The sequence below is a fragment of the Cannabis sativa genome, chromosome 7, assembly GCF_029168945.1.
Source record: "Cannabis sativa cultivar Pink pepper isolate KNU-18-1 chromosome 7, ASM2916894v1, whole genome shotgun sequence".
NCBI lineage: Eukaryota > Viridiplantae > Streptophyta > Magnoliopsida > Rosales > Cannabaceae > Cannabis > Cannabis sativa.
Window position 1 is genome coordinate 56,198,185 of NC_083607.1, and position 60,948 is coordinate 56,259,132.

Below are 60,948 nucleotides of genomic sequence, written 5' to 3' on the forward strand. Positions count from 1 at the left end.
AACGACCAATAGAGGTGGGGGCTAAGGATGTGTGTTCCGCTGACCCACAGATGGTTGATGTTCCAGATAACCCAATGATAGTTAAGGCTAACGACCTAATAGAGGTATTGGAAGGACTACGAGCATGACTAAGACAATTTGTTGAAGAGTTTTCACAGGCTCAGCAAAATATCACCAACACTAGTAGTGGAACTTGAAGCACATAATGAAATGTACCAATAGCCAACTAAGTACCGACGCATCTATTTTCACCTATCTATGAATGGTTGAAGAAGCGGTCTCTACACCTAGCCATAAATGGAAGCCTAACATATAGGAAGTAGGGATGACTTAGAATAGTAGACGCTATACCAGACTGGGACAGTATAATTTACGAAACCCTACTTATTAAGAAGGATGAAATAATAGATCTTTAAGGAGAAGGTACTATCTTGTTGGATATTCTATAAGTTACACACTCCTAAGTTAGATGGTAAGAAGTATGAGTACTGTATGCAAAGACATTGGAGATAAGTATGTATAGTGAGCAAGGTCAGTTCTGGTACGTATACTGTGAGCGGCTACGGGCGGACAAACGATCTAGGACGCCAGTGGTGCCTTAGTTTTATTTTAAGCAGTTGATAAATCTAACACAGTGGAAATGCATTATTTAAAATTATTTACTTACTGTATCTTGTTTTACAAATGAAGGATCCTTCTCTGTTGCATTTTGATTTTTTTTAAAATCCACTGTTGTATTTAAATTTTTTTTTTATCTTTTCAAATTATGCATGAAAATAGTATTTTTGTAAAATAAGGCAAAATATTGGGGCGTTTCCTCACTCGCACGCTTCCTGGGAAAACTTCCCAGGAGGTCACCCATCCTTGAAATTGCTCCAGGCCAAGCACGCTTAACTGTGGAGTTCTTTCGAGATGGGCTACCGAAAAACAAGATGCACCTTGTTGATATAGGTAGTACCAATCAATCCATTTAAGCCCTCTTCAACTATGTAGTCCCATACCTACACAGTCTCAGAATCATCCCACTTGACCTTCCCCAGGCGATGTGGGATTGCACAGCTTACCCGGTATTTCCCCTTACGGATCACGGGACTACTGACTGTCACAAAATCATTACTATACAGAGAAATATCATAAAAAAAAACTTTAAAATTGTGTTCTTTTTTCTTTTTCACTTTTTTCAAAAATGAAATATTGAAATAAATAAAAAAAAAAAAAGAAGCTTATCTAAGCTGAAGGTTTTTTTAAGCAATACTAAAATAATTTTATTGAGACAGTACATTAATAAATCAATTAATTTTATATAATCAAAAATTGATTTTTTAAGAGTAATTTACGGCGAAAATAACTAAATTTTATATATTGTAGCAGTTAAATACCTAAGTTATTTTTTTAGCGGTGAAAATACCTTCTGTTACAATTTTGTTGCAGTCGTAGGTACCTTGGCGTTAACTGCCACATAGATTACCAATTGTCAACATCTTATTAGCCCAACTCATTAAAATTAATCCACATCATTAACATTAAGCCACGTCACTCAATATTATTAATTTTAAAATAATATTAAAATTATATAAACTAATTAAATTTAAATTTAAATAAAATTTGTATAAAATAATAATTAATAAAAAAAAGAAGCCTAAAGACATTCATTCTCCCGTACTCTCTTGTTTGCTTTCTTCTTTGTGCCTCCTTTGTGTCCAGACCGGCGGAGCTCACTCCGGCCACCAGTGGTCCAAACGGACCTCGAAATCCTGATCCCCATGCCCACAAACCTGCAAGCCCAGTCTCCTCCCTCCCTCGCATCGCCTTTCGATTTCTCTCTTGCCGGCATTAATGAAGATCTGCGACTGAGAGCAAGTTCGACGACGGTCTCTTCTCCTCGATTCCTCCCTCTCGGTTTCTCTATTTATGGCATTAATGAAAATCTGCAACTAGGTAAGCTTCAACGGAGATCTGTGGGTGACGAAGACGAAGACGAAGATGATGAAGTGGGTGATGACGCTTTCAGATCTGGTGCAAGCATTTTTTATTTAAAAATATTAGTTCTGTGAAGGATGAATAATGACTTGAAAAAATTGGTTTGCCTTAAATCCTTTGTTTATTTGCAAGTTTTAGAGAGAGAGAGAGAGAGAGAGAGAGAGAGAGAGAGAGAGAGAGAGAGAGAGAGAGAGAGAGAGAGAGAGAGAGAGAGAGAGAGAGAGAGAGAGAGAAGGTGAAGGAGAGACAATTTTTTCTAGGGTTTCATTTGACTAGTGGTTATCAGATCTATTTGGCCGGCGGTGGTGCTGAAAGTGGTAGTTAGTGAGTTTAGTGACTGAATAGATTGAAGAAAGAGAAACAAGCCCATGAGGAGAAATTTTTTTATTTATTTATTATTTTTAAACTTCTTAATGTTTTTTATTTTATATAATTTTAATAGGCTAATTAGGATTTTTGCCCCCTGAACTTTGACATGTATCAAATTATGCCCCCTGAACTTTTAAGGTCGTTAAAAATGCCCCATGAACTATTGAAATTGTTAGATTTAAGAATTTTTGTCAAATTTTATTCAATTTTACTATTTTAAAGATTGTTTATGTACTAAATCATGCTCCCAAACTTTGATATCAAACAAATCATGCTCATCAAACTTTGACATGTACTAAATTATGCCCTCTGAACTTTCATCCATGTTAGACTTTTTTACTAAAATTGAAAAAAAAGTCCTTAAATCCAACAATTTCAATAGTTGAGGGGGCATTTTTAATGACCTTAAAAGTTCAGGGGGCAAAAATTCTAATTAGCCATTTTAATATTATTAAAATATTGGTTTAATAAAGTGATGTAGCTCAACTTTAATGATATGGATTGATTTGAATGAGTTCGGCTAATTACATGTGGACAATTGGCAATCTATGTGGTAGTTAATGGCAAGGTACCTACTGCTGCAACGAAAGTGTAACAGAAGGTATTTTTACCGCCAAAAAAATAACTTAGGTATTTAAGTGCTACTTTATATAAAACTTAGTTATTTTCACCGCAAATTACTCATTTTTTAACGAAAAAATTAAGTACATATACCAAAACTCATATATAAATTTTACACGTTTCTTAGAAGCTCTAAGACTTGACCACCAACCCACTACAAAAACTAAAACTAACACAAGACCAAAATTAAAACCAATTACAAATTTCTGAGAAACTCCAAGACTCGATCATTAACCCACTACACAAAATAGTCACTATCCACTAAAACAAAATATTAACTACAATAAAAGTAGAAAATAGAATGGGAATATTGAACAGAATTGCTATCATCGTCGAAAAGTCACCGTAGTTAGACATCAAAGTTGTCACCAAAGTTAGATGTTGGAGTTGTCGTCGTTGTCGGAGTTGGACCCAGGACCGGCCCTGAGCATAGGTGGGCTAGGCCTGTGCCTAGGGCCCACCTAGCTCAGGGGCCCAAAAAAAATTTATCTCCTTTTAAAATTACACATTTTTTCTATCAATTTTAAAAAATACTATATTTTTTTTCTAAATGAGGCCCCAAAAATATTTTTTTTCCCTATGGCTTACTAAATTTCAGGGCCAGCCCTGGTTGGACCTTAGAATTTAATTGATAAGAAAAAACTAGTAATATTTATCAGCTAGTTTAAAATATGACACCGAGGAAATAATTATATAGATTAAGTAAATTAAAAACTAAATCTTAGAACCAATTATGTATAATAACAAAAGCATTAATTAATACAAAAACCAATTTTATATTGCAGTCAACTAAAAAAGTAAACAAACATATGATCCTTAAAGTAATAAAAAGATATATCAATTACAAAAATTATTTACTTAAAAAAGAAAAGAATACATACCAATTTTTTTTTAACAAAAACTTATAAACTAAATAACAAAAACTCATTACATTAAAAAACTTAACAATCACTTGGACAATGGCTTTCCGCACAAAGCCATCGGTTTGAGCCAATATTTCTAAATTCCAATTGCACCAGCAGCTGCAATTCCTGGTCCAAACCATCCGTAGGAATGACCAAAATCAATGTTGATGGAGCTACATTTGATGCTACCAACTCTTTCGGCACAAGATTCATAGCTCGAGACTCTAATGGGGCGGTTATCTTGGATTCTTCTACCTACTCGTATGGCTTCTCTAATGCTTCTTTCGCTGAAATAATTAGCATAAAAGAAGCCTTGAGTTGGATAAAAGACTCACAACTGACGAATGTGGTGATCGAGACGGACTGCCTGACTGCCGTTCAAGCTTTGCAAAGTCAAATTGATATGCCTTCAATGTTTGGAATTGTTGTAAAAGACTGCAAAGTTTTATTGTCTTCTTTATTTAATGTAACTGTTTCTCATGTTAAGCGATCTGCTAACAAGACTGCCCATTGTTTGGCTCGTGGCTCTTGTTATTGGTCTGATCGTAGTTTTTCGGAGAGTACTCTTCCTAGTACTCTCAAATCGATTGTGATTGCGGATTTGAATTAATAATATTATCCATTCCCATTCAAAAAAAAAAAAAAAAAACTTAACAAAAATATAATATAAAAAACCGATTATGGATAGTAATTAAATTAAAAATTAATTCACATAAATCAATTAGCTAAAATTAAAATTAAATATGAAAACAGGTTATTTAATATACTTAACTAAAAAATTAAAACAAAAACATAAAAATATAAAGGGATTTTTACATCATATACTGAAATAATCAACTTCTTTTCTTTTTTATTGTGGGGCAGAATTTTTTTCAAAAATACTATATTTTTTTTTTCAAAAATACTATGTAAGTTTTATATTATATACGTGTTAATTAAGTTTTCACTGTTGTTCCACGGTTATTTTTTAGTTGTTCTACTGTTGTTTTTAATTGTTCTATTTTGTTGTTTTACAGTTGTTTTAGGTTGTTTTATAAAAAGATAATATTTTTATAAAAAAATTCATGTAACAATAAAATTATAAACTTTTGCTCAAAATCTAATATTTTTGTAAAAACCCCAAACCTAAAATAATAAAATGATATATTGAAACACCAAAACTAGTTGATTAAAGAAAAATATATCACCGTAAGAGAATTCTTAACTGATAAATAAACTCAAATCATTGAAACGGGTTGCTTTAACTAAATAAATAAAAATTTTGACTCAAAGAAACCAGTTACATTAAACAACCAATTGAATATCGTATAAAAAGAAACCAATTACATTAAACAAACAATTAAAAATTTGACACAAAGAAACTAGTTACATTAAACAACCAATTAAAAATCTTAAACTAAAATACCAATTACGTGAAAAATTGTTATTCAAAAAAAAAAAAAAAAATTACGTAAAAAATTGAACAACATAAAACAACCAAACAATAAAAAAAAGGGCATTTTACATAAATGTATACATTTTCTTAAATAATTACAAAAAATGTGCAAAAAAACACAATTTTAGAAATGTACACATTTGAAAACATATTTACAAAAATTCATACAAATTCTTAATTAAATTATAATAGATATATTAATGAGTCAACTTACTATATTTAGATTTATATAACTATTTTTATGACTAATTTATATAGTATTAATGAGTAAGCCTACTAATTACATAAAATTATAAATTAATAATTACAAAACATAATAAGATACTAATAATAAACAATAAAATTTGTATTTATCATACAATCACGTCAACAACATAAATGATATATTTTTAAAATTCAAAACATATATAATCATAATTTTTTTGATTAACTATGTCCAATATCATTATTAGCTGATTTTTAAAAATCTTAATTTCCACTTATCTACAATTTATATTTTATTTTTTCTAATTAAATAATATTTGAAATTTATAAAGTTATGTTTTTTTATTTATTTTTTAATGTAAGAATTGTTTTTCAATAGATTAATTCGTTCACTAGTTCATTAGAAAAGAATCAACATATAGAAACAATAGAAAAAAAATATATTTATTTTAGTATAGTATAAATATTAGATATGTCTATTTTTATGTTTACAATTATAATGAACATATCAATAATATAAAATATTTTGTATGTATATATGTGTTTATTTTATTTTTTATTAGTTAAACATACTAATTTAATAAACAAAATAATAATATTCACATATGTTTATTATATTACTCTATGTGTGTCATGTTTATTTTTTAGTAATTTTTTATAAAATAAATAATATATATAAAAAATTGTTTATATTTTTCTTTTGTTTTTGTTTATTGTGCCCTGTTTATTTTTTTTAATTAAATAATATTTGGAGTTTATAAAGTTATATTTGTTTATTTATTTTTTGATGTAAGAATTGTATTTAATTCGTTTACTTACTCAGAAAATAATGAATATATCGAAACAATAAAAAGAAAATATATTTATTTTAGTATAGTATAAATTAGCTATGTCTATTTTTATATTTACAATTATAATAAACATACGAATAATATAAAATACTTTGTGTATATATGTTTATTTTGTTTTCTATTTATTAAACCTACTAATTTAATAAACAAAATAATAATATTCACATATGTTTATTATATCACTATGTGTGTCATGTTTATTTTTAGTAATTTTAAGCATTGATTTATATTTATATACATTAATATTTGTAATTTTGATATTGTATTTTATTGAAAAAAAAAACTTATTAAATTATAATAAATTCATACTAAAATAGATAATAAACATTTTTTCTTTAATAAAAAAAATATTTAATTTGTTTATTTTTATAAAACTGTTTATTATTTATTTAATTAATTTTACAGGATTCTTTGTTTTGAATTTTAATAAACATGTTTTATTATTAATAATTTTTAAAACATTAATATAATAAACATAAGGATAAAATATTACAAAATAATATTAGAAACATTAAGTACAGTTTTCTATTTATGGTAATTAGTTTAATTATTAATGATTTGTATTATTTAATTATTAAAATGTATGGTTTTATGTAATAAATTTTCAAAATATATAAGTTTTTCAAATAATTTTTTTTTGCACATTTTTTGTAATTATTTTATTTTTGTTGTACACTTATGAAAAAAGCCCTAAAAAAAATTGATACACAAAAAGGAGTTAGTAAAAAAAAATATAAGTATGAAAACTAATTTCGAACCTAAAAACAAAATAATAAAAATAAACTGAAAATATAAAATAACATTATAAAATTGAGCAATCACATTACAAAATCCTCAAAAAATTGGTGAACCCTATGAAACCAGTTTCTACCTTATGAAAAATCATAACAAAACATAAATGATAAACAACAAAGATAATTGAAACCAGTTTCATTAGTCAACCCAATGGAAAAAAAAAACCACACACACAAAAAAAAAAAAAAACTCACAAATATAATCAAAACAACACACAATGCATAACAAAAATCTAAAAACAAAATATAAATGTGAAAACCAATTTCAAACCCTGTAAAACCTGTTTTTACCGTATAAAAAATCATAAAATAATTTATGAACTCATACAAAATCATAACAAAACTTATAAAACTAATTTCCATCATATAAAAAAATAATAAAGCAAACTTAAAATAAAAAATAGACAAACAACCTTTCAATTAATATTATATATACACAATTTTCTATTACAAACATTCTAATTCTATTTGGGAAATTTGAATTTCTATGCTTACATTAAGGAATAATTTTTTCCCTAAACTTAAAATAGGGAATATTGGTAAAATGGGATAACATTTTCTTAATTCCCACAATACCCCCCCCCCCCCCCATTTGAAACCATCAACCCTCTCTCTCTTTCGCCTCTCTTTCTTTCTTTCTCTCTTTCTCTCGGTACCGCACCCACACACCCACGGCAGACCACCCACGCCGTCGACGCTCAAACCATTTCACCGCCCCCACCTTCAAATGCACCACCACGGCTCACCTCCACCACCCACCCACTGTACCGCCCCCTCTCACTCTCTTCGTCTCTCTCTCTCTCGAACAGGGAAAAAAAAAAAAAAAAACATATGGTCCGATGGTCGGACCACATGGTCCGATGGGGTCGGACCAATCGGACCCATCGGACCATGTGGTCCGACCATCGGACCATATTTTTTTTTTTTTTTTAAGGAAAACGAAGAGAGAGATGGACATGGTCTGATGGTCGGACCACATCGTCCGATGAGTCCGATTGGTCGGACCCCATCGGACCATATGTTTTTTTTTTTTTTTTTTTTCGGTCCGAGAGAGAGAGAGAGAGACAAAGTAGATAGAGGGGGGTATTTTTGGAGTTTTGAAAAAAGAGTCATATTTTTCATAGTGCAAAATGTATTGGTTCAAAAAAGAAATTTTGAAAATTTTTAAGTATAGAAAATCAAATTTCCCTTTCTATTATATATATGCTATCAATTTTAGTGGCAGAAAATTTTAATTCATAAACTTATTACAACCTTCATAGATAATTCAAAAAAATGATCATTGATAGAGAAACTTATCTCAGTCATCGGTAAGATTTCCTAGAGATAGAAGACATGTTTAGTTTCATTAATTTATAAAAGGAAAAAATAATACCAATCAAATTTTTATAGTTCAAAAAATTTAAAATGACTAATAAGAAAATATTTCCAGCTATATAACGACTAAGCAAGTCAACATTCAAGATCATTATAATTTTGCAAAACCATTTTCAATGAGAAGAAACAAATATTTTTCAAGCTTGTTTAAACTTTCATAAATTATGATTCTAAATCAAATCCAGAAAAAGAATTATGACAAATAACAGTACCAATAATATAATTTTTTCATATGAAACATGACTGAATTAGTAAAAGAGGAAGGGTATATCAATTATCATATGTGTTACAACCTAGGCAATTTAAAAGGTCGCTCGTTCTAATAAGACATTTGCATACAGCACAAACAAAAATACTCTTCTAAAAAACTCTAAGATGACAATCTTGGAAGTATAAAGGTTGCCGTTGCGGTTGCCCGTTCGAAAACTCGAAGATGAAAATCTTAGAAGTATAAAGGTTGTCCCAAAAAACGATTACAACTACAAAAAATACCAATCACAAAAGAACCAATACGCCTTAAAATCTAACACATAAATATAATAAGAGAATCAAATATCTAATCTGATTTTGGCTAAATTTAGAAGATTAGAGCCCAAGGAAATAATATAATTCTGGCAAGTTCCTAGTTAAAACTTTAGAGACAACAATATAGCTGAAAAAGTACACTTAGAAAGGATCCCAAAAATATAATTTTATGACAGACTCACTAAAATGTGGGAGCTGCAGGAATTGTGCAATTTTTTCACTCAGATTTCCTTGCACTGAGAGGAACAACTTGCATAACATTTATTGTATAAAATAGAGTTAAAGAAAAATTGCATAGCTATTCAACTTACAAGTAAATATATAAGAGCAAAAAAGTCAAGTTTGAAAGCGATATCAACTGCAGCTGGATGTAAATGTAATATAAAAAGTTTAACATAACTTGAATGATACACTGAGAAAGCTCAACTACACTGATTGCAGGCCTTAGCCATCCATGCCTTTGAGCAATGCATGGTATGATTGTCATCTAGACAAGTTACAGACAAAATTAATGGAATGAATTAGAAACATGAATCATGGTAGATGATAGATAAACCATGCAACAAGTAAACAACATCTAAACAGTAAATAAAATTCACTGAACATTGATGAATAACCATACCTAACAGAAACCTGACAAGAAATGATATATGATGGACAGTTACAATAAACAATCTTAAAGAAAATATGGATTTAACCAGTGATCTTGTAGAAACTGTTTAGAAATCAAGCAGTTAGGGGTGAAAATGGGTCGGTTACGGTTGATTTTTACAATTTTATAACCGACCGGTCGGTTATGGTTTTTATTTTACAAAAACTGTAACCTAACGTTTAGAAATTATAACTGTATAAAATCGACCATATGGTTTTTGACAGTTTTTACTTTTTAGTGTTTTTCGGTTTAGTGGTTTTGGACGGTTTTGGCAGTCTATTGTGGTTTTTGGCAATTTTTTGATTTAATTATTTTTTTATTTTAAAAACCGAAACCGACCGCCATATAAAAAAATCGTAACCAAAACCAACCGTCAAATTCAGTGATGACATGGAACCGATAATTCGGTTACAGTCTAGTCGGTTTGATGGTCGGTTTTGATTTTTCGATTTTTATAAACACCCCAACAAGCAGTACTTACATTTATGAAGGGCAAGATTAAAAGCATGCTAGAACTTATGAATTTCCAACTTTCTACCTAAGTATAGATCTAATAAGATACTGTTGAAAGGCTTAAGTATACGTATAGAAGATAAAGACCTATGGAGAATGCAAATTAAAGACTTCACTCTATTGTATGACATCGACAATAGATAAGCTATCAAAAAGAAAAATGCATATCACCTTCATTAGCTCTTCAAGATGGGAATGATGCTCTTTGTTGTTGAGTACGAAGAGAAAGAGAGAGTGAGGCGTAGACGACGGTGGAGCTTTGGCCGGAACTGCTTTTGGGGGTTGGGTTGAACCGAACGGAGGAGGAGAAGTATCTAACCATACCTTCCTTTTGCTATACATATTTAGTAAATATATAAAAAAAATATATGGTATAGAAAATACCATAAAAAGTTTAAAAATTAAAATATGTCATAAAAAATGGTCAAATCTAAAACTACTATATATTTATAAAAAAGTTTTAAAAGGCCATACTGAGTGTAATTTCTACTTACTATAATGATGATAATATCAAAATCTGAAAACCTCAAAACTCCCAATCTTTCCTTTCTTGAATATGTCTCAAAGATGATATAGGCGAATCTTTACACAAAAGTAAGAAGCTTGGATTTAATTCTTTTTTGTCATCTTATTTATAGATTTGGTTAATTTCGTCTCATTATTGAAAAGAAAGAGGAAATTACACCTTATACTCACTTTTTGTTTTATATTTTAATTTTTACTTTTATTTTACTACTCTTTAATTTATATCCACTTTTATAAGTTATATTTGTTAGACTTTTATTTGGGCTTACATTAAATTTTATTGGTTTTATTAAAACTTGGGTTGATTGGATAGTTCTTTGCTGTGTTAGCCCATGTTGTTGGTGATCAATTGTTAATGGGCTTAGCATCTGTGAGTAAAGTCTAGGTGAAGCAGAAGTGTGGGCTTTTCTAGTTGACTGAAGCCTTTGATGAGCAGGCCCAGCCCAACTAGGGTTTTGTAGCTAAGTCCCCTCCCTAACTCTATAAATACATATTGTTTCATCACAATTATATACTTTTTGATAATCAGATAAAATAAACTGCTTCTGATTTAGAGATCTAGGGAGGAAGACTTAGTTGATAGTATTGCACTATCAAATTGGAGTAACTGCTGTGGATCAAACAGAGATAATTGCTATGGATCAATCAGGTACACATACTCAATTATCATATACTACTATTGTGTTCTATGTTATATACAAATAGATCTTGGGTTAATTGTTAATTTATATAACATGTGGTATCAGATTGCCTATTGTATATGATTTAGAACCTATAATTTGTATAACCATTAATATGTATATGTTAATTTTCTTCAATTACATATTAATTTCGTTATTATTTTATGTTGAATTTTTTGTTCTTAAATCTTAAAACTTTAGGGGTTTTGTTTATCATCAAATTCTCGTTCTATTGATATATTACATGCATGAAATCATTGTGTATATTAAGAGAATTTTAACTTTAAAGTTTTAGGGTTTATATAATTATAATATGAAATTATAATTTGTGTTTTTTGATTTTATTGTTTTTAATTTAAAATTGATTATAGATATCTCATTCTTAATTGTTTATGAATGTTCTTCAATGATTAATTTTGAATTTTGATCAAGATTGATATCCAAATAATTTTTTTTTTATGTTCTTTATTTTTTGGATAGCTTTTCTTTAGATCTATTTTTTTTAGCAATTAATAGCCGAAATTAGAGACATAGATCTATTAGAAATTGTAAACCAATCAAAATCCCTCTTTTTCCCCTCCGTTTCGTCACTTTTATGGCCGGAATTTCATCCCGACCCGACCGGGTTTGAACCGGGTCGCACAAGATCCATGTTGCAGCCATGGAGGTTGCTGGAGGTTGAAGACAACCTGCTGGGACGAAGCCCACTCGCGGCTGCCGGAGAGTGAGAGAGAGTGAGGTAGTTTCGTGACTCCGTTTTCGACGATTCTTTTTTCCAGCATTATTAGAATTTGATTTCTGATTTTTTGGTGATTTTTAATTAATTTTTTGACGCAATTTAATAATTATTATTATTTTAATGATAATTATGCAGTTAAAAAATTATTAAAAATAATTTTTGATGATTTTTCAAAATCCGTAAATCATAGAAATTTTTTTGAATTTCTTCTCGTTCCATATGACATAGTCACTCTCTTATTTAATTTATTTTGACTATGTAGTCTCCACCAATTTTCTTATATTCACATCTTTTGATTATTTGTTGTTCTAAAGTTATAAAACTTGGTTGTTTGATACAAAAATAATGTGTTATGGTGGACACTTTATTTTTTGATTATCAATATAATAAAAGTAATTATATATCTCTTTTGGAAATTTGGTTGAAAATTATTAATTTTCAATGATTGTTTTATCACCAAATTTCACATGTTGAAGAAAATATTATATCTTTTGGTTGACTATATGTGTAATTACTTGCCCAAAGGTAGTATTTACATATATTAGTTCACATTCCATGAAGTGAGTTAATATTAAATGTATATATTTTAATTATTTTCCCAAAGGTAATAATTTAAATATATAAATTTATTATTAGTTTTTTGCTTGAATTAATACATATTTTTAAGAATTTTATTTGCCCAAAGGTAATAAAATTCTTAAATGATATGTATTTTTTCTTTGTTGTTAACTTCATGAAGGTAGATCATGTGTGTGTTATATTCTCACCCCAAAGGGGAGTTTATAATGATCAGTTGACTCTACAATATTTTCTAATGCATTGCTCATATTGCTTATTCAAGTTTTAATTTTTTGGATTTTTCGGTCTCCTTTCTGCGAACAACAATAACATTTTCATCTGAATTCTGAATGCTTCCAACTTTAAGACATGGAAACGAGATGTGAAAATTACTTTAGGCATAATATATTTGGACTTATGCCTTCGAGAAGAAAAATCTGCTGATCTTATTCTAATATCAGAATTGTTGCCCAAAAATTCTTCATGCACATTGAAAAAAAAATTCAAATCATCTTAGTCTCATTGCTATGAAAAGTTTAATTCCTGAACATCTTTTGGTGGTTTGCCAAACACCACAAATGCTAATGAAATATTTCAAAGAAGTGAAAATAACTATTTAACACTAGTGAAATCGCTGCAGTTGGACATCTTATGGATGCTATGGCAACCATTAAGTATGAAAAATCAAAGGAGTGCGAGGTTTTATTCTGAAAATTATTCATGTTCAGTCCGAGTTGAAAGAACATAATATTCCTCTTCCCGGCTTTCACACCATTCTTTAAGTTCTTCATGAACTCCCTACCTCTTTTAGCTTTATCAAGACTGCCTAAACACTTATAATAAAGCATGGAGTGTTAGTGACCTTATTTCTCAGTGTGTAGCTGAAACAAGCAAGATAACAAATTGAAAAGAATGAGTCTTCTCACTTTGTTTCTCACCTCAAGCCTAACAAAGGATAAAGAAAATATGAAAAGAAACAACCACAACCAGAGGCTAAGGGATCTCAAGCAAATAAGTGAGAGGGAGTCAAAGCTTAAAGTGGCACTTATGTTGGAGTTGATGCTATCTATGTTGGCACACTTATTCTTGAATTACAGTTTAGTGTTCAGATTATTTTGAACAGTAATTTCTTGATTCTTACTTTTAAAGTAATTCAGTTTCGCTTCCGCGTTTAGTTAAACAATGATTTTCTTTTCGTTTTACCAATTATAGTGTTAACATTATGTTTGACTCCGAATAATTGGAAACTGTTTTTACTCTGATATTCTTTTCAAATTATCATTGACTTCCTTAGCTTCCTTTTTTTTAATGCTGTGAATATTGTGGATAAGAAATCTTATATTAAGATAACATCCTTATTATTATGGCACGATAGATCGGGTCATATTTCTAAAGAAAGAATTGATCGATTCCTTCTAGCTAAAATTCTTCCTCCTGTTGATGTTTCTTGTTGTGATACTTGTGCTGATTGTACTGGTGAAAAATTGACTAAAATAAGAAAGCAGACTGCTATCTATAGTCACTCTTTATAAGAGATTATCCACACTGACATTAGTGGACCTTATTCCACCACGTTGTGCAGAAACAAGTATTTATCACTTTTATCAATGATTTTTCTCGTTATGGATTCACCTATTTAATTAAAGAAAAATCTGACGCCCTTGATAAATTCAAAATTTTTTGAAATGAGAAGAGTCATCAAAGTTGTTCATTCTGATCGTGGAGGAGAATATTATGGTCGTTATACAGAATCTAAACAACACATGAGGCCTTTTGCTGAATATTTTCCAGAAAATTGTGTAGTTTCTCAATACAATATGTCAAGTTCACTGAGAAAAATGGCGTTGCTGAAAGGAGAAATCGCACTCTCATGGATATAGTGAGAAACATGATGAGTAGAACAAATCTTCCAGAATTTTTATGGGGTGACGTACTTATGACTGCAACTTATATTTTAAATCATGTTCCCAGTAAATCTGTTCCCAAAACCCCTTTTGAGTTGTGGACTGGGCGGAAGCCTAGTCTAAATCATCTTCGTGTATGGGGTTGTCCAGCTGAAGTAAAGATTTATGATCCTAATTTGAAAAAGTTAGATCCGAGAACAAATCGTTGTTATTTCATTGGTTATCCAATGCACTCAAAAGGATATCGCTTTTACTGTCCTACTCGTGGTACGCGAATTGTTGAATCTCAGACTGCTAAATTTTTGGAATTTGATGTTGCTGAAAATATTACTTCACCATCTCTTGAAATGGGGGAGTCATCTAAAGGAAATTTTATTCCTATCTCTTTTTCAAGAGATGATAATAATAGCAGTCTTATTCTTACTCTAGTTGATAACACTCCCATTGCTGATGAATATATTGCTCCTACTATCCAAGATGACGAGGGTCCTACTATTGATGAGGAACCTATTATTGAAGAAGGTTTTGTTGTTGATGAGGGTCTTGTTATCAGAGAAATCTAATTGTGGAATATGTCATTCAAAATGATGGTCAATAAATAGAGGTTATTCCTGAAGTACCTCCTATATGGAGATCTCAAAGACAAAAGATGTCAATAAGGTGTGATGATAAATTTATTTACCTTGGAGAAGGTGAATGTGATCTTGGTCATTTTGTGGAACCTCTTACTTTTAGTGAAGCACTTAATAGTCCACATTCTTCAAAATAGATAGAAGCTACGGATGATGAGATCGACTCCATGAAGAAAAATGGTGTATGGGAGCTAGTTTTATTACCTGATGGTTTCAAACCAATAGGTTGCAAATGGATTTTTTTAAGAACTAAAAGGGATAAAAAGGGACAGATTGAAAGGTTTAAAGCGCGTTTAGTGGCTAAAGGCTTTACTCAAAGAGAAGGTATTGATTACACTGAAACTTTCTCACTTGTTTCTACTAAAGATTCATTCAGAATTATTATGGCCTTAGTTGCGCATTTTGATTTAGAGTTGCATCAAATGGATGTTAAAACTGCTTTTCTGAAAGGAGAATTGAATGAGGAAGTCTATATGTCTCAACCTGAAGGCTACAAGGAGAATGGAAAAGAACACTTGGTTTGCAAGTTGAAACGATCCATTTATGGTCTCAAACAGGCATCTCGCCAGTGGTACTTGAAGTTTGATAAGGTTGTGTCACTGTTGGGTTTCATCGAGAACAAGTTTGACTAGTGTATTTATATGAAGATCAGTGGGAGTCATCATATTTTTTCTTGTTCTTTATGTGGATGATATTTTACTTGCCAGCAGTGATTTGTCACTACTAAATGAGACCAAAAATTTTCTGTCTTCCAATTTTGATATGAAAGATCTTGGAGAGGCATCCTATGTTTTGGGGATTGAGATCCATCGTGACAGGAATCGAAAAGTTCTTGGCTTATCTCAAGAAGCTTACATTAATCGTGTGCTCAAAAGGTTCAACATGGATTTGTGTAAAGGCGGTTCGTTCCTATTACGAAAGGGGACAAGTTCAGCTAAGCGACAATGTCCTAAGAACGACTTGGAAAGAGGAGCAATGAAGAACATCCCTTATGCAAGTGTAGTAGGGAGTTTGATGTATGCTCAGGTTTGCACTCGACCTGACATAGCTTTCGTAGTCAATGTTCTTGGGAGATATTTATCTGATCCTGGCCATGATCATTGGGTTGCAGCCAAGAAAGTTTTGAGATATTTGCAAAGAACGAAGAGTTTTATGCTTGTGTATAAGCATGTTGACAATCTTCGAGTTGTTGGTTATTCAGATTCAGATTTTGGTGGTTGTGTAGATGATTTAAAGTCTACTTCTGGCTATATTTTCACTTTTGTTGGTGCTGCTATTTCTTGAAAAAGTGTTAAATAGACTTTAATCGTATCATCTACTATATATGTTGAATTTGTCGTATGTTATGGTGCATCTTTGCAAGCTCTATGGTTAAAGAATTTTTGTTTTTTTTTAGAGATACGGCTAGTTGATTCTATTTCCTCTCCTATACTAATCTATTGTGATAATAGTATTGTTGTTTTCTTTTCAAAGAATAATGAGATTAGTAGTGCTTCTAAATATAAGGAAATAAAGTATCTCACTATTAAAGACTTGGTTAAGAAAGGAGACATTGTGATAGAATATTGAAAGACCAAGTTGATGTTTGCAGATCCTCTAACCAAAGGATTAAGTGCCATATTGTTTGATAAACATGTTTTTGATATAGGCATTTTATAATCTTTTGCTCCTTTGGGTTAGTGGGAGTTTTCTGCTTTATCTTTTGAGATTACATTTATATGTAATTTACTTGTTGATGTTATGAACTACTTTGTGGGCCAATATTTTTTGATTATTGGATGTTTATGCTTTCAGTTAGGCTTTGTTATATTCTTGAGAATAATTGAATTGAAAGCATGTAGTTCATATCTTGTTGTGATCATTGTATTTTAAGTATATTTACTAAATAACAATGATATGTTGTTGGCTTAATTCTTTAAGCATATTTAGTGACACTAACTTATTTTAAGTGGTGTATGATGAATTTCACTGGCTTATTTATTAAGCATCACGGTATCAGTGAAATTGAGGACTGATAAGGATATTATGTTATTTTAAATTGATCACATGTTGAACATAATTCCTTACCACACTACTAGACTTATTGACCATGTCGATTTAATACTTTGGTATTTGTGATTATGAATGTCTTTTGTTGAGTTAAAAACAATATGACTGTCATAGTTCATTATCAAAGGTTAAATTGGACCGGTATGTTGAGATGCTATCAGAGAACTATCATTTTTTAAAGTGGCCACAAATGTTTTCCTGTTGTTCAACCCATGAGTCGTTTTCAAATAAAATTATTTTGATATATAATATATATGTATTAAAATCAATGTAGCCCAAGTGGGAGAATGTTAGACTTTTATTTGGGCTTACATTAAATTTTATTGGTTTTATTAAAACTTGGGTTGATTGGATAGTTCTTTGCTGTGTTAGCCCATGTTGTTGGTGATCAATTGTTAATGGGCTTAGCATCTGTGAGTAAAGTCTAGGTGAAGCAGAAGTGTGGGCTTTTCTAGTTGACTGAAGCCTTTGATGAGCAGGCCCAGCCCAACTAGGGTTTTGTAGCTAAGTCCCCTCCCTAACTCTATAAATACATATTGTTTCATCACAATTGTATACTTTTTGATAATCAGATAAAATAAACTGCTTCTGATTTAGAGATCTAGGGAGGAAGACTTAGTTGATAGTATTGCACTATCAAATTGGAGTAACTGCTGTGGATCAAACAGAGATAATTGCTATGGATCAATCAGGTACACATACTCAATTATCATATACTACTATTGTGTTCTATGTTATATACAAATAGATCTTGGGTTAATTGTTAATTTATATAACAATATTTTCATTATGTGCATTAGAAAGTCTAATTTTAATAAATTTTGTGAGGTTATATTTAGTACTTTGATTATTATAGAGGACATTTATCAATTAAAATTATTTTAGAGTTATACTTAGTTAATGTGTAATAAAAATGGGTAGTTTTCAACTTATCCCTATTGGAAACTTACTCAAAGAGATTCATTTTTTTAAATATCACATTTGCCTTCTTTTGAGATATTTAGTAGTTTTAGTACCTAAAAATGATTTTGCTTAATGAATTTTTATGACTAATTGGAAAGTTCTAACAAAAACAAGTAATGCTCCGCATTATTACAAAGTTTTGTATTAATATTATTATTATTATTATTGCAATTATAAATAGAAGTTTTTTATTTATACATTTTAAATTTTTTTTTTAGTATTCTACATTGATAGATGTTAAGATCTATTTATTAAGCTCGTCAAGAAGGCATCGGGTTATCATCGGACCACCATCATATCATCGGGCTACCATCGGACTTTTATCTTCAACCTTTACTCATTTTAACAACAGGAAGACATAGGACTACTATCGGACCACTATCGGGCCGGGCAAAAAAATTAGTTTTTTACCTAAAACTCATATGTGACCATTTTCGACCTTAAATCTAACATCTACTCACAGATAATAAATATTAATCATATAATTTATTCCTTTGATAATATTGTTGATAGTGAAGTCATGGTTAATGGAGATGTCGTTGAGTCTACCGTGGTTATTGGGTTTGTGGTTGTAGTGGTCGTGGAGAGAAGGGACCAATGTGGTGGGTGATGAGTTGTGGGTTTGAGTCCTTAGAGTGATGAGTTGTGGAGAGCAAGAGTCTCGATAAAAGAGGAAGATGTAGGGTTATGTGTTTAAAATGGGAATGATAAAATTGAGTTTTATAAAATATTAACTTATTCTATTAATATAAGTTAACTTAAATTTAGGAAAATAATTTCAATTTAATAAATGCATATAAATTCAAATTTCCAATTATTGCTACCCAAGAATGAAGAATAGACACAACTAATCTTTCCTTAAACACACTTTCGATGCTGATTTCACTGAGGTTCGACGACCAGTAGGAATTCAATGAGGAAGGTAGGTCTGTCCGTATCTTTTACTGATTTTTTTCTTTTTTGTTTTTTTTGAACCAAAGGAGTTAATTATACTATTTTTACCGTTTACTCTTAGTCTAAAAAAATTATAATTTAATATTCTATAAATACAAAAACAAAAAAAAAGGTGCTTACGAGTGTTTATGTTTCTCTAGAAATACTTTAACATATATGAGTGTTTATCTCTTATATTTGACAAACTCAACTCATAATAGCAATACTTTTATGCTCTTTTTATTACTTTCCTTTTATTTTTATACAATTAGAAAATAAAAAAAAAACATATATATATTTATATATACACTTTTTATTTAAGAAATATATAAGGATAATTTACATTTAGACACGTTTTTGTCCATTTAATTTCAGTATTAACGTTATTTTTAATTTTATTAAATTTACTGCTGTTTTATGTCGTTTTAACTTTAATTAATTTTATTTTTTGATTCACGCGTTGCAGGTGATGTCAGAGTACAGAGCTGTCGCGTCAATCACACTCCCCAACATCTGTAACCTCACGTGCTTGCTCACATTTTTTACAACTTCAATAATTGTTCTTTATTTTATAGACATTTCAGTATACTGCATAGGAATGTTATTTTGTTACTGTATACTATATTTTTTATTTTTGAAAAATGTGTTTGCATATTATAGGAATGTTATATATGTACTTTTTTCATATAATTAAGATATATTTTTCAGTTTTGAGTGTATTGTTTAAATAATTTTTTGTTAGAGTATATTTTTGTATTTATATTTGTTTTAAAATTTTATTACTTCGTTTATTGTTAAATGTGATTCTGTTTTAATATACTTAATAGTTTTTTTTTTTTAATATTTTTAAGATTTTATTGCAGTTTGTTCAAATGTGATTTTGATACTATATAATTTAAGATTTTTTTTTTTTTTCATTTTTAAGACTTTATTGATGTTTGTTTGAATGTCTTTTTTATATTGTATGCCTTAGTTTTTTTTTTTTTTTGTATATTATAGGGTTGTACTTTTGTTTAATTTATACTCTATTTTATAATTTTTTTTCATCTGATTTAGTTTATTGATCATTATTTGGTGGTTAATATACTTTTGTTTATCATTAATATGCATGCTAGTTTATATCATGTGATTTTTGTAAATTTTTTAGTTTTTGATACTACATACTTTGGATTTTTTTTTTTTATTTTTTTTTTAAAAAATGTGTTTGTATATTATATGATTGTTATATATGTGTATTTTTCATATGATTAGGATATATTTTCATTTTTTAAGTTTGTTGTTTGGATAATATTTTGTTAGAGAATATTTTTGTATTTGTATTTATTTTAGGATTTTATTGCTTTGTTTGTTGAATGTGATTTTGTTTCTGTATACATAATGGTTATTTATTTATTTGTTTTTTAGGATTTTATTGCAGTTTGTTTAAATGTGATTTTAATCTTGTATAATTTAGGGCTTTTTTTTTCATTCTTTTTACAATTTTATTGACAATTGTTTGAATGTGTGTTTTGATATTGTATACCATAAGTTTTATATTATTGTATTTTTTTTTGTATATTATAGGTTTGTATACTGTATTCTATACTTTTTTTTTGCATCTAATTTTGTTTATTGATCATATATTTGGAGATTAATCTTTTATATATATATAATTTAGAAATTTATTTGAACAGACGTTATTTATCATTAATATGCATCCTTTTGTTTTTTAGTTTATGTTCGTGAGTTTGGGGTTAGTTATGTATTTGATTTATGCATTATGTATACATAATATACGGTAAAGTGTATTGTATATAATATTTTAGTTTACATATAGATTGTATAAGTTAACGTTTATTGTATATATTGATGTATAAGTTAACGAGTACATATTTTAGTTTACATATAGTTGTTGTAATGTATTATTGTTAAAATATATACACACTACTACAAATTACCCTTTCTATGTCTCTTTTTCTAGTCCAACAAAAATAGTGTTGGACATGAAAAACTTTTTAGAGAGATTTCAAGTCCAACAATGATGGACTAGAAAAAAAATATATATCATGTCCATTAATGTTGGACTAAAAAAAGAGTAATGACATTATATATTAAAAACATAATTAATTTTTTTTTTTGGTCGACCACGTCCAGCTATGATGGACGAATTCTTTTGTTTTTTTTTTAAAAAAAAAAATTGAAAAATTACTTTCACGCATGGAAAAAAAATGATATTTTTTTTGGGCACAATCCAACTTTATATGTGTTTTATTTAGGAAAAAAAAGCTGAACATAATCAGCTATTTATTATTTCTCTCTCACTTATTTATTTTAAAACTATCTCTCTCATACAAACCAAAAGAAAAAAATCCTAAACCTAAAACACATACATAGTGTTGGGTTTTATGCCCTAAATAAAACTTATTTCAATATAATCAGATTTACTTATTAATATAGATCAGAAATAACATTTAGTGTTGCATGGTTCACATGATTTATTTCATGATTATATGTACATAATGTATAGATTCATCTGAAACCCTTTCACATACTTGATCCTGTTTATTGTGCCGTCAACACATTGGAAAGTAAACATGACTATGTGAATAAAGTTTCCTAGATTTATCAGACACAGGGTTTTACTGATATGATAATCTACAACAAGAGTTTACTTGTATTTGGAGAAATACTATGTTCTTTCCAGAACATTGGTTAAAGTAAAGCTCAGGCTGGATGCATGGAGTATGCATCGGAAGGGACCGATATTGAACTTTGACTTAGATTTAATTAAACTTACTCTATTCAAGTCAATATCGCCTAGTTGATCCTAGATCAAATGTTCTTAATCCTGTTATGATTAGGCTCAATCTTGAAAGGCTATTCGTGTTCTTTGATTTGTTAGTTAAGCCTACTTTTAGGTCAGGGTGATACGTACATTTTGGGAACACGGTAGTGCAATTGAGTGGGAGCGCTAGCATAAACATGGAATCTATAGCTTCTATCTGGCGAATAGTAAGCAAAGGATGATCTCCTTCGAGCTTGACCAAACGAAAATAAATGGTGGAGATCTCATTTCACATAAGCTGAAATATCATTTATACGGGGTCAAGTGTTTTAAGGATAAAATACATAGTAGGGTGTTACGGTAATTTAATCTCTTTACTGTGTAGATCATTCATATAGAGGATCATTGATCAAATTAGGATTATAACAATGGATAACTAATGATGTGTCTATATGGTGGAACATATAGAGCATTCTATATACTGAGAGTGCAATTCTAAGTTCTATGCGTGGATTCAACGAAGAATTAATAAGTTAGTGAATTTTAGTAATAAATTCTTGATCTACTTATTGGAAGCTCGGTTATATAGACCCATGGTCCCCCCACTAGTTGAGATAATATTGCTTGTAAGACTCATGTAATTGGTTTTGATTAATCAATTATAATTCTCAAATTAGACTATGTCTATTTGTGAATTTTTCACTAAGTAAGGGCGAAATTGTAAAGAAAGAGTTTATAAGGGCATATTTGTTAATTATGATACTTTGTATGGTTCAATTAATAAATATGATAAATGACAATATTATTTAATAATTATTTATAGTTATTAAATAGTTAGAATTGGCATTTAAATGGTTGAATTAGGAAATTGGCAATTTTGAGAAAATCAGATACAAAAGGTGTTAAAATTGCAAAATTGCAAAAAGCAAGGCCCAATCCACTAAGTGCATGGCCGGCCACCTATTGTAGGTATTTTAAGTTGATTTTTTTTTTTCACTATTTTAATGCCATATAATTCAAACCTAACCCTAGTGGAATGCTATAAATAGATAGTGAAGACTTTTTCCTGACACTTTCTGAATCAGAAAAACTAAGCCTTCTCTCTCCCTATCTGGCTGACCACTCCCTCTCTTCTTCTTCAATATTTCGAAAATCTTAGTGTGAGAGTAGTGCCCACACACATCAAGTGATACCTCAATCATAGTGAGGAAGATCGTGAAGAAAGATCATCAGCAAAGGAGTTTCAGCATCAAAGATTCAGAGAAAGAGATCCAGGTTCAGATATTGATAATGCTCTGCTACAGAAAGGAATCAAGGGCTAGATATCTGAACGGAAGGAGTCATATTATTCCGCTGCACCCAATGTAAGGTTTCCTAAACTTTATATGTGTTTATTTCATCGTTTTAGAAAGTTCATATTTAGGATGTTAATCAACATACTTGTGAGTAGATCTAAGATCCTGGTAAAATAATTTCCAACACATAGGCCTTCTCTCTTCTCTCTCTTTCTTTGTTTCTCTTGTGCGGCGCCGATCCAGGTGAGGAGCAACCATCTTCGATCGTAGGTGGTCCAAACGGACCAAAAACCCCGAACCCCCTTTCCCCACCCTTGAGCTCTTTCTCTCATCATCTTTCTTCCTCTCTTTTTCTCTCATTCTCTCTTCGTCGAGTCCAGCCAAACCAGCGACGGAGGGTGAGCTTCGACGTGTTTGTCAAGGTGTAGACCAATGACGGAGATCCCAAAGGTTACTTCGTGGGCAACTCGATTTCTGTCTCTTTGACTTGTCTACTCATGCGATGCAGATTTGAGATCCCCATTCGAAGTCCCATGGTCAAGATTTAAACTATTGTCACCTCTCTCTCTCTCTCTCTCTCTCTCTCTCTCTCTCTCTCTCTCTCTCTCTCTTTTATGTGCAGGTGGATGGTATTCAACGGAGCTTTGTATTCAGGGGGTTCTATGTCGACGGAGCTTGCAGCTTTGTGTTTGTGGCTGTTTGATTTTGTGTATAACTGGTTTCAGATTTTCTTTGTTTGATAGAAATTGATTTTGGTGTTTGTATTTTTTTTTTTGAACTGGTTTGGGGGTTTGTATTTAGCCCGTGCTATGAGATTGATTTGTAATTTTTAGTAATTAATTTGTAATTTTCTGTCCAAAATGTGTATGGACACTATTAATTCTTACGAAAAATTACTTTTTTTTTTCTAGTTTTTTTGTAAATCTAATTTTTTTATATGGTTATATAATTTTTTTAATAATGTGATCTACTAGTAATAGTATTAGTGGATAATTAATAATTTTAAAAATATTTCATTTATAAATTAAAATATAATTTTAATAAAAAGAAATAATATATAAATTATTAAATATTTTTTTTATTTTAAAAAATTCAAAATCCTGCTTTCACGTCCATTAATAGTGGACTAGAAATATTTTTCTAGTCTAACATTATTGGACTAGAAAAATACCCTTTTTATGTCCCTTGATATTATGTCCAACATAAAAATAGACTAGAAATACTTTTCTAGTCCAACTTTAATGGACGTAAAAGAGAGTTTTTGTAGTAGTGACATAATAGTTATTATTTGATTTGTGGTTTACCAGTTTAAGTTTTTGTATTTTGGTTTAAAGTATGTAATCGTTTCGCATTTCGTGTGTATATAGTATACAATAAGGTGTGTTGTCTATAAGGATTTATGTTTATATGTGTGTTGTATAAATTAGTGTATATTGTGCATATTTTTGTATACTAAATGTGTGTATATTGTATAAATTAATGTATATTATGTTCTCTGATTTTGGATGTACATACTTAGTTTAGGTGTAGGAATGTATGTTTGTTAAATTGTATACGTAATAGTTTAGAATATATGTATATTGCAAGTGTTATTTGATTTGTTATTTATTAGGTTAGTTTTTTGAGTGTTTGTTTGCATTATGAGACTGACTCGAATTTTGTGTATATATATAGTATAATGTAAGGTATATTGTTTATACCGATTTAATTTTTTGTGTAAATCGTATTAAATAATGTATATTGTATAATACAATTTACGATGTATACTTAGATAAATTGAGGTATAGTAATGTATTTGTTGAATATGTATACAAGATAGTTTATAATATTTTATATTGTTATGTTGTTTTTTATGTTTTTACATGAGTGGGAGAAATATTTTAATAAACTTGAGAATCGTGTTTAGGGTAAGATGATTTTCTTCCCTAATAACAATATTTTTTGCTGGAGTGGGAACACTAGTTTTGTGAAAGCTTTTGCTGTTCTTCTGTCCATTTTGCTATCTCATGTGAACTTCTATGGTCAGAGGTCGAATATTGACAAGAACACAAAGTATTTTTAGGGAGTAAGTGAGACAGATTTTTTTGGAAGTTGTGTTTATGGATAAAATAAGCTGTCACAACAAGATCAGTGGTAACTATGTTGCTTACTTTTTATATATATATATATTTATTAATTATATAGTTTACAATGATATGAAATGTGTATTGTTTTTGTATTTTTAGTAGTGATTCTAGTGTATTCGTTATAGTATGCTAAATACTTTATACATGAAATGATCAATCATGTTCCCAAATCTTTGAATATGAATATTGTTCGGAAGAAGATGCGTGCTGAGCTTTTTGTGCATGGGATGAGGAAAGAGTTTAATGGATATGAGTCTGGTTCAGAGTTTACTGGGAAGAAGATGTGTGTTGAGTTTTATACAAGCATTGCATGTGAGCAAGGTATTTCATCATATTCAAATTTTTAACAGCTGTAATTTTTGTTATCTAGGTTTACTATGTATGAGTCTAAACAATCATGTACTTTGTATACAAGCAGGTTTGACGATTCTACCTATAAAAATAAATATTTTAGTTGAAGTTATAAATGAGCAATGTTTTTGTTTAATTGTTTATGAGATTAGATTAACTGTATACTCACATTCATTAATGTATTATTTGTAATAAACCAATAAATTGATTAAATGAAATATATACATATATGTTTACAAGGTAGTTTATAAAAAAATAAAATATTAATATACTATATTATTATTATTTTAAAAATGCGTGTATTTTATATTTTATAAGGTTTATTACGATTTGCATACACTAATAAACTAGTAGGTTTATTTATAGATTATGTTGCACAAATAATTATAAGGTAAATGATTATGTGCATATATACTTTAGTTCAAGAATATATGCATTTGTGCTTTTTATAAACTACCTTGTAAATATATATGCAGAGTTTTTTTATAAGGTGTATCATTTTCTACATATAGTAATAAACTAGTAGGTTTATTTTGTTACAATGTAATACAAAATAAACAAAATTGTTACTTGTACTTCAAGCTCATATCTTTATTTTTATACAGTATTTTTTCTGGGATAGTTGTCAAGTATGTGAATGTAGATAATGCTCTATTCTTGTTGTTCCAATACTATTTTTGTACCAAATATTGAAGACATTCTAATAAAGTTGCTAACTATCTTACTTCTTTGAGCGCTACATGCATATACAAATTCTGCAATATTTGATGTATGTTTTGTTGAGTTTGGTGCGAAAGGTAAATTTTGATGAACTTCTGATTGTTGATCGTATTGTTGTGTTGACTGTTTGGTTGATATGTCGAATGGTAGAATGAGTGATTGCTTGGTGGTTCTAAAAATTGAATGATCAAAGTTGTGATGTATGAGATTGAAGCTTTTTTTTGTTCAATAATGGAGTTTTTTTTTGTTCTTAAGAAGATTTCGATGTATGCGATTTTGAATTTATTTACAATCGCAGTGAACAATTTCGTTGATATGATTGTAGTTTTGAGGACGGAGTTCGAGGTTGAATGGTTGATGAGTCGGTAATCGAGCTTTTTTGTTCATCAATGGTTTTTTTTTTTTTTCCTAAGAATGGTTTGAATGGTGAAAATTCTTTGAGTTATAGTTTTATAAGTTTCCTTGTTAGTTGATTACACACACGCGATTGAAAATGATGCAATTCCGTGGATAATAGAGGAGCACGGCGCGTGATGGGATGGTTTTGCAAGTTTCATGTTTGCAATTCTGTCATTGTTTTTTTTTTTAATTCTCGATAGGGATGATGACGTAGAACGTTAATAAAAAGTTATTAAATTAATTAACGGTAATATTAATAATAGATTGTATTTTAGGTATATAAATGAAAATTTCCCAATATATAAATGTGTAGATAAGTAATTTTTTTCTTTTTTTTTTTTTTTGAGCTAAAATGAATTTGAAAGAGGGAGTTTCCTTCTTTTATTGCATTGGATATGTGTATATGTTTTCTTGTGAGTATTAATTACAATATTTTGTTAATTATGGGTATTAACTATTAAGTACATTTTTTTTTGTTAATTATTATAGCCATGTTAATTTCTAACCTCTACCCCCTTGAAGTATTTTGGTTAGATTGGTTGTATAATAAAATTTTTTGCTGCTTTTTTAGGTTGAGGTTATGAAGAAACCACTCAAAAGAACAAAGAACAACCAGTATCAGCTACTCCACCACTTACGCCCATGTTTCAAAGTTAGTTTTTGTCACAATTGTCAAAAACATGAACAATCAAAAGGTGTTTTTCAAAAAAAAAAAAAAAAAGGTTGAAGGTGTGTATTTTTGGATTTGTTAAATTTAGAACAATTTTGAAACCAATGTTATTTTGGTAATTCAATAGTAGAGGCCGTTTATTCTCATTATACGTACGGCTCTTTACTTGTGTCCAAGACCACAACAATATAGCACAAAACCATATCGATAAAAGAGAATCTTAAAAGATCCTTATGCCCCAATATTTTTGTATTTTTGTGAAGTGTATGTAATATCAATGTAACACAATTTTTGATTTAATTATACTTTTTTAGTTAGAGAAATTTACATGGTATACTAACTTTTGCCATTTTTTTTACAAAAATATTGCCAGACGGTATTTTTTACTTTTAAACTGTGTTTTTTAATAAGTTTCATACTACAGTATACTGTGTTAAGTTTTCACTGGTGTTTTACTAGTGTTCTACTGTTATTTTGAGTTATACTGCTCTGTGTTTTACTGGTGTTTTATAAAAACACAGTATTTTTGAAAAAAAATTCGTGTGACAGTATTTTTGTAAAAGTTAACCCAAATTTCAGTATTTTTGTAAGTTTCCCTTTTAGTTTATACGGTAACTTTAATAGAATATTCTTTATTAATTTTATAATATTATACATATTTAAAAATAAAAATTATATAAATATTTTATATAAATAAATTTTTATTTTAATTTAAAGTACTTAAAATATTATTGATATTTATAATTTTATTTTTAAATTTATTGATTTAAATTAAAATAAAATGAAAAATTATTTAAATATATTATATAAAGAAATTTAAATTTAAAATATTATAAATATTATAAATATTTTTAATCATATTTTTAACTTTATTATTATTTATTTTATATTTTAAATTGAATTCGCACACCATATTTTTCGTAAAGTTTGTAAATAAAAAATATTTATATGAAATTTACGAATCCAACTCATATATAGACACACTCAAATTTGGTTATGTGACTTTTGGTTAAAAATAAGTAAATTACAATATATGCATTATTAAATACGTTACCTAATTAAAAAAATTTAAAAATTTAAATATATATATAATCACATAAATGACACACGTTTAAAAAAAATTCTTAAAAATCTCAAATGGCTTATTGAATCTAATTAAAAAAAAATAATTATAGGTCCATTGCACAAAACATCAACCTAATTATTATAAAAGTCGCTGAGTAATAGCTATCATGTTTTTTAGCATTGTTATTGAGTATTTATAGTACCTAACACTTTTAGACATATTAGTTCAATAGCAATATTAACACATAAGAAAATACTAACTACCATTAGTACCTTCATTTCTCATGTTTTTTTATTTAAATGTCTCACTTATCTTATGCTTTGTTGAGAATTTTGGTATTTTATCTCAAAATTTATTAGTGAAGAATGAACTAGTTTATATTCTATATAGCTCAATATTTAATATGGAATGTGGCCCCTACCATTATATATCATTAAATTCATCTTAATCAATTAATTAGTAGAAGCATAAGCTTGGAAAGCATCCCCAGTAAGTCTACAAAACCTATAATCATGCTGAATCTGAGCTCCCATTTCTTCATAGAACTTAATCGCATTCACATTCCAATCAAGCACCACCCACTCCACTCTTCCACAACCCATCTCCACAGCCTTCTTCACCACCGCAATCAACAACATTTTCCCCAATCCATTCCTCCTGTAACGCTCTCTCACGAACAAATTCTCTACATAAAACCCAGGTTTCCCCAGAAACGGCGAGTAGTTCGGAAAGAACAGAGCAAATCCACCAATCACAACATTATCGCCGCTGTTTAGCGATTTGAAGGTCTCGATTTCTGGGTCTTCGGCGATCGGGTGGTCCAGATTGGCGGTCTGGAATTTGGGCTGATAGAGAGGAGGAGAATTGTTTATTAAGTCCTCCTCTTCTTCGATGATGAAGGGCTGTGATGAGACCTCGAGGATGAAGATGGTGACGGACTGAAATGGTGGTGATTTGAAGAGAACGGAGGAGAGAGAGGCTTCTGTGGCGGTGAAGAGGTGAGTTAGGCGTTCGAATATGGCCATTTGGTGAATCAGTTTGTGGATTTGGGGAACGTCGGTGGGTTGGGCTAAGCGGATACGGGTGAAGACTGGGAAAGCCATTTGGGTCGAGTTATGTGGAGCTGTTGAGGCCGGCGCCGGAGAAGGTGGTGGTGGTGCGGCGGCGGCGGTTAGTAGCGACTGTAGAGTAGAGAGTAATGAGTAGTTTGGTTGGAGGGATGTTGTTGTTGTGTAACAGAATTTATAGGCGGTGATTTTCCAGGTACTAATGACTAAATAGGAAGAAATACGAGGGTTTTAGAGCAAAGCAACTGGTTTTTTTTTGAGAGAGCAAAGCAACTAGGATTTTTTTTTTTTTTTAAATAAGTCTATTATTATAAATGAAACGCAGTCATTTACAACAATGGTAGAAAGTATTTCTTCTAACCATATACAATTACTATCTAACTTAAAGCTTGTTTAGCCAAACCATAAGCAGCTTAGTTAGCATCCCGTTTAATATGAGATAAACAAACATTAGAAAAATGATAAATGATATGATACATCTTGAACAATATCATAAAAAACCGAATATTGTGATGTACGCCCATTCAATGCATTTACAAGCATCAAACAATCGGTTTCCACAAAATCAATAGGAAGATTCAATTGTTCAGCCCAACGAAAACCAAAAAATATTCCATTTCCTATGGTTTAAAGTTCCCAAGTTTTGACATCGCAGCCAGAACACGTTCATAAAATTGAAAAAATTGACAAATAGTAAAAGTTCGGTTAAATTTAACATAAAATATAATATGGGTTAAATTTTACACTATAATAAATATTAATTTTTTTCTTTATTCTTTTATCACTCACTAATAAATATTATTAATAATTTTTTGCATTTTATTATTTATATATTTAGTAAGATTTTTATACATTTTTAATCATTATTTAAAATTTTAGTAGACTTTTTTTTACATATTTTTATCAAAAATAAAATTAGTTTTATCCGCACGGAATATTTTGTAAAAATAATCTTTATGAAATTTTTTTTAATAAAATAACTTTATAAAAAAATATTATTAATAAAATAGTCTTTTATGATCAAGTCAAAATAAATAATAACATTTTATGGTCGCAGAAACGATCATAAGTTATATTGTGCGACTATAAACGACTATTATGGTCACAAAATAACTATAAATTTAGACTTGCAATTATTATGATCGTATAGAATATATTAAGTGAAGTTATTTTGTAAATTTTAATACTTTAAATCATAGTTTGGCAAATTTCACAATTTCATACCACTATTAAGAATATTCTTAGTCATCTATCCCATCATAAAAAAAATTATAAATACTTTATTTATCCATTTCCATATGTTTTACACATACAAATAATATTTAAAAATGAAAATTACTTAATTAAATTCCATAAATATTTGAATGAAATATTTAATTCAATGAAATATTTCATTTCAAACTTAAAAAATTAATTTTTTTTTTTATTATCTACGTTTTTGTTCGTACATTTTTTTTTCTTATCAAAATCTAACTTCCTGACATAGCCTAAAACAAACAAGAAAAAGAAACTATTTGCATATTAATATCATAACTAATAACAGACTACTCCACAAGTCAACTAACTTTTTTAAATTATAGTATGGTGAGAGATTTTTCTTTTCTTAAATATATGAATATTTAGATTTGTACATTTGTAATTAATGTTGCTAACTAAAATCAATTATAAAATTATTACGAATAATATGAAATAGATAAGAAGAAAAAAGTAAGAAAAAGAAACTGAATGATAATTTCTCAGTATTTTATTCTAATAGAGCGACACCTTATTTATACAAAAATATATGACTAGAATAATGAGAAACAAAATTCATAAATTAAATGAAAATACAATAGTATTTATGGTATAAATGATTTGGGTGGTTTAGATATCCATATGTATAATATTTCACAACACTTTCCTTTGGATGTCTATCATAGCTGTCTCATTAAGAACCTTGCTGAAAAAAAAAAGTGCAGTATAAATTAAACTCCCCCTCATTAGGCATTCGTGGAGATCTCCTAATCGACGAATTTCAATCTTGTGAGCCATCTTCTCGAATATTAATAGTGGTAATGACTTTGTGAATAAGTATGCATGATCGACACTAATTGAATATGTTGGATACCAATATAGCCACTCTCCTTAAGATCATGAGTTAAGAATAATTTGATAAAAATATCTTTGGCTCTATCTTCTTCATTATAGCTTTAGTTGAGCATGGATTTCGTGTTATCTTCATAGAGAATTGCTAATGTTGATACTGAGTGCAATCTATATATTTCTCGAATATGCTATGTCGATGATGTCGCTCCCACACATTTTCTACTTACTTTATAAAGTCCAAGTATGTTAGCATGATTTAAAGTTTCCTTGTTAAAACCTTCTCAGGATAACCAAGTGGAACAAAACTTGAGCTACGGAAAAAAGCGTGCTACATATATATATATATATTTCATATTCATAACTATTTGAAAGTTATCTCGATAAAAACTTTGTCAGGAAAACTCAGTGAGACATAACCTGAGCTAAAGGAAAAAGAGTGCAACATGAATATGTCTCTCCCTCATACACATATGATTCTTAATTATTTTTGTGATAATATATCTCATAAGATTATTGTTATCACTTTTAAAATATCATCATAATAAATTACCTATGATTATATATTTACTACAACTCTTTCAGAGTATGTGTGAACTTCTAAATTATAAATGAAGAGTTTTATGAACTTCATTAATTATCTAACTTATTGAATTATTCATGTGTGTATACAATTTTGTTCACACCAAAGTTTAAAATTTTAAGTAGATATGAACATAACAAATTAATGATAATATAAAATTTTATTTATGACAATGATGATACTCCAAGACCATGTATTTGTTTCATTCTTATTGTATGATCTTAATTTTTATATCAAATGATCTTAAATATTTAATGTTGTTTTCGATTATTTTTTATTTTAAATCAATTCATTTTTCTCATTGATTATTCTAATTCTAATTACAGTTTAGTAAATGCACTATTATAGGAATTGTCCATACATTTTTGACTAAAAGAGAGAGAAGAGATAGATGGTAAAATAATTCTTAAATGGGTCCCTTAAATTTTTAAATAAAAAAATAAAAACTGGCTAAGTATATGAAGTGAAATTAATAGGATAACTATTTTTATTGACTTCATTAGACATATCCTTATTATAGAGTGTTGCTAACCATAGGTCTTGACATCCTATGATGTGGTACTTATGTGCAAGACTGGCTCTAAATTAAAATGGGGTAGATAAAAGAAAATAATAATTATTTCACAAATACACAAAAATAATAAATAATTATAAAAATATGATTTCACGGAATTTTAAATATTTTTACGATTTTTTTATTTTATTACAAAAAATACGGTCTTTTTATGTTGTACTCTTGTTAATTTATTGTTATATGTATGTATTTTTTATTATTGTTTTGATGTTATTTTCATGTTATTTTTATGTAGTTTTCTTGTTATTTTCGTGTTGTTTCAATGGAAAACCGTAAAAAAGTATATAAAAAAAATATCTTTAAACGTAAAAATATAATTTTTTTTACAAAAGGGTGTCTTATGTAATTATCCTAAAAAAATATGAGCCCTTACTATAAAGATAAATAATATTTTAAAAAAAGTATTTTTTTTATTTGAGCCCCTAAAATAGGTGGATCTTAAGTACGGGCCTAGCCCGCCTTAGCCTAGGGTTGGCCCTGCTTATGTGTCAAAAGTTTGTTAATATTTTATGGGCCCGTTTGGCACAGCTTTTGAAAAAGCTAAAATCTGCTTTTTGAAAGAGAAACTTACAAAAATACTGAAATTTGGGTTAACTTTTACAAAAATACTGTCACACGAATTTTTTTTCAAAAATACTGTGTTTTTATAAAACACCAGTAAAACACAAAGCAATATAACTCAAAACAACAGTAGAACACTAGTAAAACACCAGTAGAATACCAGTGAAACTTGACACAGTATACTGCAGTATGAAACTTATAAAAAAATACAGTAAAAAAGTAAAAAATATCGCTTTGCAGTATTTTTGTAAAAAATTGACAAAAGTTAGTATACTATATGCAAATTTCCCTTTTGAAAAAGCTGTGATAAAAATGTGTTTGGTAAGCAGTCAAAAAATAGCTTTTTGAAGAATTTTTGGAAAAACTACAACTAAAAGCTTAAGCTGCTCCAACCCAACTTTTAAAAAAAGCAATTTTGATTAAATGACTATAATAAATTTTTTTTGTACTAAAACCATATTTACTTATTTATTACATATTAAAAAAATAAAATATTTAAAATAAATTAATTATAATAAAATAAATAATTATTAAATCTATTATTTGTTTAAAACAAATAATTTTTATTTTATTTAATATTAATAAACAACATCAATCTAAATTTTTTAGGGTAATTAGCAGCATAAGTACCCAACGTTTCAAGTTTGTAAGTGGCATAAATCTAATGTTTATTTTTAGCGGCATAAGTACCCAATGTTTGTAAAACTGTAATTTTTCTCTAATTTTGTTAGTACAAACTCTGTTATTTTCTTAAACATACCACATATAAGGTCTAGATTCTAGATCATTGAGTCTAGACAAAAACACGTAGTATCAGTTACTTCCAAATATTTTTTTTAATAGATTCAAAATGGAGTCTGTGCTGACAAAACTGGAGGAAAATTACAGTTTTATAAACATTGGGTACTTATGCCGTTAAAAATAAACATTGGGTTTATACCGCTTACAAACTTAAAATTTTGGATACTTATGTCGCTATTTACCCTTTTTTTTTATGTACATGAGTTTCTATTTTTTTTTTTTACATGTGATAAAACATAATGTAAAAATACTATAAATTATTTTTATCAAATGGATATAAAATTATATTTGAACAAAAATTAAAAATATATAAAAAAATAAAATATTATTATATAAAATAAGATCTTACATATTTGTTATTATAATAAACTATATTATACCATTATTATTATCATTATACAGTACTTTAAAATTTATAATTTACCAAACACTCAGCTCAGCTTTTTTCCACAGTTCTGCTGGAGCTGCTTTTTCTCACAGCACAGCTGTTTTTTCCCACAGCACAGCTGTATGTAGAACTCACATGCTACATCACATAAAAGTTGCATCTTTCCTTTAGGGGCTCGATTTTTTTTTTTTTTTTTTCATTTGTTTTTAAGGCACTTCACATTTTTTTTTGAAAAATTATACAATGCAACCTTCTAAAAGATGTATATTGATGCACTTTTTATTGGTTTCGGCATCCAGAAGAATTTTTTAGTTTAATTTTTTTCATAGTCGTCTATGTTGTAGTTATTTTAAATATTTTATAAATTTTTGAGAAATTCAATAAAATTTAATACGCCGAAAATACGATTTAATTTTTTTATATAAATCTCTTTTTTTTTCCTTTTTTAAAATCTCAATTTTTTATTTCTTTTATTTATAAATCTCAATTTTTTTCCTTTTTTTAATCTTGTTATATTTTTATAAATCTCAATTTTTTTTAATGTCAATTATATATAAATATATATTATCTTAAAAAAATTAAAAATTATTACATGAAAAATATAAATTGACACTTTATTTACAAAAATATATCCATAAGGTGTGAACAATATTTATACCTATTATGTGCTTTTAATTACCAAAATATCTCTTACACTATTACTTACACAATCAGACGAATGTTGCTCGGTGGTTGACCGAAGGCTGCATCAGACGAAGGTTTCAATCAGACAAAGGTTGTTGGGTGGTTGACCGAAGGTTGCATAAGAAGAAGGTTTCAATCTAAGGAAGCATGGATCGTGAGTTGATGTTGAAACTGTAATGCAATAGTTATATCTGTTGCGAGCCCACTAACATGCAACTTAATTGCAACTAAAAATGTAAAATGTTAATTTGTATACGTAAGAAACTATTTGTCAGTATTTTTTTGTCACTGATCAATAATTACTTGTACCTTAATAGTAATATGTAGAAAAATAATTGTTAGTAAAATATTTATGCAACTGTAATACAACTGTTATGAAACATTAAAAATCAGAGTAGTGTTTCCACGTACTTAACTCTATCTATATGTCTCTTCATGATTTAATATGAACAAATTCACTATTAGAAATTTTGAAAACAACGAAAAATACACTAGGATAAATATTTTATTATAGCATTGATGTAATTTTTTTGGATTATACTTGAGTTGATTGGTTTAGGAACTCCAGTTCAATTTTTTGAGATCTGCATTTCATGGATCAGAAAATTGAAGTCAAGACACTAGTTTTATGCGAATCAAACTGGATCTCTAGTTAAATTTTAGTTTTGTAGTAATTTTTCTGCACTTTTTTTCATGAATTTGAAACAACCTCCATTTTGATTGATTTTGATCATTTTCTCAGGTGAAGTCGCCGGAATTAATGGTGGTTCTCTTTCTGGTAGATTTCGTTTCAGTTATGTTGGGTTTCTCCGTGGTTGCCCGAAGGTTACATAAGAAGAATGTTTCAATCTCAAGAAGCATGGATCATGGGTTGAAGGTGTGTGTAAGAGGTATATGCGTAATTTTTTTTTTTATTTGAGTTGTTTATCTATTTATTTGGCTAACTAGAAGTATTTTTGTAATGTTATTATCTTTTTTGATTAAAACTGAAAAAAAAAAGCCCAAAAAATCTCACAGTTTTTTTACTCAATTTTTTTTATTTTTATTTTTATTTATTATTTTTTTTTTTTATGTTTTGTGCATCTTTTTACCTATGTTCTTCTCATGAGTTTTCTTTTTAAATTTTGTTTTACTCTTTTCTTAGATTTTCTTTTTAAAAAAAAATCTCCTTTTATGTACATCATTTTTTTTTTCAAAAAATATACATATTGTTAATATTTTGTACATTTTTTTTACCATTTTTTATTTTATTTCATGTTGTTGTTTTTTTTTTTCAATTTTATTTGCTATTTTTTTAAAAGATTTTTTTTCTTAATTTCTTATTAGTAAATAAAAGTGTAGAAAAGTATATCAGGTTGATGTTAAGTTTAGTAGAATGTAATGGTAATGGTAATAGTAATAGTAATGTAATGGAATAAGAATGGTAATAAACATTGATTATGATGTTTAATTTCTTGTTGAAATAAGTGATAAGTTTATAAAATTATTTCCACATTAATTTTCTTGTACGTTATTTTTTTTTTAAATATGATATTTGAGTCATTTTATTTTTATTTTATTTAATGTTTATGATGTAATTCTCATTATATAGCTTTTCCAATGTAATAAAAATTTTATCACATAATATAATTTCATACATCTTTTTTAAAAGAAAATCAAAGGTTATAATATCAATTTTGATTCTATTAATCTCTATTACATGAAACCAAGCATGACCTACATGATCCTTTTGTGTCGTTTTAATTATAGTGATGGAGAAAATCACATAGACTTGCATTTAAATAAGACGACAGATGATACATCTTAGCTTCAAGAAGCGAACTTGTATTACACTGTTCATGTACGAAATTAATAAAAGTAAGATATATGATTAACCTACAAGTTTTGACAGAGTTACGTTAAGCTAATTAATGCATAGGTGACACGTGCCTTTAGCACGTTACCTTCACTAGTTTATATAACAGAATATATTATTTGGCGGGTGGGATTTATAAGGTAGAATTAAGGTTGTTCATAAAATACTCAATTCAATCCCGTCCATATGATAAAATCTGTAAAGTGCGGATGTTCGTACTTGCGCGGATCGGATTTGGTTGAAAAATCCAAAATCCGCACTAGTGCGGATTGAATGTTGATTGACATGTAAAAGTAATTGATTTAATCCAATTTATATATATTTTAAAAAAATAATATATACAATTAATATTTTAATGTAAAAATAGTAATTTAAAAATATAATACATACGATACAAATATATTTTAAAACTTAATAAATCAAATGTATGTTACATTCTTATACATACGGAAAATATAATTTAAAACAAAATTAAACATTTCTTTCCACATACAACTTTTTATTCTAATTTTGAATTTATTATTTGCTATTTATTTATTTTAATATGTTGTTGGAGTATAAAACAACAATAATTTATTTTATTTTGTAGTTAGTTATAAAAAAAAAAAGATATCTTTTAATAAATATTAATTTATTTAATATTAAAAGTAACCAATCTAAAATAACTGATTCAATTCACACTTTTACAGATTTGATTAAATTTAAGCTATGGCGGATTGAATTAAATTCAAAATCTAAAATCCGCACTAATTAGTGCAGATTAAGTGTACTATGACTAAAATAATACCGATTAAATTAGATGAATATCACTAGGCAATAGACAGAATAAGCAATGAAACAAATTTATTGTCAAACACTAATGATATGAGTTATGATGGTTTAAAAAAAATTGATAGGTAGAGGAACAAATCATAAGGTGTCGAGTTGTTAGAATTTAAAAATAAGATGAATGGGGTTCCATTTTAAAATCAATTGACAATAGAAAGAGTAGCTCATTCCTTATATATTCAATTATCTTTTCACACATTAGCAATGTCGGACTCTCTAATACGAGTATCTATGGTGCTAATTAGCAATAATCATTATAACGTTTGTAGTGGTTTTTAACATTCATGTTACAAACATGGATTAAAATTGAAATTCAAGATTTATGTAGTATTTGAGTTAATTATAGGGTAATTTTTAGTTATATACAAGTAAATTAATTATATTATAAAAAAAATATAATTACACAATTTTATATAATTTATAAATATTTACAAATAATTATTATATTGACTTTATATATTTATAATTTTTAAGAGTTTTTTATTTTATTTTTACCTTTAAAATAGTTTTTTTTTTTTTTTTTTGTATTTTTATGGAATTTTATATCGAAACTCCCATAGCAACTACCGTTGCAGCCTAAATTGCAATAAAAAATGTACAAAAATCCCTATTACAACTAACGCTACAACTATTTTAGAAACCCAAACCGTAAATTTAAAAAAAAAATTAAAAAAATAGTACACGGAATAATTCACTAATTTTTTTTTTAAAATGTAATTCAGAGTAGATGATCAAGTGCAATGCATTGTATATTATTGTCAGATGAGAGAAGCTCTAAGACGCAAAACAGAGAATTGAATAATGTGGCAATGAACCTTGGGACTTGGAGGGGCCATTCTATGTGGTATGACCTTAAGCTTTCAACCGAGAAATTTAAGGGCATTTTTGGAATTTCAAAACCTAATCAAACAAACAGCACTAAGAGCTCATTTGGAGGATGAAGACAAAAGGATAGGTCAAAGAGTCACAATGTCACATTCTCTATTATTTGTTTGATAAGTAAGATTAGACTCAACTAGACTATCTTATCGACATATAGAATTTCACTAAATTAGATTGTATAACTTATCTAATTTTATGTTTGGAAATAACTAATTTAGGTAGTCCCATTCTTTTATCCATATGGGTGATCTTCTCTTTTTATTATTATTTTTTTTAAAATGGAATTTATGATAGATAATCAATTTACATCCGCAATTATAATATCTCGTAAAGAAGAAGGAACATTATGCTCATAGAAGGTACGATCTGACGAAAAACAAGACCCCCTAGCAACACAATATGCGGCCCTATTAGCAGAAGGATTAACAAAATAAATTTGGACATTATTTAAAGTAGATAAAATTAAACGACAGTCTTCCACTAACAAATCAAACTGAGATGGCATATGAAGTATACTAGTTATTGCTTGGACAACAACTAAAGCATCAGATTCAAAAACCACCTTATCCCAACCTTTACCCTTGATCCAACTCAACGCTTCCTTGATACCAATTACCTCAACAATTTCAGGAAGCACACAGCCCAACCTACTCCCTGAAACATCTTCAATAAGAGTACCATTTGCTATTCCGAGCTACCCAACCAAAGCCAAACTTCTGTTGCGCTTTGAAGATGGCTCCATCGACATTCACCTTGGCAGTATCATGATCTGGTTTAGCCCAAATATTGCTATTAGTAACATCACCCGTAGCAAAATAAGCATGAGGCGACTCAAAGTTTGTAATCTTCCAAGTTGCAAGGACTGATCTAGCCGACTTCACAACATCCAAAGCTGCTCGATTCTTCTTCTGCCATAGCAACTCGTTGCGAGTTTTCCAAATACTCCCACTGATCATAGCAGCGTCCACCACTACATCAACTTGATTCCCTTCGAGCAAACCCAAAAAAAGTCATCTGGTGCACCACCAGGAGGCACGACTGCTACAGAAAAAAACCAGCAGGAGCTGGAAAAATTGCAGCCCAACAACACGTGGAATATTGTTTCATGTTCTCTGTTACAGAAAGAGCAAAAAAGATCGACATTGATATGCTTCGTTTGGAGCTGAACCTTCGTTGGAAGACTACCAGAACATGCTCGCCACAAGAAATGACGAACCTTAGGAGGGACAGCCAATTGCCACAACTTTTTCCAGCAGTTATTATCTTCCAAATAAAGCCAATTTCCTCTACTCGATTGAAGATGTTTATAAGCACTCTTAACCGAGTAAAACCCTGACGATTCCATGTTTCAATACCAAGTATCTCTTTCCACAGAAGCACTTAACTGAATGTTCAGAATTAAACCCATATCTCTCTCCAAAAACATGTCCGAAATGAGCTCAACATCCCAAGATCGTTCCCAACAGTCATAAGACTATCAACAAACTTATTTTGAAGCCCTTGGTTCTTAGTAATGACATAAGGATTGGAATCGTGGGGTAGCCACGGATCTTTAAGAACATTAACTCGAGAACCATCTGCAATTGAAAGTCTAGCACCTTCTTTAACAAGTCCCTGAGCAGCTCAAATACTCCTCCAAATAAAGCTGGGATTTTGTCCCAATTCAGCAGAAATAAAAGTGCCATTTGGGTAGTAGCGTGCTTTGTAAATCTTACCAACAAGCGAATTTTCCATAGTTAGTAATCTCCATCCTTGTTTACCCAAAAAAGAGAGGTTGTAATCCCGAATATCACGAAATCCTAACCCCCCTACATTCTTGTGTTGACAAAGACGTTTCCAACTAACCCAGCTTACACCCTTGCTTGTGTTCTTAGATTAAGACTTCCACCAAAACTTCGCCATCATTCCTTCAAGACTCGAACAAATCTCTTGGGTCAAAAGAAAAACGCTCATAGCATAGCTAGGCAATGCTTGAGCAACCGACTTAATTAACACTTCCTTGCCCGCTTTAGAAAGAAACTTAGTTTCCCCAACTAAAAATTCTCTTCCTCATCTTCTCCTTCAAGAACCCCAGAATGGCGTTCTTGTTTCTACCCATAATACAAGGAAGACCCAAATAAAAGCTATCATCTGATGCCTCTCTCAACCCCATTAGACCACACATTCTGTTACTCACATCAGTCGTAGTGTTCTTGCTAAAGAAAACAGAAGACTTGGCAAAGTTAACTTGTTGTCTAGAAGCAAGTGCATAGGAATGCAGCAAGCGTATAACATTTTGAGCTTCCCTTTCATTAGCTTTACAGTACACATAGCTATCATCCGCAAAGAGCATATGAGAGACCATAGGAGCTCCTCTCGCCACACGACACCCAGTCAAAAGATGATGCCTCTCATAATATTTTAGTAAATATGAAAGACCCTCCGCACAAATCAAAAAGAGAAACGGAGAGAGCGGATCACCTTGCGCAAACCTTTACTCGGATTAATAGGACCCATAGTAAACGCACCATGGGTGACATTGTATGATACTGTTGTAACACGAAACATGATGAGTTGCACCCAATGATTATTAAACCCCATACGCAGCATCGTGTTTTCAATATACGATCATTCAAACCGATCATAGGCCTTACTCATGTCCAGTTTAAGAGCCATATAACCCTCCTTGCCACTTCTTTTCCTTTTCAGATAATGCATGATTTCAAAAGCAATTGTAATATTATCTGAAATCAAACGACCCGGAATAAAAGAACTTTGGTTATCCGATATGACAAAAGGCAGCACTTGTTTAATTCTAATCGCCAACACCTTAGAAATAATCTTATATACCACATTACACAATGATATTGGTCCAAGATCATTCATCACTTGGGGCTGTTTCTTCTTAGGAATAAGCACAATATTAGTCTTATTTAAGTCTCTTGGAAAGGAACCTGAGACAAAAAAATTCTGGACCAACTTAATAATATCCCCACCAACAATGTTCCAACTTTTTTGATAAAAGTCAGAAGTCATTCCATCGGGACCCGAAGATTTATCCGGATGCATTTGAAAGAGTGCACGCCTAATCTCATCCTCCATAACCGGTTCCAACAATTGCAGGTTGTGATCATTCGAAATTGCAGCTGGAATAGACTGCATAACACCACAAATGTCGGCTGCTGAAGCTGAAAAAAGCTAAGAAAAATAAGCAGTTATCACCGTGGGAAGGCCATTCTGCCAGTCGACCCAATTCCCAGAATCATCACGCAGTTTTTGAATTGAGTTATTTCTTCTTCTTGTTGTAGCAACAGCATGAAAGTACTTCGAGTTATTATCACCTTCACACAACCAGGGTTGTTTACTTCTCTGCTTCCAAAACAATTCTTTCTGCAGCAACACTTCAACAAGTTTACCCGAAGCAAGTTTATAATTCTCAACAGAAATCGCATCCCTGCCTTTCTTCCACCTCTTCACCTCCAACTTACAATCTTTTACTCTTTTAGCAAAATTTCCCGAGTAATCCTTTCCCCACTCCATCAACACCTCCCCACAACCAACTATTTTTTTCAATAATTGACTTCATGGGATCAACACTCCAACAATCTTGAATGATCTTTAAACACAACGAATCTTTCAACCAAGAGTTTTCAAAATGAAAACTCCGATTATTTGCAATCACCATATTGTTGTTAGTAACCAAATGGATAGGGCAATGATCGGACATAGAAATTTCAAGATTGTAAAGTTTAGCAAAAGGAAAGAAATCTAACCAAGCTTGATTAACCAAGGCGCGGTCAATACGAACCTCCACCCAATCCACAGTACCACGACTTTTCTCCCAAGTGTAAGGATAACCACACAGCTCTAAATCATGTAGACTACATTCAGCAAGAGCTTCATTAAAACCGCCCACAAGCCAATTCGGGTAAGGGTTGCCTCCTCTCTTGTCTCCTTGAGAAGTCACATTATTAAGGTCACCAATGATGTACCAAGGTAAGTTCATTTTATTGTTCAGCTCATTCATGAGATCCCATGTTTTTTTCCTTAGACTTCTATTTGGTTCACCATGCATACCTGTCAACCTCCAATCTCCTCTCTCATTCCCACATATCAGCACATCAATAAACATACTTCCAAATTCCAGCACCTTCACTTCTTTTTCAACTCTCCATAATAAAGTTATTCCTCCACTCCTCCCCTACACATCAACTGCCTTCAAAACCGATCGCAACACGCAACCTTTCCACAACATCCTTACGAGATAAAGTTTCACACAAAAACAAAAAATTGGGCTTCTTTTGGATCACAAGATCCTTAATGAATTGTTGAGCCCATGGGTTCCCAAGCCCATGGCAATTCCAAGAAATTTTAAACCATTTACTTCCTCTACATCAGAACCCATATTCAGCCCATGAAAACTTTCCTCATATATACCTTCCTCATTCCCCATACGCCTCCTCTTACTATCCAGGACCACTACTTCCTCATTAATTGAATCCTCATCACTTCCAGCCATAGTTGTTTGACCCCCATAGCATCTTTGCCATTAGCAACACCTTCCTTTCCACCCATAATACCTTTATTCTTGCCAAAATTCATGGGATCACAATTAACTCCAGAATAAATCCGATCAATTTCCATGATTCTAGGCAAAATTGAATCCCCTCCAACATCTCTCTTCTGCTTGGAAACACTGCCACCACCATCGGCTCCACCGTCTTCCTTCCCCGTACGAAGCCACTGAGCACCGGTCAAGTAGTTTTTCTTCTTCATTTGAGCTCTCATCCCAATCCCATAAGGCTTAGCCACTTGTTCCAGAGGTTGATCAAACCTTCTTGGACAAAACCTTTCGGAATGCCCATATCCAATCCCCATTCTCTTTACACAATTTCATTCTTCTTTTCAATGGTTTATCTATGTCAACCGTAGCTCTAACACGTAGATAATCTCTCCATAAACCATTAAAAATTTTAGGATCCGACTTAACAAAACTTCCCACATACGCACCAACACTTCTCACCACTTTTTCCAACATAAAACCAGTTTTTAACCCATGAATCTGAACCCAAAAATCAATCTTATTCAAAACAACAGATTTTGGATCCTCACCTTTTTTCAGACGATGAAACACAAGAGGACATTTGTTGAACGTCTAAGGGTTGCCATCTATAACCGATTGTATATCTAATTCATGGTAGAATTGAAAAAGATGTCGATTGGTGTCGAGTTTCTTGATGTATACCCCTTTTCCCAGTTGCCAAAGAGAGGCCATCATATGTCTCATTGCATCAAAATCAAAAGTCCTTCCCGCAAGAAACTTTCCCACTAAGCACCATCTGTCATCAAACAAAGCTTCCTCCCCTTCATCTTCCCCACCAATTAGAATCCCCTCCTCCTCATCCTCCAAACTGATTTGTCCATATTGTTCATTAAGATCAAAATCATTACGGCTACTCGAAGCCATCATAAGCAAAACAACGAATAGCAAATAACTTAGAAATACTTAAAAAACATCACACAACATGTCAAATGACAAGACTTTTTTTTTTATATTAATGGTCTTCTCTTTTTATTTATTTAACAATTTTATATATATTTCAAATTTAAAAAGAAAGAATTTACAAAAAAAAAAAGTTATAAAAAATTTATTTACTAAAATTAGTAAGAATATATAATACTGAATTTAAGACCAGTTTGTCATAGCCGTGTTAAGGGAAAAAGCATCAGTTGTGAACAAAAAAAAAAAAAAAACAGATGTGGCATTACTATGGAAAAAAATTAAGCTAAGTGTTTGATAAATTATAAATTTTAAAGTGTTGTGAGTTATTAAGATTCTATTATAATAATAATGTTATAATCTAGTTCATTATAATTACAAATATATAGAAAATTATGTCAAACAAAATTTTTATTTTCTATATATTTTCAATTATTTTTCCCATAGTATAAATTAATATGCATTTGATATAAATAATTTATAATATTTTTAAATTTTACTTTTATCACCTTTTTTTTTTTTCAAAAAAAAGTACTTTATATATAAGATCACTCTAGATTTATGTGGTTTGTTAATAGTTTTTTTTTTTTTTGGAAGAACAAAAGTTCAATTAAACGGAAAAGCAGATGGGAACCACAGGGGGAATTCCCTCCCCTTGAAAAGCTTCAGCAAGGTCATTAGAAAATCTAGCTCTTTTGCCAAACCATTCACAAAAGAAAGATTACAACGCTTAACATAACAGAAAATGCAAGAATTGAAACACTTAATAAGATCTATAATACTCAAGGAAAGGTTGAGAAGCATCTAATTAGGAATACATCTCCTCTGAGCCAAGGCCTAGACAATAATTTTTGAGTCTGATAAAATACAAATTTGATCCTAATTGTTTTGAGCCGCCCAGGATAGAGCCATAAGAATGGCCTTAGTCTCTGCTTCCAAGGGGGAAAGAGCAGTAGCTTTTTGCATCTTATAAGCCCACCCACCACTTCTTAAATCAATCCGAATTGCAGCAAGACATGCGGATCCAGATAGCCAAGAGGCATCTGTCATCAACACAAAAGAAATCTCACTCCTTCTAATTTTTTTAGCAGTAGGGACATTTTCATATAGCTGCAGATTTAAGTCTAGAACCTGGGATAATTCAACCCACTTAGAGTATATCTGATTCTTTAAAAAAGCCAAATCGACAGCAGCACTTTTGAAGATTATTCTATTCCTTTGATTCCAAATCTCTTGGTAAAGACATCCCATAAATCACAACAGAGAATCCCTGCCCAAAGCTGGCACAGAAAGGACTAGATTCTCTACAAATTCTAGGATAGATACACTAGGAATTTTATCACTAAGGATAGGGAAAGGGCCCAAGAACCACATTGCTTTCGACACAGAATTATCCCTAAACACATGTAAACTGGTTTCGAGCTCATCACCACATAGAAGGCAAAATTTCTCAATACATAAAGGTAGTTTACATCTTAAAGGGATGGCCTCATTGAGAATTCTCCAAAGGAGTTCCCCTATCCTGGGATGTATCTTCGAATTCCACAACCATTTCCATAAAATTTTCTTTGGCCGGAAACGAAGCTCTTGATCTAAGCAGTAAGCACTTTTAACAGAGAAGGCACCATTAACACTTCCCTTCCAAACAATTTGGTCTGAATGATTGAGAGGTGGCCTTGGAATTTCCAAGATTTTCCTCCTAATAGCACCAAAGATCTGAAGTAGCATCAACCATGCTCCTGTCCAGACTTCCCATCAGCTAATCAAAGCCTACATGATCAAGCCAAAGAATCCAAGGTTGTTGATAACTCTATGGTATAGAGTTATTTTTTATGCTTTTAAACTGAAATTATTGTGAGAAGAGTAGTAAAAAAGTGTTTGTTTGCTTAGTTTTAGTTAGTTTTAGTTTCATTTTTTATTTAGTAAGGAAAAAAGCCAAGTACACCATCGTTTTTCCATCAACGAGAGCAGCTGCAACTTTTGGAAAGGGGAAGTAAATGCAGAAAAAAGTACAGCAGAGGAGGAAGAAAGAGGGACCAAGCTTTAGTGTTTGATTTTTTCTTTTATCCTCTCTTAATAGTTTTCTTTCTTTTTCTCCTTTCTTGTTGTTTGTACTTACTTATTAAAAACTTTGTTAAATTGTAAAATAGGGCAGCAGCCATGGAAGATAGCTTTTTAGCTTGGATTTTAGTTTTTGATTTGAATATGAGCTAGACTTTTGAGGCTTGAATGACTATGAACTTCTATGTTGGGTATATGATTAATTGTTAAGCTTATTTTAACATTTTTTGTCTTTGTTCATTCAAGTGAGTTTCATTTTATTTAATTGTTGTTGCTTGGCCATGAATAATAATTTTATAAGCTAGATCTTGTTCTGGAAGGGCTAGATCTAGTAGTTCAACTTGAATGGAGCAAGTGAAAACCTAGATTTAGGTTTTTCTTTGTAAGCGGAATAGGACTATTTCATTTACCTTGCATAACTTAAGAATTGATGTTTGAATAGTGTTCTGCTTGCTGGTTTGATATAGGAATATATTGAGCTAAGTGGTAGACTTTAATTTTTGAGTTTTGGAAAATTCTCACAAGCCTAGAGGAATTTATGTTATCTCTGTGCAAAATACTGGAGTAATGCTGAACCAATGCTGTAACACCTGGGAAAAAACCTGACTAGAAGGAATTAGCAATTCAAGCTCCTTTTACCATATTACATTTTTATTTCTTGCAAGCAATTTTTCCAGCAATAGTAGTATTAATTTTAGCAAGTTTAATTACTGTTATTTTTAATTTTGAATCATTGCTCAACCATTTTCATGTTATTTCCTCTTACTTTTAGTTGTAATTAGTTGGTTTTACATCCAATTTTATTTGCAATCCCTGTGGAGACAATCTTACTTATCATTTTATTACTTGTTTGACTGCGTATACTTGCGTACATAATTTTCACAACAGTTGTGCCCAAAAATCAATGTATTTCCCCTCAGCAGCCAAAGTGACCGAACCCTTTACAGCAATGTTTCAAACTTCCAGAATACTCCTCCATAGGAAAGAGTCCCTATTCTTTGAGTTGACTGACCAAAAACTCTCTTTGCCACAGTTTTTGCTTAAAAGACAAGTAACCCATGACTTGTCCACTTTTTGAGCCAAACTCCAAGCCAATTTCGACACCAATACTCTATTCATATCCTCAAATCGTCTTAGACCGAGCTCACCAAGCAATTTTGGTTGACAGATTTTGTCCTAAGCCTTGAGAGCCATATACTTATCCTTTTCAACACTGCATATCCACCAGAATCTTCTAATGATTGCATCTAGCTCTCGACAAGTTGATACTGGGACTTTGTTGGTAGACATATTGTACACATGCATGGATGCAGCAACAGAGCTAATCAGAGTTAGGCTTCCTGCATACGACAATAATTTCATCCTCCAACCTTCAAGATGTTTTTGCATACTCAATTTTAGGGCATGGTACTCTTCCTTCTTCCTGCGTTTGAAAATAAAAGGGTTCCCCAAATGCCTTTCATTTCCACAAACCTGAGAAATTTCCAAAGCAACTAGCAATTCTTTCTTCTTAGGCAAATTCAGGTTATTGGAGAAAAGAATACTTGATTTAGCTTTGCTACAAACTTGACCTGACTAGGATTTGCATAGAGTCAAACAATTCAGAATTTCTTTTGCATTTCCCACATTTGCTCAAGCAAACAAAATAGTATCATCTGCAAACATGAGATGAGAAATGGTCGAGGCATCTCTTGAGATCTTTATACCATGAATCTCACCCTACCTTTCAGCTTTGAAAATCAACTTTGATAGAACTTCTTGGCAAAGAAGGAATAAGAACGGAGATAGGGAATCCCCCTGACGAAGACCTCGATTAGGCATGAATTTTTTAAGAGGACTTCCATTGAACAAGACTGAATAAGAGACATTCTTCACACAGTTCATAATGAGCTTACAAGCCTTTTCATCAAAACCATTTTGCACCAGTACACTAGCAATAAAGCCCCACTCCATCTTATCATAAGCTTTGTGCATATCTAACTTGATCGCCATAAGGCCCCCTACCCCTTTCTCCTGTTTAATTTTGTGTACAACTTCTTGTGTAAGAATGGAGGATTTTGCTATCTATCTTCCTGGAATGAAAGCATATTGGATAGGGGATATCAGGTCATCCATAAAAGGCCGCAACTTATTGGAGTTAATCTTTGCCACTACCTTGTAGTGAAAGTTGCAAAGACTTAGGTCGAAATTGTTCGATCAAGGCAGGATGTTCCACTTTAGGGACAAGACAGAGATGTATGTATAATTGAGATTCGGATTGAGATTACCACCCCAAAAAATTTCTCTGATGGCTTCACAAAAACTTTGTCCCACAATCTTCCAAAATTTTCTAAAGAAATTGCCTGAGAACCCGTCAGGCCTAGGAGCTTTAACGGGATGCAAACTAAACACAACATTTTTTGATCTCCTTAAAAGAATGGATTGTTATGATGCTCAACTTAGCTTCACTGCTTATTTTCTTATCAAATAAGTCTCCAAAATCAGTAAGCAACACCAGATCATTTGAGGAATACAGATCAGTAAAGTATTTATTAATAATACCTAAGATACTCTTCTTATCAACACAGAGCTTTCCATAGTTATCCCTTAAGGCCCAAATTTGATTTCTCCTCCTTCTAACCGTTGCCGAGGTATGGAAAAGCTTTGTGTTGCGATCCCCTAGCTTTAACCAAACATCACGAGAGTTCTGGCGCCACTCACTTTCTTTTCTTTGCCATGCTTCTAAAATCTTCTTCTGTAGCTCAACTTCTTCTAGCATAGAGGAATCCGTGATCTGATGTTGTTGAATTCGACTTAGACGTTCTTCCAGATTGCAAATAACATTGTCTACATCTCCAATATAATTCTTTTTCTAATCTTGTAATGCTCGTCTAGTACTGTCGAGATTGTGAAGTAGTCGCCTACTAGCATTCACTTTAGTATTTCCCCAAGCCTTTGACACAACTCCAAAGTAGGAAGGCTCTCTTGACCAAGGATCAAAGAAACGAAACGGTATGTAACCTTTATTTACAAACATACAAGTGTTTAGCCAAATAGTAGCATGATCAGAGACCGTGATTGGAAAATTTAGCACATGAGCATTTTGATAAAGAGTCAACCAATCATGAGATCCAATAACTCTATCCAGCCTCTCCCTAATCAGACCACCTGAGAATTTCTTGTTATGCCAAGTAAAAGTACAACCTTTGAAGCGAAGATCAATACCACCCGTATTGTCAAGGAATTCGGAGAGCCACTTAGTATCATTCACATCAACCTTCCTTCCTCCTTGTTTCTCCTCAGCATTCAAAATGCAGTTTAAATCCCCAATAACCACCCACTGGGAGTCGTAGAAATTAACTTTAAGAGTCATGCTTTCCCAAAATTTATTTCTTTCCCAACTGTAGGGAGTCCTGTAGATGGCAAACAGATGCCATCTTGTATTCACTTGACCATCCCACACTTCAGCTTTAAAAACACCATTAGCCAAACCTACTATCTCCAAGATTATATCCCAATTCCACATAAGACAAAAGCCACCCAATAATAACAAATGTCTTCATTTCAAAACTTGTAGAGAAATGATCATTTTAAACTAATTATAATCTATATTGTCTTTTGCCACATAAAAAAACTAATAATTTTTTTTATATGTTTTCTTAGAATTAAAAGCAAATTAGTTAAAAATTATGGTATATCTAAATTAGTTTTGTTTAAATCTTTTTTATTTTAAAGTTATGTCGATTTTTTTGAATTTTTTATGAGTTGTTGTAGGTTGTTTGTATATAAATTTTGTTGTACAGTATATTTTTATTTTATTGTATGGTATATATATATTAGTAATATGTATTTTTATTATTATCATTGTTAGTATGTATATTTTGATGAATGGTATATTTATTTTTTGTTACACGATATATCATTTTTTAAATATAATATTTAAGTTATATTTTCTATTGTACTTTTGTTGACATGGCATATAATTTTATTAGCATGCTATATATTTTTATTTTTATTTGTTGTTATTATATATATTTCTATTGTAATATATATATTTTTTGTTATATGGTATATAAATTTTATTATATAGTTTATCATTTTATTTTAGATCATGCATATTTAGTTTTTATTTTATTATATATCAACAAAACAAAAGCTAGTTAAACGAAGAGACTTACAAAGAGGATGGAAACTAAATCCTTTTCTAGTTGGCATTTGCATGAGAATTCTGGTTAGGTAGTCCATAACCAGAACAAACAAGAGAGGAGATATCGGGTCTCCTGGTCTCAAACCTTTTTCTCCTTTGAAGGAGCCTTGGATCCTCCCATTTAGAAGCAGATTGTAGTCTGTTCCATGGAGGCAGATTAGAATCCATCTAATGAATCTAGCTAGAAAACAAAGACCTATTAATAAATCATAAACAAACTGCCAATCGACATTGTCATAAGCCTTTCTGAGATCTATTTTCATAATACATCTAGTTGAGATGTTCTTCCTCGTATAGCCTTTTAACAGGTCCTAGAAAATAAGAAGATTATGAGCCAGTAGTCTATTCTTCACAAAAGCACCTTGGTTATCACTAACCATCTGAACAAAGTATTTTCGAGATGCATTTGTAAATAGTGTTGCAGCATGCAATCGACCTATAGTCCTTAGCATCCATTGGGGTTTTAGTTTTTGGAATGAGGGAGATCAGTGTTTCATTCAACTCCTTTGGAAGAGTACCATTTTGAAAAAAAATCCAAAACGACATAAGTAATGTCATATACTATCTCACCCCAAAGCCCTTTGAAGAAACTGGAGCCAAAACCATGCATTCTTGGACTTTTCGAGTTATGAATACTGAACAAAGTTTTTTTAACATCTTTCTTGTTGAATGGGCGAATCAGCTTGATTGCACTAAATTCAGACAATTGCCAAACGACAGTGTGTCCAACTCAACCCTTTTAGTGATTAAACTTTTTCTCCACATTATATTTTTAAAATGGTTTAAAAAATGATTAACCACTTTAGGGTAGTCATTTAATCACCTTGTCTTTCTCCACATAGGTTGTGATACAATTTTCTAGCTTTCTTTTCTTCGAACAAGCATGGAAAAAATTAGTATTTTCATCTCCCAATTTGATCCACTTGATTTTACTCTACTGTCTAAAAAAACAAGAATAACTCTTCCCGTGTTCAGTAAAAATCAACAGCTTTACCTTTTCTTTCTGCTGTAGAATCGGGTTCATGGGATCACCAGCAAGCTCCTCTTGCATCCTGCTAAGATCAGCTATGGCAGCAAATTTTTTTGAATGATTATCACCAACTACTTCCTTGTTAAATTTCTTAAGGACATGCTTGGTTCTGAACATGTTTTTAACAAGATCAGTAAGGTTGTGAGCAGTATTCCAGCAAGCTAAAACTTCTTGTTTGTAACCCGGTTGGAGGCTCCAGTGATTGCAGTATCAAAATGGTTTGAACCCCGTGTTGGTGTGGTCTTGATATTTAATGATACTATATATAGCTATGGTCAGAGCACGAATCCCATTTCAAACAAGCTTCAATTCTTGTGAAAACCTTAAGCCAAATCTCATTCACAAACACCTTGTCAAGTTTAGAAAAAAGTTATCTCCTGCATCATGTTTATTAGTCCATGTATAAAAAGACCCCAAGAATTTGAACTCCACCAATTGGCCATGAGCAAGCCAATTTTGGGAGTCCTCAATTTCTTTAACCTTGACCTGGTTTCCTCTATTTCTATCGTTAAAATAGAACATGGCATTGAAATCCCCATACACAAGCCAAGGTAAGTTAGGATTACCTATTGCAGCAAGTCTATCCTAGAGCTCTCTTCTTTCAACACTTGAGTTACTTCCATACACAGCTGTGACAAAAAATTCTCCTCCCAAACTGCACATCTTCACCTTACAATGAACAAATTGTTTATCCTCTTCAAAAACTTCAACATTGAAAAATTTAGCTTGTCAAATCAGAAGAATTCGACCAGAAATAACATAACTAGAATATATTTTCCAATTAGGGAAATTATTCTTAACACTACTACCCTTATTCTCCTTGATTTTGGTCTCAAAAAGAGCACCAAAACCAATCTTATTCTCTCTACAAACCTCTAAGATAGTGATCTATTTCTCTCTTTTATTCATACTCCTAATATTCCACTCTATCACATTAAAGTTCTCCATTAGATCAAGTAATGAGAGTTGTCACCACTGCCTTCCCCATCTCGAAGAGCCTCATATCCATTGTTAGACTTGACTTCATTTGTATTTTTCCCTTTTATAGAATCTTGTCTCAGTTGTTTCCTCTTTGGAGTACTCCATTCCTTGTCATTCAATTCCATCACCTCCTGTTGTTGCTTATTAGATTTAGTAGACTTTTGTACTTCATTCCCTGCTGTAGCTGCTTTCTCCTTTCCCATTGTCACCATTCCATCTTGCTAATGTACTGAACCATCATGAATCTTGCTCTTCTCTTACTGGTTGACAATATTTTTGCCCCTTGGTGCTTCTTTTTTCCTCCAAACCACTCCCTTATCTTTGTTACAATTAGCCACAATGTGACCAAGATTACCACATGATACACATTTAGATGGGAGCCACTCGTATACAATTGCCTGTTCCACCAATTGTTTCTTCTCATTTATAAAGGCTATAGCCTTAGGAGGATCTCGCTGAATTTCCATATCCACAAGAACCCTTGCATACATCACCATCGATCTATTTTGGGTGACTTTATCAACCATTATTGGCCTACGCACTGTGCTAACAAGAGCACTAAGGTTCTTCTTATCCCAGTATTGAAGTCCCAGGCCATTGAGTCTCATCCAAATAGGCACAGATTTGACCATATTGGCAGCATCCATGTCTGTCAACCAAGGTCTTAACACTACATGTTTGCTGTCAAAGTGTACGACACCTGTTTCCAGTATTATATTCCTTGTTTCCTCATCTCTAAAGCTCACCAATGTGAACCCAGAGTGCATCCTAACAATTGTCTCAATACCCAACTTCCCCAAATTCTTTTCACGAAACCTTCAAAGACACGGAATGGAGGATGCGCTCCAAGAACAATACAAACAATCAAATTCTTCCATAATTTAATCTGATCTCCAACTTTCAGGGGTTCAATGTGTTCTAATTGGGAAAGATGGGTTCTAACTTGATTAGAGTTGAATTTGCTCCAAATGTTCTTGGCTGTCTACTGAAAGTCCATCGTTTCGCCTCTTCAGCCCAACTCACTGGTTTGGAAGATAAACTAGTTCCTTCTCCATCGCCTAGGTCTAGGACTTCTGTCTCCAGTAAATCGCACGGATCATGGAACGTCTCAGTATCAGCCACTAAATGCTCCTCTTGGATCAAAAGGAGTTCAGGGGAAGGATCTTTGATGCCGAAGACCACCTCTGCCGACTTCGAGACCGTCTTTCTCTTTCGAGCCATGGTAGGAGAGAGAGAGAGAATCACACACCTATTTTTAAATTTAAATTGCATTTATCAATTAATTTCTATTTTATTATATATAATAGCGGTATATAATTTTGTTGTCATGATATATATATTTCATTTGTGATATATAATTTAGTTAATATAGTATATATATAAATATATATATATTTGTAATATATTTTTTCTTATTATTGTTAGTATATATGCTTTGATAAATAGTATATGTATTTTTTTTTGTTATACGATATATCATTTTTTAAGATAATATTTAAGTTCTATTTTCTATTGCACTTTTGTTAACGTGACATATAATTTTATTAGTACGCTATACATATTTATTTTTTATTTATTGTTATTATATATATTTCTATTGTAACTTTGTAAGAAATATATTTTTTGTTATATGTTATATAAGTTTTATTATATAGTATATCATTTTATTTTAGATTATATTTAATTTTTATTTTATTATATATAAATTGGTAGTATATAATTTTGTAAGTATGGTATAATTTTTTTTATGATTGCATATAATTTTGTTAATATTGTATATACAATAATATTATATTATTTTATTTTATTTTTTATTGTAGGTATATATATTTTGTTGTATGGTATATATCTTTTGTTGTGTATTGTATATCATTTATTTAAAATTATTTTTACTTTCTATTTTATTATATATAATGCTTATCTATAATTTTTTTTGGTATGGTATACATATTTTAATAGTGATATAAATAATTTTGTTAGCATGATATATATATATTGAGTATTAATATACTAGTTTTCGTATTGTTATAATTTTTTTTGTGGTATATAATTTTATTATTACAGTATATTAATTTTTAGTGATACGATATATTAAATACTGTAGTACATATATAATGATTTAATATATTTATTCGTTTTTTTAATAATATATTAATATGTAATACTAAAAAAATTTATATAACCTAATTTAATTATTCTATATATTTTTTGAAAAATGATATATATTAAATTATTTTTTTATAATTTTTATTAATTAATTTATTATACTTAAATATTTTATTAAATTAAAAAAAAAAGAATATTCATTCATTTAATTTTTAAATTTATTCTAAATTTAAAATTATTTTACATCATATCAAAGATCATATTGAATATTTATTTCCAATTATATGATGGCTAAAGTGTCAAAGAGACACACGAGAATAAATAATAAAAGTGCTTGAAATTTATGAAGCACATTGTATTGTATAGTCGCCAATCGCCAACGGAAAGCAAGCAATGGCATGCTCTCAAATTTGACCCGTAACTAACAAGTCACAAGACTTTGCCCAAAGAAACCAAGAATTGTCAAATGATTCTTTAACCAATGTATTATAATTATTAGGGTCCTACTTAAATTTGGAATTAAGAATTGTGAGATTGACAATCTAATCTAACGAGATAAGGAGAATTGGATTGCTTTATTACAAATTTATCCCAACCTTCAAAATGTTCATAACTTATTATTATTATCTATTTACATATTCTGATTTATTTCAAAATGAAAAATCCAAATCAATTGAATACAAGTCTATCCAATTACTAGTATGAATCTCCATATACAATTTTGAATATTATTCTTCAAATATTTTATGGTGTCTAATATGATATATTATTATTAATAATAAAGTAAATAGCGGCATAAGTACTCAAAGTTATAAGTTTATAAGCGATATAAACCTAATAATTTTTTTTAGTGACATAAGTACCCAATATTTGTAAAATTGTAATTTTTCTCTATTTTCGTCAGTACAGGCTCCGTTTTAAATTTATTAAAAAAAGATTTAGAAGTAAATGATACTACATATTTTCGTCCAGACCATATAATCTAGAATTTGAGTCTTATATGTGTCCTGTTAAAGACAATAACATAGTCTGTACTGATGAAATGGAAGAAAATTACGGGTTTATGCCGCTTACAAACTCAAAACTTTAGGTACTTATGCCACTATTTACCCTTAATAATATTATGTAAATCTGTTAGAATTTAGAGATAAGATGAATGAGGTTTCAGTCAAAACTAATTGACTATGAAAAGAGTAGCTCATTTATCTTATATATTCTATTATCTTTCCACACATAGTAATGTGGGACTCTCTAACAAAATCTTACTTTCTTTTTTCATTAGAATGAGAGGAAAAATTTATTCATACATATTCAAAGCTAATTACAGAAACAAGCTAAGCTACCACCAAGTGGATCACTATAGCTTTAATGGCTATCTTTACATTTAGACTCAAGCTCTTACCATTCTATAAGCTAAATTGAATAAATAGTTATTTCTATTGCACTAAACTTCATATATATATATATACATATATATTTATATAATAGCTGAGAAAATTGCATTCAAAGAAACCTCTTTCAAAGATGAAATACCCTTCGAACAGAAATTTCTCCAATCTTCCATGTTGCTAGGCCAAAAGATTAGATAAATCTTATTTTCATTCATATTAAAATATGTGAAATATAATATCACATTTAATAATATATTATAATGGAGTTAGATTGTCTCCAAAGTTATCAATAATAAGCGGATTGACAATTCTTAGAGGACTGTCATCACCTATTTTATCTTTCAAGACATATCACTAAATTTATTTTATTTTATCTCAATATTTATATTATACAATGACGCATTAACATGGTTTTATATTTTTATTGTTAATAGTAATTTTACTCATACATCTGCAATACTATTCTGCAATCAGCGAATGGTATTACTCATACATCTGACAATCTCTATTATTAGTTTAGAAAATTGTGTTTGAACAAATACTTTTTTTTTTGAAAGAAAAAAAAAAAAACTTGTCTTTGTTTGAACAAATACTTGTCTTTGATTTTTAAGTTCTTCTGTAATAGTAAATTTTTATTAATGAATTTTACCATTCTTTCAAAAAAAAAAAAAAAAAAAAAACTACTGGCATTATACCATGACAATATATGGACATCTTTTTCAAAATACACCACCAATATTTTATTTTTTTCAAAAAAAAAAACATATTATATTCTTTTCAAACATACAATATTAATATTATTAATTAAAATAATAAATAATTAAAAAAATACATTTAAAACAATAAATAATATTATATAAATATAGAATATGAATTATAAATTTTAAAAAATTTTAAAACAAAAAAAAAAAATTAATATAATAACTTTCTTTTTTTTTTTTTTTTTTTTGGAAGGAAATATAATAACTTTCAAAAAATATGAATAGAAAAAAAAATTAGTTTAAAACTTGTTGGAAACCACTAAATTTGCTAAAACCACGAGAAATTAGTAAGCTTAAATATAGGCTGCTCAACAATATTCTACAACTTTTGATCCGACCTTCTGACTATTCATCAAAAACGTGTCATTTTGTTGACAAAATAAAAAGCAAAGAAAAAAAAAATCAAATACAAGCACAAATATTACCCAACATTTTGTTCTCTGACAAAATTATAACAAAATCATGTCTATGAGATCCATTTCTGGAAAGAGGGTGATGTCGTCGTTGAGAATTGAATTGGAAACATTGATGGAGGATGAAGAAGAATACAGCTGGAGAGAAGTGAAGCTTCCATCTTTGATCCCAGTTGTTCCAGAACCAGAACTCGAGAGAGAAACCGGTGAGAGAAGAAGAGGCCGAGATATCATCGTAGCCGTCGATCATGGTCCCAATAGCAAACACGCCTTTGATTGGGCCCTAATCCATCTTTGCAGGCTCGCCGATACACTTCATCTCGTTCACGCCGTTTCCAGTTATCATTTTTTTTTTCTTCTTCCCTTTCTGATTTCTGTTTTTTCTTTTATATATATGTTTTTAAATTATATTGTCGTTTTATTTGTTGAAGGTGTGAATAACGACGTCGTTTATGAGGCCACTCAGCGGCTAATGGAGAGTCTTTCTGTTGAGGCTTTTGAAATCGCTATGGTTAGTTAGTGCTATTACTTATTAATTATTACAAGTTTATTTCGGCCTTATATAAATAATTATAACATATGTGGTTATAAAAGTAAATTGAACTATATTTTTTTTTTTCTAGATGCATGTCAAAATAGATAAAAAGTGTGTTAGTGCATATTGTGCATTGTAAAAGCAGCCTAGTGTATATTATTTGGTGTTGTTTATTGTTTGAGAGATATTCATGTAATTGATGTAGAAACAAATTTTCGAATGAAAAAAAAAAGAAACCTATATAAATTGAGAATTAAAAAATTATTATTAATTGTCTATTGTAATTGTTGGAACTTTGATGAATATTTTAACAAAATATAAAAGTGTTTTAGTATGTATGAAGTAGAAAGAACCTCACATGGGATATGAATTTTTATTTACAAGAATATATAGAGTGTAATTTTGATATTTAAGTTTGGGCCCCAAAAAATACTCAGTTTTATAAAAATAGGTGGAGACTCACACACTTGACCCATTAATAAGGTTGAGTAATCATGTAGTCTAACATCATCACATGATTCAACTCCAACATGTGTTGATTAATGGGTGTAATATATGGCATTGTGATCCATTGAGGAAGATTAATTGGGTTGTGTATATGTTTAATTATTAAATATTATAGGTTAGGTCTGTGGCTCGGATTGTGGAAGGAGAGCCTGGAAAAGTCATTTGCAAGGAAGCAATAAAGCTTAAGCCTGCAGCTGTGGTCATGGGTACCAGAGGCAGAGGCCTCATTCAGAGGTTATTATCTTTCTATCTCTTTCAATATTTATGCAGCAATGCTATACATCCCCATCACCAGCACTCTCTTGAGCCACGTGGCTCTTTCTGATTAGTTGGAGCAACCAACATCAGCTTTGTAGGCCTCTACACTTAGAAATATGTTAAGTAGTATCTTAAAGATACCATCACAATAAGGGGCTGATATATTACTATGAGCTTATTCTAATATCAATCTTGATATGAAATTTGAACAATGAAGTTTAAAAAAATTAGATACGACCAAAATTTGACCACCTCCTGGAATAAATTAGCCTAATCAAACTGCCTAGAGTTAGTTTGTTACACTTGTGCTGTGGGAAAAAACAGTTGTAGCCGTGATTTGAGAAGAAAAAAAACAGTGGTAGCATAACACTTTTTTAACTGTTATCTTTTATAAATTCTTCAATAAGCTATTTTTTAACTGTTTACTAAATACTTTTTTGTCACGACTTTTTATCAAAAGTAACTTTTAGTTTTTCTAAAAGTTGTGCCAAATATGTCCTACCTGCTTCTTTCCAAATTAAGCAAGTAACTCCACTTTGAGTATTCCTTCTAATATCAAATCCAATTAAACTCAATAACAATACAATTTGCTAGTCAAGGGAATTTCCCTCTTTCTATAGTTCTGTAGTGTTGAGCACATAATACACTTATACTAAGTATTTTCTTATTATTAACATAAATATATGTGTGGAATTGGATTGTGTTCAGTGTTCTTCAGGGAAGCGTAAGTGAGTTTTGCTTCCACAATTGCAAATCAGCTCCAGTCATAATTGTTCCAGGCAAAGGTATACATTATATAAGCCTAAATATTTATCAAAATTGTACACTATATATGATCATTCATTTTGATAAATATACAGTTTAGATGAATGATTAAAATTGTAATCACTAATAATCATATCCTCTGTTGATGGCAGATGCAGGAGATGAGTCTTTGGTCTAAAAAACATGTCTAGTCAGTCTAATATAGCTAGGGAGTTTTTTTTTTTTTTTTTTTTTTTGTTTTTAAGATTGTATTTATTATGGGTTGTAAAGAAGATTGATATTTGTTTTGGCATTCCAACATGGGTGTCCATCATTATGTTTTAGTTTTCAAATTAAAATGTATGATTGGTTTCGTTAATTTGTAATGATATTTGGTGGAGTTAATTAGTAATTCTTTTTCACAAGTACCCCAAATTCACTAATTTGTTGTATTCCACAAATTTATGTCACATTTGTTCCACATGTTCTCAATCAAAAATTTGGATAAACATGCACTGTCTTATGTTTTCGTGGCAGACGTTCAATTTGGACCGTTAAATACCAAAGAGGACTTTGCTTTTTTTTTTTTATTTTTAAACTTCAAAATAGTTTTTTTTTTTTTTTTTTTTTTTTTTTTTTTTTTTGCATTTTTACGAAATTCTACATAGAAATTCTTGTTGCAACTGGTGCTGCACCTAAATTGCAACAAAAAATCGTATAGAAACCCAGATTGCAACTAGCGTTGCAACTACTTAGAAACCAAACCGTAAATTTGAAAAAAAAAAAGTTAAAAGAATAATATATAAGGTAATTCCTAAAAAAAAATATATATATACCAACCATATGGCATTACCCTATTTGTCCACGTGCTAATGATGTGTGGCATGTGTTGAAAACTAACTCTGTTGTGTATAATTGTGATTAGTGATGATAGTTATTGGGTTCTGTTAGATAAAGATGAAAATTTTACCTGAAAGCTCATTTACTATGTTGAAATGAAAATTAAGATTTTACGTCAGCCAATTTGGTCGATTTATATTATATTTTACAAAAATTTAAATTCAATCTGCCTGATTAAGAAAAAAGAAAATAATTTATATTAGTTATGACACAGTTATTTCTTGCTTCTTTTTCTCTAAGTGCTTCCTAAGATCACCATGCTTATCATTAAGCTTATGTCTTAAGTCAGTAGGGGGATGCTTGTGATTTTTCCTACCTCTTTCCTCGGGTTCCTGATACACTGATACGCTTTTTCGGTCCTCTCGGTCCTGAGGGCCAGTGCTCTCTCGAGAGAACTTTACCCTCTGCGGACCTTTTCCTTTCGGGAAATCAGAGTAGACTTTTTGCGGATATTGAGCTTTTTTATTCTTTTCGTGGAATAATGTAAGATTTCTCTTAGGGTTCCCTTTAGAGGGATATCGTATGGGGCTCAGTTCCCTATTTTTAGGCCTTTGGGTGCTTGGCGAGGACTCTTCCTGTGTTTCTCCTGGTCCCGAAGGCACATCCTTGGGATGCACGTGAATTCCAGCCGTTTCCATTGCCTTCTGCATGGTGACCATTATCTCTTGCATCCTCCTATTTTGTTCCTTTT

General features: G+C 30.3%; 5 protein-coding genes across 5 annotated transcripts; 1 reads left to right on the top strand and 4 right to left on the bottom strand.

Moving 5' to 3' along the window:
* Positions 1-28,997: 28,997 nt before the first annotated feature.
* LOC115696723 (GCN5-related N-acetyltransferase 8) lies at positions 28,998-29,997 on the bottom strand. Its single transcript, XM_030623609.2, has one exon. It carries the CDS (start codon positions 29,701-29,703, stop codon positions 29,053-29,055), a length of 651 nt encoding a protein of 216 aa, XP_030479469.2. The 5' UTR covers positions 29,704-29,997; the 3' UTR covers positions 28,998-29,052.
* Positions 29,998-39,203: 9,206 nt separating this feature from the next.
* Positions 39,204-40,250, bottom strand: LOC115696724 (uncharacterized). Its single transcript, XM_030623610.1, has 3 exons — positions 40,025-40,250; positions 39,658-39,893; positions 39,204-39,599 (listed from the first exon to the last, which is right to left on the bottom strand). Exons 1-3 carry the CDS (start codon positions 40,248-40,250, stop codon positions 39,204-39,206), a joined length of 858 nt encoding a protein of 285 aa, XP_030479470.1.
* A 675-nt stretch (positions 40,251-40,925) lies between these two features.
* On the bottom strand, positions 40,926-43,016 carry LOC115696725 (uncharacterized). Its single transcript, XM_030623611.2, has 4 exons — positions 42,658-43,016; positions 42,107-42,464; positions 41,523-42,040; positions 40,926-41,376 (listed from the first exon to the last, which is right to left on the bottom strand). Exons 1-4 carry the CDS (start codon positions 43,014-43,016, stop codon positions 40,926-40,928), a joined length of 1,686 nt encoding a protein of 561 aa, XP_030479471.2.
* Positions 43,017-52,899: 9,883 nt separating this feature from the next.
* LOC115696726 (uncharacterized) lies at positions 52,900-53,863 on the bottom strand. The gene is made up of 2 exons (XM_030623612.1): positions 53,586-53,863; positions 52,900-53,458 (listed from the first exon to the last, which is right to left on the bottom strand). Exons 1-2 carry the CDS (start codon positions 53,861-53,863, stop codon positions 52,900-52,902), a joined length of 837 nt encoding a protein of 278 aa, XP_030479472.1.
* Positions 53,864-57,147: 3,284 nt separating this feature from the next.
* On the top strand, positions 57,148-59,785 carry LOC115697412 (universal stress protein PHOS32). The gene is made up of 5 exons (XM_030624405.2): positions 57,148-57,651; positions 57,745-57,824; positions 58,471-58,589; positions 59,322-59,398; positions 59,531-59,785. Exons 1-5 carry the CDS (start codon positions 57,363-57,365, stop codon positions 59,554-59,556), a joined length of 591 nt encoding a protein of 196 aa, XP_030480265.1. The 5' UTR covers positions 57,148-57,362; the 3' UTR covers positions 59,557-59,785.
* Positions 59,786-60,948: the final 1,163 nt, after the last annotated feature.

Bases quoted from the DNA above. Each gene is read 5' to 3' on its own strand.
- LOC115697412 (XM_030624405.2), top strand. From the start codon at position 57,363: ATGTCTATGAGATCCATTTCTGGAAAGAGGGTGATGTCGTCGTTGAGA. The intron at 58,590-59,321 runs GTTATTATCTTT...GATTGTGTTCAG, and splicing joins GGCAGAGGCCTCATTCAGAG to TGTTCTTCAGGGAAGCGTAA. The intron at 59,399-59,530 runs GTATACATTATA...TGTTGATGGCAG, and splicing joins CATAATTGTTCCAGGCAAAG to ATGCAGGAGATGAGTCTTTG.
- LOC115696726 (XM_030623612.1), bottom strand. From the start codon at position 53,863: ATGGCTCGAAAGAGAAAGACGGTCTCGAAGTCGGCAGAGGTGGTCTTC. The intron at 53,459-53,585 runs GTTAGAACCCAT...GTGTCTTTGAAG, and splicing joins GCAAATTCAACTCTAATCAA to GTTTCGTGAAAAGAATTTGG.
- LOC115696725 (XM_030623611.2), bottom strand. From the start codon at position 43,016: ATGTTTATTGATGTGCTGATATGTGGGAATGAGAGAGGAGATTGGAGG. The intron at 42,465-42,657 runs GTTAGATTTCTT...GATCCCATGAAG, and splicing joins GCCTTGGTTAATCAAGCTTG to TCAATTATTGAAAAAAATAG. The intron at 42,041-42,106 runs GTGATAACTGCT...GGTGTTATGCAG, and splicing joins GGCAGAATGGCCTTCCCACG to TCTATTCCAGCTGCAATTTC.
- LOC115696723 (XM_030623609.2), bottom strand. From the start codon at position 29,703: ATGGCTTTCCCAGTCTTCACCCGTATCCGCTTAGCCCAACCCACCGAC.
- LOC115696724 (XM_030623610.1), bottom strand. From the start codon at position 40,250: ATGGAATCGTCAGGGTTTTACTCGGTTAAGAGTGCTTATAAACATCTT. The intron at 39,894-40,024 runs GTAACAGAGAAC...GTTTGCTCGAAG, and splicing joins CGATCTTTTTTGCTCTTTCT to GGAATCAAGTTGATGTAGTG. The intron at 39,600-39,657 runs GTGAATGTCGAT...TTGGTTGGGTAG, and splicing joins CAGATCATGATACTGCCAAG to CTCGGAATAGCAAATGGTAC.